This window comes from Carcharhinus amblyrhynchos, unplaced genomic scaffold (assembly GCF_965287045.1).
Source record: "Carcharhinus amblyrhynchos unplaced genomic scaffold, sCarAmb.v2.hapA chromosome_188, whole genome shotgun sequence".
Lineage (NCBI taxonomy): Eukaryota > Metazoa > Chordata > Chondrichthyes > Carcharhiniformes > Carcharhinidae > Carcharhinus > Carcharhinus amblyrhynchos.
In genome coordinates this window covers 247,112-319,200 of record NW_027649928.1, presented here as the reverse complement: position 1 = coordinate 319,200, position 72,089 = coordinate 247,112, and positions in this window count along the sequence as shown.

Here is a 72,089-nt window from a genome sequence, read left to right as displayed (position 1 = left end):
TACAGTCCCCCAACCCTGAACCGTGACCCCTGACCCCAAGTACAGTCCCCCAACCCTGAACCGTGACCCCTGACCCCAAGTACAGTCCTCCAACCCTGAACCTGACCCCTGATCCCAAGTACAGTCCCCCAACATTGAACCGTGACCCCTGACCCCAAGTACAGTCCCCCAACCGTGAACGCTGACCCCTGACCCCAAGTACAGTCCCCCAACCCTGAACCCTGACCCCAAGAACAGTCCTCCAACACTGAACCCTGACCCCAAGTACAGTCCCCCAACCCAGAACCGTGACCCCTGTCCCCAAGTACAGTCCCCCACCCTGAACCGTGACCCCTGACACCAAGTACCGACCCCCAACCCTGAACCCTGACCCCTGACCCCAAGTACAGTCCCCGAACCCCGAATGCTGACCCCTGAAACCAAGTACAGTCCCCCAACCCTGAACGCTGACCCCTGACCCCAAGTACAGTCCCCCAACCCTGAACCCTGACCCCAACACTGAACCCTGACCCCTGACCCCAAGTACAGTCCCCCAAACCCTGAACCGTGACCCCTTACCCCAAGTACAGACCCCAACACTGAACCCTGACCCCAAGTACAGTCCCACAAACCTGAACCCTGACCCCGAGTACAGTCCCCCAACTCCGAACGCAGACCCCTGGCCCCAACTACAGTCCCCCAACCCTGAACCCTGACCCCTGACCCCAAGTACAGTCCCCCAACCCTGAACCGTGACCCCTGACCCCAAGTACAGTCCCCCAACCCTGAACCGTGACCCCTGAAACCAAGTACAGTCCCCCAACCCTAAACACTGACCCCTGACCCAAAGTACAGTCCCCCAACACTGAACCGTGACCCCTGACCCCAAGTACAGTCCCCCAACCCTGAACCCTGACCCCTGACCCCAAGTACAGTCCTCCAAGCCTGAACCCTGACCCCTGACCCCAAGTACAGTCCTCCAACACTGAACCCTGACCCCTGACCCCAAGTACAGTCCCCCAACCCTGAACCCTGAACTCTGGCCCCAAGTACAGTCCTCCAACCCTGAACCCTGACCCCTGACCCCAAGCACAGTCCCCCAAACCTGAACCCTGACCCCTGACCCCAAGTACAGTCCCCCAACCCTCAACCCTGACCCAAGTACAGTCCCCCAACCCTGATCCCTGACCCCTGATCCCAAGTACAGTCCCCCAACCCTGAACCCTGACCCCAAGTACAGACCCAAACCCTGAAGCCTGACCCCTGACCCCATGTACACTCCCCCAACCATGAACGTTGACCCCAGACCCCAAGTACATTCCCCCAACACTGAACGATGACCCCTGACACCAAGTACAGTCCCCGAACCCTGAACCCTGACCCCTGACCTCAAGTACAGACCCCCAATGCTGAATTGTGACCCCTGACCCCAAGTACAGACCCCCAATGCTGAATTGTGACCCCTGACCCCAAGTACAGTCCTCCAACCCTGAACCCTGACCCCTGATACCAAATACAGTCCACCGACCCTGAACGCTGACCCCTGACCCCAAGTACAGTCCCCCAACTCTGAACCCTGACCCCTGACCCCAAGTACAGTCCCCCAACCCTGAACGCTGACCCCTGACCCCAAGTACAGTCCCCCAACCCTGAAACGTGACCTCTGGCCCCATGTACAGTCCTCCAACCAAGAACACTGACCCCTGACCCCAAGTAAAGTCCTCCAACCCTGAACCCTGACCCCTGACCCCAAGTACAGTCCTCCAACCCTGAACCATGACCACTGAACCCAAATACAGTCCACCGACCCTAAACGCTGACCCCTGACCCCAAGTACAGTCCCCCAACTCTGAACGCTGACCCCTGACCCCAAGTACAGTCCTCCAACCCTGAACCCTGACCCCTGACCCCAAGTACAGTCCCGCAAACCTGAACCGTGGCCCCTGACCCCAAGTACAGTTCCCCAACACTGAACGCTGACCCCTGACCCCAAGTACAGTCCCCCAACCCTGAACCCGGACCCCTGACCCCAAGTACAGTCCACCAACCCTGAACCCTGACCCCAAGTACAGTCCCCCAACCCTGAACCCTGACGCCAAGTACAGACCCCAACACTGAACCCTGACCCCTGACCCCAAGTACAGACCCCAACACTGAACCCTGACCCCGAGTACAGTCCCCCAACACCGAACGCTGACCCCTGGCACAAAGTACAGTCCCCCAACTCTGAACCCTGACCCCTGACCCCAAGTACAGTCCCCCAACCCTGAACCGTGACCCCTGACCCCAAGTACAGTCCCCCAACCCTGAACCGTGACCCCTGACACCAAGTACAGTCCCCAAACCCTGAACGCTGACCACTGACCCCAAGCACAGTCCCCCAACCCTGAACCCTGACCCCTGACCCCAAGTACAGTCCTCCAACCCTGAACCCTAACCCCTGACCCCAAGTACAGTCCTCCAACCCTGAACCCTGACCCCTGACCCCAAGTACAGTCCCCCAACCCTCAACCCTGACCCAAGTACAGACCCCAACCCTGATCCCTGACCCCTGACCCCAAGTACAGTCCCTCAACCCAGAACCGTGACCCCTGTCCCCAAGAAAAGTCCCCCAACCCTGAACCGTGACCCCTGACCCCAAGTACAGTACCCCAACACTGAACCGTGACCCCTGACCCCAAGTGCAGTCCCCCAACCCTGAACGTTGACCCCTGACCCCAAGTACAGTCCCCCAACCCTGAACCCTGACCCCTGACCCCAAGTACAGTCCCCCAACCCTGAACCGTGACCCCAGACCGCAAGTACAGTCCCCCAACCCGGTACCGTGACCCCTGACCCCAAGTACAGTCCTCCAACACTGAACCCTGACCCCAAGTACACTCCCCCAACCCTGAACGCTGACCCCTGACCCCAAGTACAGTCCTCCAACCCTGAATCCTGACCCCTGACACCAAGTACATTCCCTAACCCTGAACCGTGACCCCTGACCCCAAGTACAGTCCCCCAACCCTGAACCCTGACCCCAAGTACAGACCCAAACACTGAATCCTGACCCCGGACCCCATGTAGAGTCCCCCAACCATGAACGCTGACGCCTGACCCAAGTACAGTCCCCCAACCCTGAACCCTGACCCCTGACCCCAAGTACAGTCCCCCAATGCAGAATCGTGACCCGTGACCCCAAGTACAGTCCCCCAACCCTGAACCGTGACCTCTGACCCCAAGTACAGTCCTCCAACCCTGAACCCTGACCCCTGATCCCAAATACAGTCCACCGACCCTGAACGCTGACCCCTGTCCCCAAGTACAGTACCCCAATCTGAACCCTGACCCCTGACACCAAGTACAGTCCCCCAACCCTGAACCGTGACCCCTGACCCCAAGTACAGTCCTCCAACCCTGAACCCTGACCCCTGACCCCAAGTACAGTCCCCCAAACCTGAACCGTGACACCTGACCCCAAGTACAGTCCCCCAACCCTGAACCCTGACCCCAAGTACAGACCCCACACTGAACCCTGACCCCTGACCCCAAGTACAGTCCCCCAACCCTGAACCGTGACCCCTAACCCCAAGTACAGTCCCCCAACACTGAACCCTGACCCCAAGTACAGTCCCCCAAACCTGAACCCTGACCCCTGACCCCAAGTACAGTCCCCCAACTCCGAACGCTGACCCCTGACCCCAAGTACAGTCCCCCAAGCCTGAACCCTGACGGCTGACCCCAAGTACAGTCCCCCAACCCTGAACCGTGACCCCTGACCCCAAGTACAGTCCCCCAACTCTGAACCGTGACCCCTGACCACATGTACAGTCCTCCAACCCTGAACCCTGACCCCTGATCCCAAGTACAGTCCCCCAACACTGAACCGTGACCCCTGACCCCAAGTACAGTCCCCCAACCCTGAACGCTGACCCCAAGTACAGTCCCCCAACCCTGAACCCTGACCCCTGACCCCAAGAACAGTCCTCCAACCCCGAACCCTGACCCTGACCCTAAGTACAGTCCTCCAACCCTGAACGCTGACCCCTGACCCCAAGTACAGTCCCCCAACCCTGAACCGTGACCTCTGGGCCCAAGTACATACCTCCAACCCTGAACCCTGACCCCTGACCCCAAGTACAGTCCCCCAACCCTGAACCCTGACCCCTGACCCCAAGTACAGTCCCCCAACCCTCAACCCTGACCCAAGTACAGACCCCAACCCTGATCCCTGATCCCTGACCCCAAGTACAGTCCCCCAACCCTGAACCGTGACCCCTGACCCCAAGTACAGTCCCCCAACCCTGAACCCTGTCCCCTGACCCCAAGTACAGTCCCCCAACCCTGAATGCTGACCCCTGACCCCAAGTACAGTCCCCCAACACTGAACGCTGACCCCTGACCCAAGTACAGTCCCCCAACCTGAACCCTGACCCCAAGTACAGACCCCAACACTGAACCCTGACACCTGACCCCAAGTACAGTCCCCCAACCCTGAACCGTGACCCCTTACCCCAAGTACAGACCCCAACAATGAACCTTGACCCCAAGAACAGTCCCCCAAACCTGAACCCTGACCCCTGACCCCGAGTACAGTCCTCCAACTCCGAACGCTGACCCCTGGCCCCAAGTACATTCCCGCAACCCTGAACCCTGACCCCTGACCCCAAGTACAGTCCCCCAACCCTGAACCGTGACCCCTGACGCCAAGTACAGTACGCCAACCCTGAACCCTGACCCCAAGTACAGACCCAAAGCCTGAAGCCTGACCCCTGACCCCAAGTACAGTCCCCCTACCATGAACGCTGACCCCTGACCCCATGTACAGTCCCCCAACTAGGAATGCAGACCCCTGACCCCAAGTACAGTCCCCCAACACTGAACGCTGACCCCTGAACCAGTACAGTCCCCCAACCCTGAACCCTGACCCCTGACCCCAAGTACAGACCCCCAATGCTGAATCGTGACCCGTGACCCCAAGTACAGTCCTCCAACGCTGAACCCTGACCCCTGATCCCAAATACAGTCCACCGACCCTGAACGCTGACCCCTGACCCCAAGTACAGTCCCCCAATCTGAACCCTGACCCCAAGTTCAGTCCCCCAACCCTGAACCCTGACCCCTGACACCAAGTATACTCCCCCAACTCCGAACGCTGACCCCTGACCCCAAGTACAGTCCCCCAAGCCTGAACCCTGACCGCTGACCCCAAGTACAGTCCCCCAACCCTGAACCGTGACCCCTGACCCCAAGTACAGTCCCCCAACCCTGAACCGTGACCCCTGACCCCAAGTACAGTCCTCCAACCCTGAACCTGACCCCTGATCCCAAGTACAGTCCCCCAACATTGAACCGTGACCCCTGACCCCAAGTACAGTCCCCCAACCGTGAACGCTGACCCCTGACCCCAAGTACAGTCCCCCAACCCTGAACCCTGACCCCAAGAACAGTCCTCCAACACTGAACCCTGACCCCAAGTACAGTCCCCCAACCCAGAACCGTGACCCCTGTCCCCAAGTACAGTCCCCCACCCTGAACCGTGACCCCTGACACCAAGTACCGACCCCCAACCCTGAACCCTGACCCCTGACCCCAAGTACAGTCCCCGAACCCCGAATGCTGACCCCTGAAACCAAGTACAGTCCCCCAACCCTGAACGCTGACCCCTGACCCCAAGTACAGTCCCCCAACCCTGAACCCTGACCCCAACACTGAACCCTGACCCCTGACCCCAAGTACAGTCCCCCAAACCCTGAACCGTGACCCCTTACCCCAAGTACAGACCCCAACACTGAACCCTGACCCCAAGTACAGTCCCACAAACCTGAACCCTGACCCCGAGTACAGTCCCCCAACTCCGAACGCAGACCCCTGGCCCCAAGTACAGTCCCCCAACCCTGAACCCTGACCCCTGACCCCAAGTACAGTCCCCCAACCCTGAACCGTGACCCCTGACCCCAAGTACAGTCCCCCAACCCTGAACCGTGACCCCTGACACCAAGTACAGTCCCCCAACCCTAAACACTGACCCCTGACCCAAAGTACAGTCCCCCAACACTGAACCGTGACCCCTGACCCCAAGTACAGTCCCCCAACCCTGAACCCTGACCCCAAGTACAGTCCTCCAAGCCTGAACCCTGACCCCTGACCCCAAGTACAGTCCTCCAACACTGAACCCTGACCCCTGACCCCAAGTACAGTCCCCCAACCCTGAACCCTGAACTCTGGCCCCAAGTACAGTCCTCCAACCCTGAACCCTGACCCCTGACCCCAAGCACAGTCCCCCAAACCTGAACCCTGACCCCTGACCCCAAGTACAGTCCCCCAACCCTCAACCCTGACCCAAGTACAGTCCCCCAACCCTGATCCCTGACCCCTGATCCCAAGTACAGTCCCCCAACCCTGAACCCTGACCCCAAGTACAGACCCAAACCCTGAAGCCTGACCCCTGACCCCATGTACACTCCCCCAACCATGAACGTTGACCCCAGACCCCAAGTACATTCCCCCAACACTGAACGATGACCCCTGACACCAAGTACAGTCCCCGAACCCTGAACCCTGACCCCTGACCTCAAGTACAGACCCCCAATGCTGAATTGTGACCCCTGACCCCAAGTAAAGACCCCCAATGCTGAATTGTGACCCCTGACCCCAAGTACAGTCCTCCAACCCTGAACCCTGACCCCTGATACCAAATACAGTCCACCGACCCTGAACGCTGACCCCTGACCCCAAGTACAGTCCCCCAACTCTGAACCCTGACCCCTGACCCCAAGTACAGTCCCCCAACCCTGAACCGTGACCCCTGACCCCAAGTAAAGTCCTCCAACCCTGAACCCTGACCCCAAGTACAGTCCCCCAACACTGAACCGTGACCCCTGACCCCAAGTACAGTCCCCCAACCCTGAACCCTGACCCCAAGTACAGTCCCCCAACCCTGAACCGTGACCCCTTACCCCAAGTACAGTCCCCCAACACTGAACCCTGACCCCAAGTACAGTCCCCCAAACCTGAACCCTGACCCCTGACCCCAAGTACAGTCCTCCAACTCCGAACGCTGACCCCTGGCCCCAAGTACATTCCCCCAACCCTGAACCCTGACCCCTGACCCCAAGTACAGTCCTCCAACCCTGAACCGTGACCCCTGACCCCAAGTACAGTACGCCAACCCTGAACCGTGATCCCTGACACCAAGTACAGTCCCCCAACCCCGAACGCTGACCCCTGACCCCAAGTACAGTCCCCCAACACTGAACCGTGACCCCTGACACCAAGTACAGTCCCCCAACCCTGAACCGTGACCCCTGACCCCAAGTACAGTCCTCCAACCCTGAACCTGACCCCTGATCCCAAGTACAGTCCCCCAACACTGAACCGTGACCCCTGACCCCAAGTACAGTCCCCCAACCCTGAACGCTGACCCCTGACCCCAAGTACAGTCCCCCAACCCTGAACCGTGACCTCTGGCCCCAAGTACAGTCCTCCAACCAAGAACCCTGACCCCTGACCCCAAGTAAAGTCCTCCAACCCTGAACCCTGACCCCAAGTACAGTCCCCCAACCCTGAACCGTGACCCCTGACCCCAAGTACAGTCCCCCAACCCTCAACCCTGACCCAAGTACATACCCCAACCCTGATCCCTGACCCCTGACCCCAAGTACTGTCCTCAACCCAGAACCACGACCCCTGTCCCCAAGAACAGTCCCCCAACACTGAACCGTGACCCCTGACCCCAAGTGCAGTCCCCCAACCCTGAACGCTGACCCCTGACCCCAAGTACAGTCCCCCAACCCTGAACCCTGACCCCTGACCCCAAGTACAGTCCCCCAACCCTGAACCGTGACCCCTGACCCCAAGTACAGACCCCCCAACCCTGAACGCTGACCCCTGACCCCAAATACAGTCCCCCAACGCTGAAGGCTGACCCCTGACCCCAAGTACAGTCCCCCAACCCTGAACCCTGACCCCTGACCCCAAGTACAGTCCCCCAACCCTGAACCGTGACCCCTGACCCCAAGTACAGTCCCCCAACCCTGAACCCTGACCCCTGACCCCAAGTACAGTCCCCCAACCCTGAAACGTGACTCCGACCCCAAGTACAGTCCTCCAACCCTGAACGCTGACCCCTGACCCCAAGTACAGTCCTCCAACCCTGAATCCTGACCCCTGACACCAAGTACATTCCCTAACCCTGAACCGTGACCCCTGACCCCAAGTACAGTCCCCCAACCCTGAACCCTGACCCCAAGTACAGACCCAAAGCCTGAAGCCTGACCCCTGACCCCAAGTACAGTCCCCCTACCATGAACGCTGACCCCTGACCCCATGTACAGTCTCCCAACCAGGAATGCAGACCCCTGACCCCAAGTACAGTCCCCCAACACTGAACGCTGACCCCTGAACCAGTACAGTCCCCCAACCCTGAACCCTGACCCCTGACCCCAAGTATAGACCCCCAATGCTGAATCGTGACCCGTGACCCCAAGTACAGTCCTCCAACGCTGAACCCTGACCCCTGATCCCAAATACAGTCCACCGACCCTGAACGCTGACCCCTGACCCCAAGTACAGTCCCCCAATCTGAACCCTGACCCCTGACCCCAAGTTCAGTCCCCCAACCCTGAACCGTGACCCCTGACCCCAAGTACAGTCCTCCAACCCTGAACCCTGACCCCTGACCCCAAGTACAGTCTGCCAAACCAGAACCGTGACCCCTGAACCCAAGCACAGTCCTCCAACCCTGAACCCTGACCCCTGACCCCAAGTACAGTCCACCAACCCTGAACCCTGACCCCTGACCCCAACTACAGTCCCCCAACCCTGAACCCTGACCCCAAGTACAGACCCCAACACTGAACCCTGACCCCTGACCCCAAGTACAGTCCCCCAACCCTGAACCGTGACCCCTTACCCCCAGTACAGTCCCCCAAACCTGAACCCTGACCCCTGACACCAAGTATACTCCCCCAACTCCGAACGCTGACCCCTGACCCCAAGTACAGTCCCCCAAGCCTGAACCCTGACCGCTGACCCCAAGTACAGTCCCCCAACCCTGAACCGTGACCTCTGACCCCAAGTACAGTCCCCCAACCCTGAACCGTGACCCCTGACCCCAAGTACAGTCCTCCAACCCTGAACCTGACCCCTGATCCCAAGTACAGTCCCCCAACATTGAACCGTGACCCCTGACCCCAAGTACAGTCCCCCAACCGTGAACGCTGACCCCTGACCCCAAGTACAGTCCCCCAACCCTGAACCCTGACCCCAAGAACAGTCCTCCAACACTGAACCCTGACCCCTGACCCCAAGTACAGTCCCCCAACCCAGAACCGTGACCCCTGTCCCCAAGTACAGTCCCCCAACCCTGAACCGTGACCCCTGACCCCAAGTACCGACCCCCAACCCTGAACCCTGACCCCTGACCCCAAGTACAGTCCCCGAACCCCGAATGCTGACCCCTGAACCCAAGTACAGTCCGCCAACCCTGAACGCTGACCCCTGACCCCAAGTACAGCCCCCCAACCCTGAACCCTGACCCCAAGTGCAGACCCCAACACTGAACCCTGACCCCTGACCCCAAGTACAGTCCCCCAAACCCTGAACCGTGACCCCTTACCCCAAGTACAGACCCCAACACTGAACCCTGACCCCAAGTACAGTCCCCCAAACCTGAACCCTGACCCCAAGTACAGACCCCCAATGCTGAATTGTGACCCCTGACCCCAAGTACAGACCCCCAATGCTGAATTGTGACGCCTGACCCCAAGTACAGTCCTCCAACCCTGAACCCTGACCCCTGATACCAAATACATTCCACCGACCCTGAACGCTGACCCCTGACCCCAAGTACAGTCCCCCAACTCTGAACCCTGACCCCTGACCCCAAGTACAGTCCCCCAACCCTGAACCGTGACCCCTGACCCCAAGTAAAGTCCTCCAACCCTGAACCCTGACCCCAAGTGCAGTCCCCCAACCCTGAACGCTGACCCCTGACCCCAAGTACAGTCCCCCAACCCTGAACCCTGACCCCTGACCCCAAGTACAGCCCCCAACCCTGAACCGTGAACCCTGACCCCAAGTACAGACCCCCCAACCCTGAACGCTGACCCCTGACCCCAAATACAGTCCCCCAACGCTGAAGGCTGACCCCTGACCCCAAATACAGTCCCCCAACCCTGAACCCTGACCCCTGACCCCAAGTACAGTCCCCCAACCCTGAACCGTGACCCCTGACCCCAAGTACAGTCCCCCAACCCTGAACCCTGACCCCTGACCCCAAGTACAGTTCCCCAACCCTGAAACGTGACTCCGACCCCAAGTACAGTCCCCCAACCCTGAACGCTGACCGCTGACCCCAAGTACAGTCCTCCAACCCTGAATCCTGACCCCTGACACCAAGTACATTCCCTAACCCTGAACCGTGACCCCTGACCCCAAGTACAGTCCCCCAACCCTGAACCCTGACCCCAAGTACAGACCCAAAGCCTGAAGCCTGACCCCTGACCCCAAGTACAGTCCCCCTACCATGAACGCTGACCCCTGACCCCATGTACAGTCCCCCAACTAGGAATGCAGACCCCTGACCCCAAGTACAGTCCCCCAACACTGAACGCTGACCCCTGAACCAGTACAGTCCCCCAACCCTGAACCCTGACCCCTGACCCCAAGTACAGACCCCCAATGCTGAATCGTGACCCGTGACCCCAAGTACAGTCCTCCAACGCTGAACCCTGACCCCTGATCCCAAATACAGTCCACCGACCCTGAACGCTGACCCCTGACCCCAAGTACAGTCCCCCAATCTGAACCCTGACCCCAAGTTCAGTCCCCCAACCCTGAACCCTGACCCCTGACACCAAGTATACTCCCCCAACTCCGAACGCTGACCCCTGACCCCAAGTACAGTCCCCCAAGCCTGAACCCTGACCGCTGACCCCAAGTACAGTCCCCCAACCCTGAACCGTGACCCCTGACCCCAAGTACAGTCCCCCAACCCTGAACCGTGACCCCTGACCCCAAGTACAGTCCTCCAACCCTGAACCTGACCCCTGATCCCAAGTACAGTCCCCCAACATTGAACCGTGACCCCTGACCCCAAGTACAGTCCCCCAACCGTGAACGCTGACCCCTGACCCCAAGTACAGTCCCCCAACCCTGAACCCTGACCCCAAGAACAGTCCTCCAACACTGAACCCTGACCCCAAGTACAGTCCCCCAACCCAGAACCGTGACCCCTGTCCCCAAGTACAGTCCCCCACCCTGAACCGTGACCCCTGACACCAAGTACCGACCCCCAACCCTGAACCCTGACCCCTGACCCCAAGTACAGTCCCCGAACCCCGAATGCTGACCCCTGAAACCAAGTACAGTCCCCCAACCCTGAACGCTGACCCCTGACCCCAAGTACAGTCCCCCAACCCTGAACCCTGACCCCAACACTGAACCCTGACCCCTGACCCCAAGTACAGTCCCCCAAACCCTGAACCGTGACCCCTTACCCCAAGTACAGACCCCAACACTGAACCCTGACCCCAAGTACAGTCCCACAAACCTGAACCCTGACCCCGAGTACAGTCCCCCAACTCCGAACGCAGACCCCTGGCCCCAAGTACAGTCCCCCAACCCTGAACCCTGACCCCTGACCCCAAGTACAGTCCCCCAACCCTGAACCGTGACCCCTGACCCCAAGTACAGTCCCCCAACCCTGAACCGTGACCCCTGACACCAAGTACAGTCCCCCAACCCTAAACACTGACCCCTGACCCAAAGTACAGTCCCCCAACACTGAACCGTGACCCCTGACCCCAAGTACAGTCCCCCAACCCTGAACCCTGACCCCTGACCCCAAGTACAGTCCTCCAAGCCTGAACCCTGACCCCTGACCCCAAGTACAGTCCTCCAACACTGAACCCTGACCCCTGACCCCAAGTACAGTCCCCCAACCCTGAACCCTGAACTCTGGCCCCAAGTACAGTCCTCCAACCCTGAACCCTGACCCCTGACCCCAAGCACAGTCCCCCAAACCTGAACCCTGACCCCTGACCCCAAGTACAGTCCCCCAACCCTCAACCCTGACCCAAGTACAGTCCCCCAACCCTGATCCCTGACCCCTGATCCCAAGTACAGTCCCCCAACCCTGAACCCTGACCCCAAGTACAGACCCAAACCCTGAAGCCTGACCCCTGACCCCATGTACACTCCCCCAACCATGAACGTTGACCCCAGACCCCAAGTACATTCCCCCAACACTGAACGATGACCCCTGACACCAAGTACAGTCCCCGAACCCTGAACCCTGACCCCTGACCTCAAGTACAGACCCCCAATGCTGAATTGTGACCCCTGACCCCAAGTACAGACCCCCAATGCTGAATTGTGACCCCTGACCCCAAGTACAGTCCTCCAACCCTGAACCCTGACCCCTGATACCAAATACAGTCCACCGACCCTGAACGCTGACCCCTGACCCCAAGTACAGTCCCCCAACTCTGAACCCTGACCCCTGACCCCAAGTACAGTCCCCCAACCCTGAACCGTGACCCCTGACCCCAAGTAAAGTCCTCCAACCCTGAACCCTGACCCCAAGTACAGTCCCCCAACACTGAACCGTGACCCCTGACCCCAAGTACAGTCCCCCAACCCTGAACCCTGACCCCAAGTACAGTCCCCCAACCCTGAACCGTGACCCCTTACCCCAAGTACAGTCCCCCAACACTGAACCCTGACCCCAAGTACAGTCCCCCAAACCTGAACCCTGACCCCTGACCCCAAGTACAGTCCTCCAACTCCGAACGCTGACCCCTGGCCCCAAGTACATTCCCCCAACCCTGAACCCTGACCCCTGACCCCAAGTACAGTCCTCCAACCCTGAACCGTGACCCCTGACCCCAAGTACAGTACGCCAACCCTGAACCGTGATCCCTGACACCAAGTACAGTCCCCCAACCCCGAACGCTGACCCCTGACCCCAAGTACAGTCCCCCAACACTGAACCGTGACCCCTGACACCAAGTACAGTCCCCCAACCCTGAACCGTGACCCCTGACCCCAAGTACAGTCCTCCAACCCTGAACCTGACCCCTGATCCCAAGTACAGTCCCCCAACACTGAACCGTGACCCCTGACCCCAAGTACAGTCCCCCAACCCTGAACGCTGACCCCTGACCCCAAGTACAGTCCCCCAACCCTGAACCGTGACCTCTGGCCCCAAGTACAGTCCTCCAACCAAGAACCCTGACCCCTGACCCCAAGTAAAGTCCTCCAACCCTGAACCCTGACCCCAAGTACAGTCCCCCAACCCTGAACCGTGACCCCTGACCCCAAGTACAGTCCCCCAACCCTCAACCCTGACCCAAGTACATACCCCAACCCTGATCCCTGACCCCTGACCCCAAGTACTGTCCTCAACCCAGAACCACGACCCCTGTCCCCAAGAACAGTCCCCCAACACTGAACCGTGACCCCTGACCCCAAGTGCAGTCCCCCAACCCTGAACGCTGACCCCTGACCCCAAGTACAGTACCCCAACCCTGAACCCTGACCCCTGACCCCAAGTACAGTCCCCCAACCCTGAACCGTGACCCCTGACCCCAAGTACAGACCCCCCAACCCTGAACGCTGACCCCTGACCCCAAATACAGTCCCCCAACGCTGAAGGCTGACCCCTGACCCCAAGTACAGTCCCCCAACCCTGAACCCTGACCCCTGACCCCAAGTACAGTCCCCCAACCCTGAACCGTGACCCCTGACCCCAAGTACAGTCCCCCAACCCTGAACCCTGACCCCTGACCCCAAGTACAGTCCCCCAACCCTGAAACGTGACTCCGACCCCAAGTACAGTCCTCCAACCCTGAACGCTGACCCCTGACCCCAAGTACAGTCCTCCAACCCTGAATCCTGACCCCTGACACCAAGTACATTCCCTAACCCTGAACCGTGACCCCTGACCCCAAGTACAGTCCCCCAACCCTGAACCCTGACCCCAAGTACAGACCCAAAGCCTGAAGCCTGACCCCTGACCCCAAGTACAGTCCCCCTACCATGAACGCTGACCCCTGACCCCATGTACAGTCTCCCAACCAGGAATGCAGACCCCTGACCCCAAGTACAGTCCCCCAACACTGAACGCTGACCCCTGAACCAGTACAGTCCCCCAACCCTGAACCCTGACCCCTGACCCCAAGTATAGACCCCCAATGCTGAATCGTGACCCGTGACCCCAAGTACAGTCCTCCAACGCTGAACCCTGACCCCTGATCCCAAATACAGTCCACCGACCCTGAACGCTGACCCCTGACCCCAAGTACAGTCCCCCAATCTGAACCCTGACCCCTGACCCCAAGTTCAGTCCCCCAACCCTGAACCGTGACCCCTGACCCCAAGTACAGTCCTCCAACCCTGAACCCTGACCCCTGACCCCAAGTACAGTCTGCCAAACCAGAACCGTGACCCCTGAACCCAAGCACAGTCCTCCAACCCTGAACCCTGACCCCTGACCCCAAGTACAGTCCACCAACCCTGAACCCTGACCCCTGACCCCAACTACAGTCCCCCAACCCTGAACCCTGACCCCAAGTACAGACCCCAACACTGAACCCTGACCCCTGACCCCAAGTACAGTCCCCCAACCCTGAACCGTGACCCCTTACCCCCAGTACAGTCCCCCAAACCTGAACCCTGACCCCTGACACCAAGTATACTCCCCCAACTCCGAACGCTGACCCCTGACCCCAAGTACAGTCCCCCAAGCCTGAACCCTGACCGCTGACCCCAAGTACAGTCCCCCAACCCTGAACCGTGACCTCTGACCCCAAGTACAGTCCCCCAACCCTGAACCGTGACCCCTGACCCCAAGTACAGTCCTCCAACCCTGAACCTGACCCCTGATCCCAAGTACAGTCCCCCAACATTGAACCGTGACCCCTGACCCCAAGTACAGTCCCCCAACCGTGAACGCTGACCCCTGACCCCAAGTACAGTCCCCCAACCCTGAACCCTGACCCCAAGAACAGTCCTCCAACACTGAACCCTGACCCCTGACCCCAAGTACAGTCCCCCAACCCAGAACCGTGACCCCTGTCCCCAAGTACAGTCCCCCAACCCTGAACCGTGACCCCTGACCCCAAGTACCGACCCCCAACCCTGAACCCTGACCCCTGACCCCAAGTACAGTCCCCGAACCCCGAATGCTGACCCCTGAACCCAAGTACAGTCCGCCAACCCTGAACGCTGACCCCTGACCCCAAGTACAGCCCCCCAACCCTGAACCCTGACCCCAAGTGCAGACCCCAACACTGAACCCTGACCCCTGACCCCAAGTACAGTCCCCCAAACCCTGAACCGTGACCCCTTACCCCAAGTACAGACCCCAACACTGAACCCTGACCCCAAGTACAGTCCCCCAAACCTGAACCCTGACCCCAAGTACAGACCCCCAATGCTGAATTGTGACCCCTGACCCCAAGTACAGACCCCCAATGCTGAATTGTGACGCCTGACCCCAAGTACAGTCCTCCAACCCTGAACCCTGACCCCTGATACCAAATACATTCCACCGACCCTGAACGCTGACCCCTGACCCCAAGTACAGTACCCCAACTCTGAACCCTGACCCCTGACCCCAAGTACAGTCCCCCAACCCTGAACCGTGACCCCTGACCCCAAGTAAAGTCCTCCAACCCTGAACCCTGACCCCAAGTACAGTCCCCCAACCCTGAACCGTGACCCCTGACCCCAAGTACAGTCCCCCAACCCTGAACCCTGACCCCAAGTACAGACCCCAACACTGAACCCTGACCCCTGACCCCAAGTACAGTCCCCCAACCCTGAACCGTGACCCCTTACCCCAAGTACAGACCCCCAACACTGAACCCTGACCCCAAGTACAGTCCCACAAACCTGAACCCTGACCCCTCACCCCAAGTACAGTCCTCCAACTCCGAACGCTGACCCCTGGCCCCAAGTACATTCCCCCAACCTGAACCCTGACCCCTGACCCCAAGTACAGTCCCCCAACCCTGAACCGTGACCCCTGACCCCAAGTACAGTACGCCAACCCTGAACCGTGATCCCTGACACCAAGTACAGTCCCCCAACCCCGAACGCTGACCCCTGACCCCAAGTACAGTCCCCCAACACTGAACCGTGACCCCTGACACCAAGTAGAGTCCCCCAACCCTGAACCGTGACCCCTGACCCCAAGTACAGTCCTCCAACCCTGAACCTGACCCCTGATCCCAAGTACAGTCCCCCAACACTGAACCGTGACCCCTGACCCCAAGTACAGTCCCCCAAACCTGAACCCTGACCCCTGACCCCAAGTACAGTCCCCCAACCCTGAACCGTGACCTCTGGCCCCAAGTACAGTCCTCCAACCAAGAACCCTGACCCCTGACCCCAAGTAAAGTCCTCCAACCCTGAACCCTGACCCCTGACCCCAAGTACAGTCCCCCAACCCTGAACCGTGACCCCTGACCCCAAGTACAGTCCCCCAACCCTCAACCCTGACCCAAGTACATACCCCAACCCTGATCCCTGACCCCTGACCCCAAGTACTGTCCCCAACCCAGAACCATGACCCCTGTCCCCAAGAACAGTCCCCCAACACTGAACCGTGACCCCTGACCCCAAGTGCAGTCCCCCAACCCTGAACGCTGACCCCTGACCCCAAGTACAGTCCCCCAACCCTGAACCCTGACCCCTGACCCCAAGTACAGTACGCCAACCCTGAACCGTGATCCCTGACACCAAGTACAGTCCCCCAACCCCGAACGCTGACCCCTGACCCCAAGTACAGTCCCCCAACACTGAACCGTGACCCCTGACACCAAGTACAGTCCCCCAACCCTGAACCGTGACCCCTGACCCCAAGTACAGTCCTCCAACCCTGAACCTGACCCCTGATCCCAATTACAGTCCCCCAACACTGAACCGTGACCCCTGACCCCAAGTACAGTCCCCCAACCCTGAACGCTGACCCCTGACCCCAAGTACAGTCCCCCAACCCTGAACCGTGACCTCTGGCCCCAAGTACAGTCCTCCAACCAAGAACCCTGACCCCTGACCCCAAGTAAAGTCCTCCAACCCTGAACCCTGACCCCAAGTACAGTCCCCCAACCCTGAACCGTGACCCCTGACCCCAAGTACAGTCCCCCAACCCTCAACCCTGACCCAAGTACATACCCCAACCCTGATCCCTGACCCCTGACCCCAAGTACTGTCCTCAACCCAGAACCACGACCCCTGTCCCCAAGAACAGTCCCCCAACACTGAACCGTGACCCCTGACCCCAAGTGCAGTCCCCCAACCCTGAACGCTGACCCCTGACCCCAAGTACAGTCCCCCAACCCTGAACCCTGACCCCTGACCCCAAGTACAGTCCCCCAACCCTGAACCGTGACCCCTGACCCCAAGTACAGACCCCCCAACCCTGAACGCTGACCCCTGACCCCAAATACAGTCCCCCAACGCTGAAGGCTGACCCCTGACCCCAAGTACAGTCCCCCAACCCTGAACCCTGACCCCTGACCCCAAGTACAGTCCCCCAACCCTGAACCGTGACCCCTGACCCCAAGTACAGTCCCCCAACCCTGAACCCTGACCCCTGACCCCAAGTACAGTCCCCCAACCCTGAAACGTGACTCCGACCCCAAGTACAGTCCTCCAACCCTGAACGCTGACCCCTGACCCCAAGTACAGTCCTCCAACCCTGAATCCTGACCCCTGACACCAAGTACATTCCCTAACCCTGAACCGTGACCCCTGACCCCAAGTACAGTCCCCCAACCCTGAACCCTGACCCCAAGTACAGACCCAAAGCCTGAAGCCTGACCCCTGACCCCAAGTACAGTCCCCCTACCATGAACGCTGACCCCTGACCCCATGTACAGTCTCCCAACCAGGAATGCAGACCCCTGACCCCAAGTACAGTCCCCCAACACTGAACGCTGACCCCTGAACCAGTACAGTCCCCCAACCCTGAACCCTGACCCCTGACCCCAAGTATAGACCCCCAATGCTGAATCGTGACCCGTGACCCCAAGTACAGTCCTCCAACGCTGAACCCTGACCCCTGATCCCAAATACAGTCCACCGACCCTGAACGCTGACCCCTGACCCCAAGTACAGTCCCCCAATCTGAACCCTGACCCCTGACCCCAAGTTCAGTCCCCCAACCCTGAACCGTGACCCCTGACCCCAAGTACAGTCCTCCAACCCTGAACCCTGACCCCTGACCCCAAGTACAGTCTGCCAAACCAGAACCGTGACCCCTGAACCCAAGCACAGTCCTCCAACCCTGAACCCTGACCCCTGACCCCAAGTACAGTCCACCAACCCTGAACCCTGACCCCTGACCCCAACTACAGTCCCCCAACCCTGAACCCTGACCCCAAGTACAGACCCCAACACTGAACCCTGACCCCTGACCCCAAGTACAGTCCCCCAACCCTGAACCGTGACCCCTTACCCCCAGTACAGTCCCCCAAACCTGAACCCTGACCCCTGACACCAAGTATACTCCCCCAACTCCGAACGCTGACCCCTGACCCCAAGTACAGTCCCCCAAGCCTGAACCCTGACCGCTGACCCCAAGTACAGTCCCCCAACCCTGAACCGTGACCTCTGACCCCAAGTACAGTCCCCCAACCCTGAACCGTGACCCCTGACCCCAAGTACAGTCCTCCAACCCTGAACCTGACCCCTGATCCCAAGTACAGTCCCCCAACATTGAACCGTGACCCCTGACCCCAAGTACAGTCCCCCAACCGTGAACGCTGACCCCTGACCCCAAGTACAGTCCCCCAACCCTGAACCCTGACCCCAAGAACAGTCCTCCAACACTGAACCCTGACCCCTGACCCCAAGTACAGTCCCCCAACCCAGAACCGTGACCCCTGTCCCCAAGTACAGTCCCCCAACCCTGAACCGTGACCCCTGACCCCAAGTACCGACCCCCAACCCTGAACCCTGACCCCTGACCCCAAGTACAGTCCCCGAACCCCGAATGCTGACCCCTGAACCCAAGTACAGTCCGCCAACCCTGAACGCTGACCCCTGACCCCAAGTACAGCCCCCCAACCCTGAACCCTGACCCCAAGTGCAGACCCCAACACTGAACCCTGACCCCTGACCCCAAGTACAGTCCCCCAAACCCTGAACCGTGACCCCTTACCCCAAGTACAGACCCCAACTCTGAACCCTGACCCCTGACCCCAAGTACAGTCTCCCAGCCCTGAACCGTGACCCCTGACCCCAAGTACAGTCCAACCCTGACCCCTGACCCCTGACCCCAAGTACAGTCCCCCAACCATGAACCGTGACCCCTGACCCCAAGTACAGTCCCCCAACCCTGAACGATGACCTCAGACTCCAAGTACAGTCCCGCAACCCTGAACCGTGACCCCTAACTCCAAATACAGTCCTCCAACCCTGAACCGTGACCCCTGACCCCAAGTACATTCCCACAACCCTGAACGCTGACCCCTGACACCAAGTACAGTCCCCCAACCCTGAACCCTGACCCCTGACCCCAAGTACAGTCCCCCAACCCTGAACGCTGACCCCTGACCCCAAGTACAGTCCCCCAACCTTGAACCCTGACCCCTGACCCCAAGTACAGTCCCCCAACCCTGAACCGTGACCCCTGACCCCAAGTACAGTCCCCCAACCCTAAACCCTGACCCCTGACCCCAAGCACAGTCCCCAAACACTGAACCCTGACCCCTGACCCCAAGTACAGTCCCCCAACACTCAACCATGACCCCTGACCCCAAGTACAGTCCCCAAACACTGAACCCTGACCCCTGACCCCAAGAACAGTCCCCCAACCCTGAACCCTGACCCCAAGTACAGTCGCCGAACCCTGTAACGTGACTTCTGACCCATAGTACAGTCCTCCATCCCTGAACCCTGACCCCTGACCCCAAGTACAGTCCCCCAACCCTGAACAGTGATCCCTGACCCCAAGTACAGTCACCGTACACTGAACGCTGACCCCTGACCCCAAGTACAGTCCCCCAACCCTGAACCCTGACCCCTGACCCCCAGTACAGTCCCCCAAACCTGAACCCTGACCCCAAGTACAGACCCAAACCCTAAAGCCTGACCCCTGACCCCATGTACAGTCCCCCAACCATGAACGCTGACCCCTGACCCCAAGTACAGTCCCCCAACACTGAACGCTGACCCCTGGCCCAAGTACAGTCCCCCAACCCTGAACCCTGACCCTGACCCCAAATACAGTCCCCCAATGCTGAATCGCGACCCGTGACCCTAAGTACATTCCCCCAACCCTGAACCGTGACCCCTGACCCCAAGTACAGTCCTCCAACCCTGAACCCTGACCCCTGATCCCAAATACAGTCCACCGACCCTGAACGCTGACCCCTGACCCCAAGTACAGTCCCCCAACTCTGAACCCTGACCCCTGACCCCAAGTACAGTCTCCCAGCCCTGAACCGTGACCCCTGACCCCAAGTACAGTCCAACCCTGACCCCTGACCCCTGACCCCAAGTACAGTCCCCCAACCATGAACCGTGACCCCTGACCCCAAGTACAGTCCCTCAACCCTGAACGATGACCTCAGACTCCAAGTACAGTCCCGCAACCCTGAACCGTGACCCCTAACTCCAAATACAGTCCTCCAACCCTGGACACTGACCCCTGACCCCAAGAACAGTCCCCCAACCCTGAACCGTGACCCCTGACCCCAAGTACATTCCCACAACCCTGAACGCTGACCCCTGACACCAAGTACAGTCCCCCAACCCTGAACCCTGACCCCTGACCCCAAGTACAGTCCCCCAACCCTGAACGCTGACCCCTGACCCCAAGTACAGTCCCCCAACCTTGAACCCTGACCCCTGACCCCAAGTACAGTCCCCCAACCCTGAACCGTGACCCCTGACCCCAAGTACAGTCCCCCAACCCTAAACCCTGACCCCTGATCCCAAGTACAGTCCCCAAACACTGAACCCTGACCCCTGACCCCAAGTACAGTCCCCCAACACTCAACCATGACCCCTGACCCCAAGTACAGTCCCCAAACACTGAACCCTGACCCCTGACCCCAAGAACAGTCCCCCAACCCTGAACCCTGACCCCAAGTACAGTCGCCGAACCCTGTAACGTGACTTCTGACCCATAGTACAGTCCTCCATCCCTGAACCCTGACCCCTGACCCCAAGTACAGTCCCCCAACCCTGAACAGTGATCCCAGACCCCAAGTACAGTCACCGTACACTGAACGCTGACCCCTGACCCCAAGTACAGTCCCCCAACCCTGAACCCTGACCCCTGACCCCCAGTACAGTCCCCCAAACCTGAACCGTGACCTCTGAACCCACGTACAGTCCTCCAACCCTGAACCCTGACCCCTGACCCCAAGTACAGTCCCCCAACCCTGAACCCTGACCCCAAGTACAGTCCCCCAACCCTGAACCCTGACCACTGACCCCAAGTACAGTCCCCCAACCCTGAACCGTGACCCCTGACCCCAAGTTCAGTCCCCAAACACTGACCCCTGACCCCAAGTACAGTCCCCCAACTCCGAACGCTGACCCCTGACCCCAAGTCCAGTCCCCCAACCCTGAACCCTGACCCCTGACCCCAAGTACAGTCCCCCAACCCTGAACCGTGACTCCTGACCCCAAGTACAGTCCCCCAACCCTGAACCGTGACCCCTGACCCCAAGTACAGTCCTCCAACCCTGAACCCTGACCCCTGACCCCAAGTACAGTCCCCCAACCCTGAACGCTGACCCCTGACCCCAAGTACAGTCCTCCAACCCTGAACCCTGACCCCTGACCCCAAGTACAGTCCCCCAACCCTGAACCGTGACCCCTGACCCCAAGTACTGTCCCCCAACCCTGAACGCTGACCCCTGACCCCAAGTACAGTTCTCCAACCCTGAACCCTGACCCCGACACCAAGTACAGTCCTCCAACCCTGAACCCTGACCCCTGACCCCAAGTAGAGTCCCCCAACCCTGAACCGTGACCACTGCCCCAAGTACAGTCCTCCAACACTGAACCATGACCCCTGACCCCAAGTACAGTCCGCCAACCCTGAACCGTGACCCCTGACCCCAAGTACAGTCCCCCAACCCTGAACCCTGACCCAAGTACAGAAACCAACCCTGAACCCTGACCCCAAGTACAGTCCCCCAACCCTGAACCGTGACCCCTTACCCCAAGTACAGTCCCCCAACCCTGAACCCTGACCCAAAGTATAGTCCCCCAACCCTGAACCCTGACCCCTGACCCCATGTACAGTCCCCCAACCCTGTACCGTGACCCCTGACCCCAAGTACAGTCCCCCAACCCTGTTCCGTGTCCCCTAACTCCAAGTACAGTCCCCCAACTCTGAACGCTGACCTCTGACCCCAAGTACAGTCAACCAACCCTGAACCCTGACCCCTGACCCCAAGTACAGTCCCCCAACTCTGAACCCTGACCCCTGACCCCAAGTACAGTCCCCCAACCCTGAAACGTGACCCCTGATCCCAAGTACAGTCCCCCAACCCTGAACTCTGACCCCAAGTACAGTCCCACAACCCTGAACACTGACCCCTGACCCCCAGTATAGTCCCCCAACCCTGAACGCTGACCACTGACCCCAAGTACAGTCCCCCAACCTTGAACCCTGACCCCTGAACCCAAGTACAGTCCCCCAACCCTGAACCCTGACCCCTGAACCCAAGTACAGTCCCCCAACCCTGAACCGTGACCACTGACCCCAATTAAAGTCCCCCAACCCTGAACCGTGACCCCTGACCCCAAGTACAGTCCCCCAACCCTGAACGGTGACCCCTGACACCAAGTAAAGTCCCCCAACTCTGTACCGTGACCCCTGAGCCCAAGTACAGTCCTCCAAACCTGAACCGTTACCCCTGACCCAAAGTACAGTCCCCCAACCCTGAACCGTGACCCCTGACCCCAAGTACAGTCCTCCAACCCTGAACCCTGACCCCATGTACAGTCCCCCAACACTGTACCGTGACCCCTGACCCCAAGTACAGTCCCCCAACCCTGATCCGTGACCCCTGACCCCAAGTACAGTCCTCCAACCCTGAACCCTGACCCCTGACCCCAAGTACAGTCCCCCAACCCTGAACGCTGACCCCTGACCCCAAGTACAGTCCTCCAACCCTGAACCCTGACCCCTGACCCCAAGTACAGTCCCCCAACCCTGAACCGTGACCCCTGACCCCAAGTACTGTCCCCCAACCCTGAACGCTGACCCCTGACGCCAAGTACAGTCCTCCAACCCTGAACCCTGACCCCGACACCAAGTACAGTCCTCCAACCCTGAACCCTGACCCCTGACCCCAAGTAGAGTCCCCCAACCCTGAACCGTGACCACTGCCCCAAGTACAGTCCTCCAACACTGAACCATGACCCCTGACCCCAAGTACAGTCCCCCAACCCTGAACCCTGACCCAAGTACAGAACCCAACCCTGAACCCTGACCCCAAGTACAGTACCCCAACCCTGAACCGTGACCCCTGACCCCAAGTACAGTCCCCCAAACCTGAACCCTGACCCCAAGTACAGACCTCCAGAGGGAACTGTGTTGGGGAAACTGGGACGGAGGAGGTTCGCTCCCAGGTAGGGGAGGACCGCAGGCAGTATGCGAGGGAGGTTAGACAGGTGGTGGAGATGGGAAATGCCCAGACTGAGGGGCTGAAGTGTATATATTTTAATGCAAGGAGTATAGTGAATAAGGTAGATGAGCTTAGGGCGTGGATAGCTGTTTGGGATTGTGATGTGGTGGCCATTACGGAGACTTGGATGTCTCAGGGACAGGACTGGGTACTTCAGGTGCCAGGCTTCAGGTGCTTCAGGAAGGACAGGGAGGGTGGCAGAAGGGGTGGTGGCGTGGCACTGTTGATCAGGGATAGTGTCATGGCTACAGAGAAAGAGGATGTCGTGGAGGGATTGTCTACAGAATCTCTGTGGGTGGAAGTTAGGAACAGCAAAGGGTCAAAAACTTTGCTGGGTGTAATCTATAGGCCGCCCAATAGTGACAGGGAAGTTGAAGTGCAAATAGGGAAACAGATTCTGGAGAGATGTTTTAATAACAGAGTTGTCGTGATGGGAGACTTCAATTTCCCAAACATCGACTGGAATATCCCTAGGGTAAGGGGTATAGATGGGGAGGAGTTTGTTAGGTGTGTTCAGGAGGGTTTCCTGACGCAGTATGTGGACAAGCCTACGAGGGGAGAGGCTGTACTTGACCTGGTACTGGCGAATGAACCAGGGCAGGTGATGGATCTTTCGGTAGGAGAGCATCTTGGATATGGTGACCATAATTCTATCTCCTTCACAATTGCGTTGGAACGAGATAGGATCAGGCAGGCTAGGAAGGCGTTTGTCTGGGGTAAGGGGAGATACGAAGAAGTCAGGAAGTTACTTGGACAAATAAACTGGAAGGAGGCGTTCTTAGGGAAAAGTACCGAAGGAAGGTGGCAGATATTCAAGGAATGTGTGTCTAGAGCTCTGAATGACAACGTTCCGATGAGACGAGGGGGGTTTGGTGGGTCGAGGGAACCGTGGTGCACAAAGGATGTGTTGAACCTAGTCAGGAAGAAAAGGAAGGTGTACAAGAGGTTCAGGGAATTAGGAGATGTTAAAGATCTTGAGGAGTATAAGGACTGTAGGAGGGAACTTAAAAGGGAAATTAGGAGAGCCAGAAGGGGTCATGAGAAGACCTTGGCGAGTAAGATTAAGGAGAATCCCAAGGCCTTCTATAAATATGTGAAAGGTAAAAGGATAAGAAGAGAAGGGATAGGACCGATAAAAGGTGAGGGGGGAAAGGTTTGTGTGGAACCAGAAGAAATGGCGGAGGTGCTTAACGAGTACTTCGCCTCAGTATTCACGGTGGAAGCCGATCTGGGAGATTTTGTTATGGATTTGCAGCAGATGGAAAGGATTGAGTACGTGAATATTAAGGAGGAGGATGTGTTGGAACTTTTGAATTCTATCAAGGTAGATAAGTCGCCGGGACCAGATGGGATGTACCCCAGGATACTGTGGGAGGCGAGGGAAGAGATTGCAGAGCCCCTGGCGATGATCTTTGCGTCGTCAATGGAGACGGGAGAGGTTCCAGAGGATTGGAGGATTGCGGATGTAGTTCCTATTTTTAAGAAAGGGAACAGAGATAGCCCGGGAAATTACCGACCGGTGAGTCTGACCTCAGTGGTTGGTAAGCTGATGGAGAGGCTTCTGAGGGACAAGATTTACGAACATTTGGAGAGGTTTGACATGATCAGGAATAGTCAGCATGGATTTGTCAAGGGCAGGTCGTGCCTTACAAGCCTAGTTGAGTTCTTCGATAATGTGACTGAACACATTGACGAAGGAAGTGCCGTGGACGTAGTGTACATGGACTTCAGCAAGGCGTTTGATAAGGTCCCCCATGCAAGACTTCTTGAGAAGGTGAGAGGGCATGGGATCCAAGGGCCTTTGGCCTTGTGGATCCAGAACTGGCTTGCCTGCAGAAGGCAGAGAGTGGTTGTGGATGGGGCTTTTTCTGAATGGAGGTCAGTCACCAGCGGAGTGCCTCAAGGATCTGTTCTGGGACCCTTGTTGTTTGTCATTTTCATAAATGACCTGGATGAGGAAGTGGAGGGATGGGTAAGTAAGTTCGCTGATGACACGAAGGTCGGTGGTGTTGTGGATGATCTGGAAGGATGGCAAAAGTTGCAGCAGGACATAGATAGGATGCAGGACTGGGCGGAGAAGTGGCAGATGGACTTCAACGCGGATAAATGTGTTGTCGTCCATTTTGGCAGAACCAACGGGATGAACGAGTACACTATCAAGGGCAGAAGTCTGAGTAGTGTTGAGGAGCAGAAGGATCTTGGGGTCCGGGTCCACAGGACTCTTAAATCGGCCTCGCAGGTGGAGGAGGTGGTCAAGAAGGCGTATGGTGTACTGGCCTTCATTAATCGAGGGATTGAGTTTAGGAGTCGGGAGGTAATGCTGGAACTTTATAAGACCCTTGTCAGGCCTCATTTGGAGTATTGTGCGCAGTTCTGGTCGCCTCACTATAGGAAAGATGTAGAAGCTATTGAAAGGGTGCAGAGGAGATTTACAAGGATGTTGCCTGGACTGGGAGGCATGCCTTATGAAGTTAGGTTGAGGGAGCTGGGACTCTTTTCCCTGGAGAGACGAAGGTTGAGAGGCGACCTGATAGAAGTTTACAAAATGTTGAGAGGAATAGATAGGGTGGACTCTCAGAGGCTATTTCCCCGGTTTGAAATGGTCGCTACGAGAGGACACAGATTTAAGGTGCGGGGAGGGAGGTTCAGAAGTGATGTTAGGGGTAAGTTTTTCACTCAGAGGGTGGTGAGTGAATGGAATCGGCTGCCGTCAGTGGTGGTGGAGGCGAACTCGCTGGGGTCTTTTAAAAGACTTCTGGATGAGTATATGGGGTTTAATGAGATTGAGGGTTATAGATAGGTCTGTAGGTTGGTAGGTGATGTGGTCGGCGCAACTTGTGGGCCGAAGGGCCTGTTTGTGCTGTAGTGTTCTATGTTCTATGTTCTATGTTCTAAACCTGAACCGTTACCCCTGACCCCAAGTACAGTCCCCCAACCCTGAACCGTGACCCCTGACCCCAAGTACAGTCCTCCAACCCTGAACCCTGACCCCATGTACAGTCCCCCAACACTGAACCGTGACCACTGACCCCAAGTACAGTCCCCCAACCCTGAACCGTGACCCCTGACCCCAAGTACAGACCCCAACCCTGGACCCTGACCCCTGACCCCATGAACTGTCCCCCAACCCTGAACCGTGACCCCTGACCCCAAGTGCAGTCCCCCAACCCTGAACCCTGACCCCTGACCCCAAGTACAGTCCTCCCACCCTGAACCCTGACCCCTGACCCCAAGAACAGTGCTCCAAACCTGAACCCTGACCCCAAGTACAGACCCCAACCCTGAACCCTGACCCCTGACCCCAAGTACAGTCCCCCAACCCTGAACCGTGACCCCTGACCCCAAGTACAGTCCCCCAACCCTGAACCCTGACCCCGACCCCAAGTACAGTCCCCCAACCCAGAACGCTGACCCCTGACCCCAAGTACAGTCCCCCAACCTTGAACCCTCACCCCTGACCCCCAGTACAGTCCCCAACCCTGAACCGTGACCCATGACCCCAAGTACAGTCCTCCAACCCTGAAACCTGACCCCTGACCGCAAGTAAAGTCCCCCAACCCTGAACGCTGACCCCTGACCCCAAGTACAGTCCCCCAACCCTGAACCGTGACCCCTGACCCCAAGAACAGTCCCCCAACCCTGTACCGTGACCCCTGACCCCAAGTACAGTCCTCCAACCCTTGACCCTGACCCCTGACCCCAAGTACAGTCCCCCAACGCTGAACCGTGAACCCTGACCCCAAGTACAGTCCCCCAACCCTGAACGATGACCCCTGACCCCAAGTACAGTCCCCCAACCCTGATCCCTGACCCCTGACCCCAAGTACAGTCCCCCAACCCTGAACCCTGATCCCAAGTACAGTCCCCCAACCCTGAACCCTGACCCCTGACCCCAAGTACAGTCCCCCAACCCTGAACCGTGACCCCTGACCCCAAGTACAGTCCCCCAACCCTGAACCCTGACCCCGACCCCAAGTACAGTCCCCCAACCCAGAACGCTGACCCCTGACCCCAAGTACAGTCCCCCAACCTTGAACCCTCACCCCTGACCCCAAGTACAGTCCCCAACCCTGAACCGTGACCCATGAGCCCAAGTACAGTCCTCCAACACTGAAACCTGACCCCTGACCGCAAGTAAAGTCCCCCAACCCTGAACGCTGACCCCTGACCCCAAGTACAGTCCCCCAACCCTGAACCGTGACCCCTGACCCCAAGAACAGTCCCCCAACCCTGTACCGTGACCCCTGACCCCAAGTACAGTCCTCCAACCCTTGACCCTGACCCCTGACCCCAAGTACAGTCCCCCAACGCTGAACCGTGAACCCTGACCCCAAGTACAGTCCCCCAACCCTGAACGATGACCCCTGACCCCAAGTACAGTCCCCCAACCCTGATCCCTGACCCCTGACCCCAAGTACAGTCCCCCAACCCTGAACCCTGATCCCAAGTACAGTCCCCCAACCCTGAACCCTGACCCCTGACCCCAAGTACAGTCCCCCAACCCTGAACCGTGACCCCTGACCCCAAGTACAGACCCCAACCCTGAACCCCGACCCCAAGTACAGACCCCAACCCTGACCACTGACCCCTGACCACAAGACCAGTCCCTCAACCCTGAACCCTGACCCCAAGCACAGTCCCCCAACCCTGAACCGTGACCCCTGACCCCAAGAACAGTCCCTCAACTCTGAACCCTGACCCCAAGTACAGTCCCCCAACCCAGAACCCTGACCCCTGACGCCAAGTACAGTCCCCCAACCTTGAACCCTGACCCCTGACCCCAACTACAGTCCCCCAACCCAGAACCGTGACCCCTGACCCCACGTAAATCCTCCAACCCTGAATCCTGACCCCTGACCCCAAGTACAGTCCCCCAACCCTGAACCCTGACCCCTGACACCAAGTACAGTCACCCAACCCTGAACGCCGACCCCTGACCCCAAGTAGACTCTCCCAACTTTGAACCCTGACCCCTGACCCCAAGTACAGTCCTCCAACCCTGAACCCTGACCCCTGACACCAAGTACAGTCCCCCAACCCTGAACGCTGACCCCTGACCCCAAGTACAGACCCCCAACCCTGAACCCTGATCCCTGACCCAAGTTCAGTCCCCCAACCCTGAACCCGGACCCTGTCCCCAAGTACTGTCCCCCAACCCTGAACCCTGATCCCAAGTACAGTCCCCCAAAACTGAACCCTGACCCCTGACCACAAGTATTGTCCCCCAACCCTGAACCCTGATCCCAAGTACAGTCCTCCAACCCTGAACCCTGACCCCTGACCCCAAGTACAGACCCCAACCCTGAACCCTGACCCCTGACCCCAAGTATAGTCCCCCAACATGACCCCTGACCCCAAGTACCGTCCCCCAACTCCGAACGCTGACCCCTGACCCGAAGTACAGTCCCCCAACCCTGAACCGTGACACCTGACCCCAAGTACAGTCCCCCAACCCTGAACGCTGACCCCTGACCCCAAGTACAGTCCCCCAACTCTGAACGCTGACCCCTGACCCCAAGTACAGTCTCCCAACCCTGAACCGTGACCCCTGACCCCAAGTACAGTCCTCCAAACCTGAACCCTGACCCCTGACCCCAAGTACAGTCCCCCAACCCCATCCGTGACCCCTGACGCCAAGTACAGTCCCACAACCCTGTACCGTGACCCCTGACCCCAAGTACAGTCCTCCAACCCTGAACCCTGACCCCTGACACCAAGTACAGTCCCCCAACCCTGAACCGTGACCCGTGACCCCAAGGACAGTCCCACAACACTGAACGCTGACCCCTGACCCCAAGTAAAGTTCCCCAACCCTGAACGCTGACCCCTGACCCCAAGTACAGTCCCCCAACCCTGAACCGCGACCCCTGACCCCAAGTACAGTCCTCCAACCCTGAACCCTGACCCCTGACCCCAAGTACAGTCCCCCAACCCTGAACCATGACCCCTGACCCCAAGTACAGACCTCCAACCCTGAACCCTGTCCCCTGACCCCATGTACAGTCCCCCAACACTGAACCGTAACCCCTGACCCCAAGTACAGTCCCCCAACCCTGAACCCGGACCCCAAGTACAGACCCCAACCCTGAAACCTGACCCCTGACCCCAAGTACAGTCCCCCAACCCTGAACGCTGACCCCTGACCCCAAGTACAGTCCCCCAACCTTGAACCCTGACCCCTGACCCCAAGTACAGTCCCCCAACCCTGAACCGTGACCCCTGACCCCAAGTACAGTCCCCCAACCCTGAACCCTGACCCCTGACCCCAAGTACAGTCCCCAAACACTGAACCCTGACCCCTGACCCCAAGTACAGTCCCCCAACCCTGAACCATGACCCCTGACCCCAAGTACAGTCCCCCAACCCTGAACGCAGACCCCTGACCCCAAGAACAGTCCCCCAACCCTGAACCCTGACCCCTGACCCCAAGTACAGTCGCCGAACCCTGTAACGTGACTTCTGACCCATAGTGCAGTCCTCCAACCCTGAACCCTGACCCCTGACCCCAAGTACAGTCCCCCAACCCTGAACAGTGACCCCTGACCCCAAGTACAGTCCCCCAACACTGAACGCTGATCCCTGACCCCAAGTACAGTCCCCCAACCCTGAACCCTGACCCCTGACCCCAAGTACAGTGCTCCAACCCTGAACCCTGACCCCTGACCCCAAGTACAGTCCCCCAACCCTGAACCATGACCCCTGACCCCATGTACAGTCCCCCAACCCTGAACCGTGACTCCTGACCCCAAATACAGTCCCCCAACCATGAACCCTGACCCAAGTACAGACCCCAACCCTGAACCCTGACCCCTGACCCCAAGTACAGTCCCCCAACCCTGGTCCGTGACCCCTGACCCCAAGTACAGTCCCCCAACCCTGAACGGTGACCCCTGACCACAAGTACAGTCCCCCAACCTTGAACCCAGACCCCTGACCCCAAGTACAGTCCCCCCACCCTGAACCATGACCCCTGACCCCAAGTACAGTCCCCCAACCCTGAACGCTGACCCCTGACCCCAAGAACAGTCACCCAACCCTGAACCCTGACCCCTGACCCCAGGTACAGTCGCCGAACCCTGTAACGTGACTTCTGACCCATAGTACAGTCCTCCAACCCTGAATCCTGACCCCTGACCCCAAGTACAGTCCCCCAACCCTGAACAGTGACCCCTGACCCCAAGTACAGTCCCCCAACACTGAACGCTGACCCCTGACCCCAAGTACCGTCCCCCAACCCTGAACCCTGACCCCTGACCCCCAGTACAGTCCCCCAAACCTGAACCGTGACCCCTGAACCCAAGTACAGTCCTACAACCCTGAACCCTGACCCCTGACGCCAAGTACAGTCCACCAACCCTAAAACCTCACCCCTGACCCCAAGTAGAGTCCCCCAACCCTGAACCCTGACCCCAAGTACAGTCCCCCAACACTGAACCCTGACCCCTGACCCCAAGTACAGTCCCCCAACCCTGAACCGTGACCCCTGACCCCAAGTATAGTCCCCCAACATGACCCCTGACCCCAAGTACCGTCCCCCAACTCCGAACGCTGACCCCTGACCCCAAGTACAGTCCCCCAACCCTGAACCGTGACACCTGACCCCAAGTACAGTCCCCCAACCCTGAACGCTGACCCCTGACCCCAAGTACAGTCCTCCAAACCTGAACCCTGACCCCGACACCAAGTACAGTCCTCCAGCCCTGAACCCTGACCTCTGACCCCAAGTATAGTCCCCCAACCCTTAACCATGACCTCTGCCCCAAGTACAGTCCTCCAACACTGAACCCTGACCCCTGACCCCAAGTACAGTCCCCCAACCCTGAACGCTGACCCCTGACCCCAAGTACAGTCCCCCAACCCTGAACCCTGAACCAAAGTATAGTCCCCCAACCCTGAACCCTGACCCCTGACCCCAAGTACAGTCCCCCAACCCTGTACCGTGACCCCTGACCCCTAGTACATTCCCCCAACCCTGAACCCTGACCCCAAGTACAGACCCAAACCCTAAAGCCTGACCCCTGACCCCATGTACAGTCCCCCAACCATGAACGCTGACCCCTGACCCCAAGTACAGTCCCCCAACACTGAACGCTGACCCCTGGCCCAAGTACAGCCCCCCAACCCTGAACCCTGACCCTGACCCCAAATACAGTCCCCCAATGCTGAATCGTGACCCGTGACCCTAAGTACATTCCCCCAACCCTGAACCGTGACCCCTGACCCCAAGTACAGTCCTCCAACCCTGAACCCTGACCCCTGATCCCAAATACAGTCCACCGACCCTGAACGCTGACCCCTGACCCCAAGTACAGTCCCCCAACTCTGAACCCTGACCCCTGACCCCAAGTACAGTCCCCCAGCCCTGAACCGTGACCCCTGACCCCAAGTACAGTCCAACCCTGACCCCTGACCCCTGACCCCAAGTACATTCCCCCAACCATGAACCGTGACCCCTGACCCCAAGTACAGTCCCCCAACCCTGAACGATGACCTCAGACTCCAAGTACAGTCCCGCAACCCTGAACCGTGACCCCTAACTCCAAATACAGTCCTCCAACCCTGGACACTGACCCCTGACCCCAAGAACAGTCCCCCAACCCTGAACCGTGACCCCTGACCCCAAGTACATTCCCACAACCCTGAACGCTGACCCCTGACACCAAGTACAGTCCCCCAACCCTGAACCCGGACCCTGTCCCCAAGTACTGTCCCCCAACCCTGAACCCTGATCCCAAGTACAGTCCCCCAAAACTGAACCCTGACCCCTGACCACAAGTATTGTCCCCCAACCCTGAACCCTGATCCCAAGTACAGTCCTCCAACCCTGAACCCTGACCCCTGACCCCAAGTACAGACCCCAACCCTGAACCCTGACCCCTGACCCCAAGTATAGTCCCCCAACATGACCCCTGACCCCAAGTACCGTCCCCCAACTCCGAACGCTGACCCCTGACCCGAAGTACAGTCCCCCAACCCTGAACCGTGACACCTGACCCCAAGTACAGTCCCCCAACCCTGAACGCTGACCCCTGACCCCAAGTACAGTCCCCCAACTCTGAACGCTGACCCCTGACCCCAAGTACAGTCTCCCAACCCTGAACCGTGACCCCTGACCCCAAGTACAGTCCTCCAAACCTGAACCCTGACCCCTGACCCCAAGTACAGTCCCCCAACCCCATCCGTGACCCCTGACGCCAAGTACAGTCCCACAACCCTGTACCGTGACCCCTGACCCCAAGTACAGTCCTCCAACCCTGAACCCTGACCCCTGACACCAAGTACAGTCCCCCAACCCTGAACCGTGACCCGTGACCCCAAGGACAGTCCCACAACACTGAACGCTGACCCCTGACCCCAAGTAAAGTTCCCCAACCCTGAACGCTGACCCCTGACCCCAAGTACAGTCCCCCAACCCTGAACCGCGACCCCTGACCCCAAGTACAGTCCTCCAACCCTGAACCCTGACCCCTGACCCCAAGTACAGTCCCCCAACCCTGAACCATGACCCCTGACCCCAAGTACAGACCTCCAACCCTGAACCCTGTCCCCTGACCCCATGTACAGTCCCCCAACACTGAACCGTAACCCCTGACCCCAAGTACAGTCCCCCAACCCTGAACCCGGACCCCACGTACAGACCCCAACCCTGAAACCTGACCCCTGACCCCAAGTACAGTCCCCCAACCCTGAACGCTGACCCCTGACCCCAAGTACAGTCCCCCAACCTTGAACCCTGACCCCTGACCCCAAGTACAGTCCCCCAACCCTGAACCGTGACCCCTGACCCCAAGTACAGTCCCCCAACCCTGAACCCTGACCCCTGACCCCAAGTACAGTCCCCAAACACTGAACCCTGACCCCTGACCCCAAGTACAGTCCCCCAACCCTGAACCATGACCCCTGACCCCAAGTACAGTCCCCCAACCCTGAACGCAGACCCCTGACCCCAAGAACAGTCCCCCAACCCTGAACCCTGACCCCTGACCCCAAGTACAGTCGCCGAACCCTGTAACGTGACTTCTGACCCATAGTGCAGTCCTCCAACCCTGAACCCTGACCCCTGACCCCAAGTACAGTCCCCCAACCCTGAACAGTGACCCCTGACCCCAAGTACAGTCCCCCAACACTGAACGCTGATCCCTGACCCCAAGTACAGTCCCCCAACCCTGAACCCTGACCCCTGACCCCAAGTACAGTGCTCCAACCCTGAACCCTGACCCCTGACCCCAAGTACAGTCCCCCAACCCTGAACCCTGACCCCTGACCCCATGTACAGTCCCCCAACCCTGAACCGTGACTCCTGACCCCAAATACAGTCCCCCAACCATGAACCCTGACCCAAGTACAGACCCCAACCCTGAACCCTGACCCCTGACCCCAAGTACAGTCCCCCAACCCTGGTCCGTGACCCCTGACCCCAAGTACAGTCCCCCAACCCTGAACGGTGACCCCTGACCACAAGTACAGTCCCCCAACCTTGAACCCAGACCCCTGACCCCAAGTACAGTCCCCCCACCCTGAACCATGACCCCTGACCCCAAGTACAGTCCCCCAACCCTGAACGCTGACCCCTGACCCCAAGAACAGTCACCCAACCCTGAACCCTGACCCCTGACCCCAGGTACAGTCGCCGAACCCTGTAACGTGACTTCTGACCCATAGTACAGTCCTCCAACCCTGAATCCTGACCCCTGACCCCAAGTACAGTCCCCCAACCCTGAACAGTGACCCCTGACCCCAAGTACAGTCCCCCAACACTGAACGCTGACCCCTGACCCCAAGTACCGTCCCCCAACCCTGAACCCTGACCCCTGACCCCCAGTACAGTCCCCCAAACCTGAACCGTGACCCCTGAACCCAAGTACAGTCCTACAACCCTGAACCCTGACCCCTGACGCCAAGTACAGTCCACCAACCCTAAAACCTCACCCCTGACCCCAAGTAGAGTCCCCCAACCCTGAACCCTGACCCCAAGTACAGTCCCCCAACCCTGAACCCTGACCCCTGACCCCAAGTACAGTCCCCCAACCCTGAACCGTGACCCCTGACCCCAAGTATAGTCCCCCAACATGACCCCTGACCCCAAGTACCGTCCCCCAACTCCGAACGCTGACCCCTGACCCCAAGTACAGTCCCCCAACCCTGAACCGTGACACCTGACCCCAAGTACAGTCCCCCAACCCTGAACGCTGACCCCTGACCCCAAGTACAGTCCTCCAAACCTGAACCCTGACCCCGACACCAAGTACAGTCCTCCAGCCCTGAACCCTGACCTCTGACCCCAAGTATAGTCCCCCAACCCTTAACCATGACCTCTGCCCCAAGTACAGTCCTCCAACACTGAACCCTGACCCCTGACCCCAAGTACAGTCCCCCAACCCTGAACGCTGACCCCTGACCCCAAGTACAGTCCCCCAACCCTGAACCCTGAACCAAAGTATAGTCCCCCAACCCTGAACCCTGACCCCTGACCCCAAGTACAGTCCCCCAACCCTGTACCGTGACCCCTGACCCCTAGTACATTCCCCCAACCCTGAACCCTGACCCCAAGTACAGACCCAAACCCTAAAGCCTGACCCCTGACCCCATGTACAGTCCCCCAACCATGAACGCTGACCCCTGACCCCAAGTACAGTCCCCCAACACTGAACGCTGACCCCTGGCCCAAGTACAGCCCCCCAACCCTGAACGCTGACCCTGACCCCAAATACAGTCCCCCAATGCTGAATCGTGACCCGTGACCCTAAGTACATTCCCCCAACCCTGAACCGTGACCCCTGACCCCAAGTACAGTCCTCCAACCCTGAACCCTGACCCCTGATCCCAAATACAGTCCACCGACCCTGAACGCTGACCCCTGACCCCAAGTACAGTCCCCCAACTCTGAACCCTGACCCCTGACCCCAAGTACAGTCCCCCAGCCCTGAACCGTGACCCCTGACCCCAAGTACAGTCCAACCCTGACCCCTGACCCCTGACCCCAAGTACATTCCCCCAACCATGAACCGTGACCCCTGACCCCAAGTACAGTCCCCCAACCCTGAACGATGACCTCAGACTCCAAGTACAGTCCCGCAACCCTGAACCGTGACCCCTAACTCCAAATACAGTCCTCCAACCCTGGACACTGACCCCTGACCCCAAGAACAGTCCCCCAACCCTGAACCGTGACCCCTGACCCCAAGTACATTCCCACAACCCTGAACGCTGACCCCTGACACCAAGTACAGTCCCCCAACCCTGAACCCGGACCCTGTCCCCAAGTACTGTCCCCCAACCCTGAACCCTGATCCCAAGTACAGTCCCCCAAAACTGAACCCTGACCCCTGACCACAAGTATTGTCCCCCAACCCTGAACCCTGATCCCAAGTACAGTCCTCCAACCCTGAACCCTGACCCCTGACCCCAAGTACAGACCCCAACCCTGAACCCTGACCCCTGACCCCAAGTATAGTCCCCCAACATGACCCCTGACCCCAAGTACCGTCCCCCAACTCCGAACGCTGACCCCTGACCCGAAGTACAGTCCCCCAACCCTGAACCGTGACACCTGACCCCAAGTACAGTCCCCCAACCCTGAACGCTGACCCCTGACCCCAAGTACAGTCCCCCAACTCTGAACGCTGACCCCTGACCCCAAGTACAGTCTCCCAACCCTGAACCGTGACCCCTGACCCCAAGTACAGTCCTCCAAACCTGAACCCTGACCCCTGACCCCAAGTACAGTCCCCCAACCCCATCCGTGACCCCTGACGCCAAGTACAGTCCCACAACCCTGTACCGTGACCCCTGACCCCAAGTACAGTCCTCCAACCCTGAACCCTGACCCCTGACACCAAGTACAGTCCCCCAACCCTGAACCGTGACCCGTGACCCCAAGGACAGTCCCACAACACTGAACGCTGACCCCTGACCCCAAGTAAAGTTCCCCAACCCTGAACGCTGACCCCTGACCCCAAGTACAGTCCCCCAACCCTGAACCGCGACCCCTGACCCCAAGTACAGTCCTCCAACCCTGAACCCTGACCCCTGACCCCAAGTACAGTCCCCCAACCCTGAACCATGACCCCTGACCCCAAGTACAGACCTCCAACCCTGAACCCTGTCCCCTGACCCCATGTACAGTCCCCCAACACTGAACCGTAACCCCTGACCCCAAGTACAGTCCCCCAACCCTGAACCCGGACCCCAAGTACAGACCCCAACCCTGAAACCTGACCCCTGACCCCAAGTACAGTCCCCCAACCCTGAACGCTGACCCCTGACCCCAAGTACAGTCCCCCAACCTTGAACCCTGACCCCTGACCCCAAGTACAGTCCCCCAACCCTGAACCGTGACCCCTGACCCCAAGTACAGTCCCCCAACCCTGAACCCTGACCCCTGACCCCAATTACAGTCCCCAAACACTGAACCCTGACCCCTGACCCCAAGTACAGTCCCCCAACCCTGAACCATGACCCCTGACCCCAAGTACAGTCCCCCAACCCTGAACGCAGACCCCTGACCCCAAGAACAGTCCCCCAACCCTGAACCCTGACCCCTGACCCCAAGTACAGTCGCCGAACCCTGTAACGTGACTTCTGACCCATAGTGCAGTCCTCCAACCCTGAACCCTGACCCCTGACCCCAAGTACAGTCCCCCAACCCTGAACAGTGACCCCTGACCCCAAGTACAGTCCCCCAACACTGAACGCTGATCCCTGACCCCAAGTACAGTCCCCCAACCCTGAACCCTGACCCCTGACCCCAAGTACAGTGCTCCAACCCTGAACCCTGACCCCTGACCCCAAGTACAGTCCCCCAACCCTGAACCATGACCCCTGACCCCATGTACAGTCCCCCAACCCTGAACCGTGACTCCTGACCCCAAATACAGTCCCCCAACCATGAACCCTGACCCAAGTACAGACCCCAACCCTGAACCCTGACCCCTGACCCCAAGTACAGTCCCCCAACCCTGGTCCGTGACCCCTGACCCCAAGTACAGTCCCCCAACCCTGAACGGTGACCCCTGACCACAAGTACAGTCCCCCAACCTTGAACCCAGACCCCTGACCCCAAGTACAGTCCCCCCACCCTGAACCATGACCCCTGACCCCAAGTACAGTCCCCCAACCCTGAACGCTGACCCCTGACCCCAAGAACAGTCACCCAACCCTGAACCCTGACCCCTGACCCCAGGTACAGTCGCCGAACCCTGTAACGTGACTTCTGACCCATAGTACAGTCCTCCAACCCTGAATCCTGACCCCTGACCCCAAGTACAGTCCCCCAACCCTGAACAGTGACCCCTGACCCCAAGTACAGTCCCCCAACACTGAACGCTGACCCCTGACCCCAAGTACCGTCCCCCAACCCTGAACCCTGACCCCTGACCCCCAGTACAGTCCCCCAAACCTGAACCATGACCCCTGAACCCAAGTACAGTCCTACAACCCTGAACCCTGACCCCTGACGCCAAGTACAGTCCACCAACCCTAAAACCTCACCCCTGACCCCAAGTAGAGTCCCCCAACCCTGAACCCTGACCCCAAGTACAGTCCCCCAACCCTGAACCCTGACCCCTGACCCCAAGTACAGTCCCCCAACCCTGAACCGTGACCCCTGACCCCAAGTATAGTCCCCCAACATGACCCCTGACCCCAAGTACCGTCCCCCAACTCCGAACGCTGACCCCTGACCCCAAGTACAGTCCCCCAACCCTGAACCGTGACACCTGACCCCAAGTACAGTCCCCCAACCCTGAACGCTGACCCCTGACCCCAAGTACAGTCCTCCAAACCTGAACCCTGACCCCGACACCAAGTACAGTCCTCCAGCCCTGAACCCTGACCTCTGACCCCAAGTATAGTCCCCCAACCCTTAACCATGACCTCTGCCCCAAGTACAGTCCTCCAACACTGAACCCTGACCCCTGACCCCAAGTACAGTCCCCCAACCCTGAACGCTGACCCCTGACCCCAAGTACAGTCCCCCAACCCTGAACCCTGAACCAAAGTATAGTCCCCCAACCCTGAACCCTGACCCCTGACCCCAGGTACAGTCCCCCAACCCTGTACCGTGACCCCTGACCCCTAGTACATTCCCCCAACCCTGAACCCTGACCCCAAGTACAGACCCAAACCCTAAAGCCTGACCCCTGACCCCATGTACAGTCCCCCAACCATGAACGCTGACCCCTGACCCCAAGTACAGTCCCCCAACACTGAACGCTGACCCCTGGCCCAAGTACAGCCCCCCAACCCTGAACCCTGACCCTGACCCCAAATACAGTCCCCCAATGCTGAATCGTGACCCGTGACCCTAAGTACATTCCCCCAACCCTGAACCGTGACCCCTGACCCCAAGTACAGTCCTCCAACCCTGAACCCTGACCCCTGATCCCAAATACAGTCCACCAACCCTGAACGCTGACCCCTGACCCCAAGTACAGTCCCCCAACTCTGAACCCTGACCCCTGACCCCAAGTACAGTCCCCCAGCCCTGAACCGTGACCCCTGACCCCAAGTACAGTCCAACCCTGACCCCTGACCCCTGACCCCAAGTACATTCCCCCAACCATGAACCGTGACCCCTGACCCCAAGTATAGTCCCCCAACCCTGAACGATGACCTCAGACTCCAAGTACAGTCCCGCAACCCTGAACCGTGACCCCTAACTCCAAATACAGTCCTCCAACCCTGGACACTGACCCCTGACCCCAAGAACAGTCCCCCAACCCTGAACCGTGACCCCTGACCCCAAGTACATTCCCACAACCCTGAACGCTGACCCCTGACACCAAGTACAGTCCCCCAACCCTGAACCCTGACCCCTGACCCCAAGTACAGTCCCCCAACCCTGAACGCTGACCCCTGACCCCAAGTACAGTCCCCCAACCTTGAACCCTGACCCCTGACCCCAAGTACAGTCCCCCAACCCTGAACCGTGACCCCTGACCCCAAGTACAGTCCCCCAACCCTAAACCCTGACCCCTGACCCCAAGCACAGTCCCCAAACACTGAACCCTGACCCCTGACCCCAAGTACAGTCCCCCAACACTCAACCATGACCCCTGACCCCAAGTACAGTCCCCAAACACTGAACCCTGACCCCTGACCCCAAGAACAGTCCCCCAACCCTGAACCCTGACCCCAAGTACAGTCGCCGAACCCTGTAACGTGACTTCTGACCCATAGTACAGTCCTCCATCCCTGAACCCTGACCCCTGACCCCAAGTACAGTCCCCCAACCCTGAACAGTGACCCCTGACCCCAAGTACAGTCCCCCAACACTGAACGCTGACCCCTGACCCCAAGTACCGTCCCCCAACCCTGAACCCTGACCCCTGACCCCCAGTACAGTCCCCCAAACCTGAACCGTGACCCCTGAACCCAAGTACAGTCCTACAACCCTGAACCCTGACCCCTGACGCCAAGTACAGTCCACCAACCCTAAAACCTCACCCCTGACCCCAAGTAGAGTCCCCCAACCCTGAACCCTGACCCCAAGTACAGTCCCCCAACCCTGAACCCTGACCCCTGACCCCAAGTACAGTCCCCCAACCCTGAACCGTGACCCCTGACCCCAAGTATAGTCCCCCAACATGACCCCTGACCCCAAGTACCGTCCCCCAACTCCGAACGCTGACCCCTGACCCCAAGTACAGTCCCCCAACCCTGAACCGTGACACCTGACCCCAAGTACAGTCCCCCAACCCTGAACGCTGACCCCTGACCCCAAGTACAGTCCTCCAAACCTGAACGCTGACCCCTGACCCCAAGTACAGTCCCCCAACCCTGAACCCTGAACCAAAGTATAGTCCCCCAACCCTGAACCCTGACCCCTGACCCCAAGTACAGTCCCCCAACCCTGTACCGTGACCCCTGACCCCTAGTACATTCCCCCAACCCTGAACCCTGACCCCAAGTACAGACCCAAACCCTAAAGCCTGACCCCTGACCCCATGTACAGTCCCCCAACCATGAACGCTGACCCCTGACCCCAAGTACAGTCCCCCAACACTGAACGCTGACCCCTGGCCCAAGTACAGCCCCCCAACCCTGAACCCTGACCCTGACCCCAAATACAGTCCCCCAATGCTGAATCGTGACCCGTGACCCTAAGTACATTCCCCCAACCCTGAACCGTGACCCCTGACCCCAAGTACAGTCCTCCAACCCTGAACCCTGACCCCTGATCCCAAATACAGTCCACCGACCCTGAACGCTGACCCCTGACCCCAAGTACAGTCCCCCAACTCTGAACCCTGACCCCTGACCCCAAGTACAGTCCCCCAGCCCTGAACCGTGACCCCTGACCCCAAGTACAGTCCAACCCTGACCCCTGACCCCTGACCCCAAGTACATTCCCCCAACCATGAACCGTGACCCCTGACCCCAAGTATAGTCCCCCAACCCTGAACGATGACCTCAGACTCCAAGTACAGTCCCGCAACCCTGAACCGTGACCCCTAACTCCAAATACAGTCCTCCAACCCTGGACACTGACCCCTGACCCCAAGAACAGTCCCCCAACCCTGAACCGTGACCCCTGACCCCATGTACATTCCCACAACCCTGAACGCTGACCCCTGACACCAAGTACAGTCCCCCAACACTGAACCCTGACCCCTGACCCCAAGTACAGTCCCCCAACCCTGAACGCTGACCCCTGACCCCAAGTACAGTCCCCCAACCTTGAACCCAGACCCCTGACCCCAAGTACAGTCCCCCCACCCTGAACCATGACCCCTGACCCCAAGTACAGTCCCCCAACCCTGAACGCTGACCCCTGACCCCAAGAACAGTCACCCAACACTGAACCCTGACCCCTGACCCCAGGTACAGTCGCCGAACCCTGTAACGTGACTTCTGACCCATAGTACAGTCCTCCAACCCTGAATCCTGACCCCTGACCCCAAGTACAGTCCCCCAACCCTGAACAGTGACCCCTGACCCCAAGTACAGTCCCCCAACACTGAACGCTGACCCCTGACCCCAAGTACCGTCCCCCAACCCAGAACCCTGACCCCTGACCCCCAGTACAGTCCCCCAAACCTGAACCGTGACCCCTGAACCCAAGTACAGTCCTACAACCCTGAACCCTGACCCCTGACGCCAAGTACAGTCCACCAACCCTAAAACCTCACCCCTGACCCCAAGTACCGTCCCCCAACCCTGAACCCTGACCCCAAGTACAGTCCCCCAACCCTGAACCCTGACCCCTGACCCCAAGTACAGTCCCCCAACCCTGAACCGTGACTCCTGCCCCCAAGTATAGTCCCCCAACATGACCCCTGACCCCAAGTACCGTCCCCCAACTCCGAACGCTGACCCCTGACCCCAAGTACAGTCCCCCAACCCTGAACCGTGACACCTGACCCCAAGTACAGTCCCCCAACCCTGAACGCTGACCCCTGACCCCAAGTACAGTCCTCCAAACCTGAACCCTGACCCCGACACCAAGTACAGTCCTCCAGCCCTGAACCCTGACCTCTGACCCCAAGTATAGTCCCCCAACCCTTAACCATGACCTCTGCCCCAAGTACAGTCCTCCAACACTGAACCCTGACCCCTGACCCCAAGTACAGTCCCCCAACCCTGAACGCTGACCCCTCACCCCAAGTACAGTCCCCCAACCCTGAACCCTGAACCAAAGTATAGTCCCCCAACCCTGAACCCTGACCCCTGACCCCAAGTACAGTCCCCCAACCCTGTACCGTGACCCCTGACCCCTAGTACATTCCCCCAACCCTGAACCCTGACCCCAAGTACAGACCCAAACCCTAAAGCCTGACCCCTGACCCCATGTACAGTCCCCCAACCATGAACGCTGACCCCTGACCCCAAGTACAGTCCCCCAACACTGAACGCTGACCCCTGGCCCAAGTACAGCCCCCCAACCCTGAACCCTGACCCTGACCCCAAATACAGTCCCCCAATGCTGAATCGTGACCCGTGACCCTAAGTACATTCCCCCAACCCTGAACCGTGACCCCTGACCCCAAGTACAGTCCTCCAACCCTGAACCCTGACCCCTGATCCCAAATACAGTCCACCGACCCTGAACGCTGACCCCTGACCCCAAGTACAGTCCCCCAACTCTGAACCCTGACCCCTGACCCCAAGTACAGTCCCCCAGCCCTGAACCGTGACCCCTGACCCCAAGTACAGTCCAACCCTGACCCCTGACCCCTGACCCCTGACCCCAAGTACATTCCCCCAACCATGAACCGTGACCCCTGACCCCAAGTACAGTCCCCCAACCCTGAACGATGACCTCAGACTCCAAGTACAGTCCCGCAACCCTGAACCGTGACCCCTAACTCCAAATACAGTCCTCCAACCCTGGACACTGACCCCTGACCCCAAGAACAGTCCCCCAACCCTGAACCGTGACCCCTGACCCCAAGTACATTCCCACAACCCTGAACGCTGACCCCTGACACCAAGTACAGTCCCCCAACCCTGAACCCTGACCCCTGACCCCAAGTACAGTCCCCCAACCCTGAACGCTGACCCCTGACCCCAAGTACAGTCCCCCAACCTTGAACCCTGACCCCTGACCCCAAGTACAGTCCCCCAACCCTGAACCGTGACCCCTGACCCCAAGTACAGTCCCCCAACCCTAAACCCTGACCCCTGACCCCAAGCACAGTCCCCAAACACTGAACCCTGACCCCTGACCCCAAGTACAGTCCCCCAACACTCAACCATGACCCCTGACCCCAAGTACAGTCCCCAAACACTGAACCCTGACCCCTGACCCCAAGAACAGTCCGCCAACCCTGAACCCTGACCCCAAGTACAGTCGCCGAACCCTGTAACGTGACTTCTGACCCATAGTACAGTCCTCCATCCCTGAACCCTGACCCCTGACCCCAAGTACAGTCCCCCAACCCTGAACAGTGACCCCTGACCCCAAGTACAGTCCCCCAACACTGAACGCTGACCCCTGACCCCAAGTACCGTCCCCCAACCCTGAACCCTGACCCCTGACCCCCAGTACAGTCCCCCAAACCTGAACCGTGACCCCTGAACCCAAGTACAGTCCTACAACCCTGAACCCTGACCCCTGACGCCAAGTACAGTCCACCAAGCCTAAAACCTCACCCCTGACCCCAAGTAGAGTCCCCCAACCCTGAACCCTGACCCCAAGTACAGTCCCCCAACCCTGAACCCTGACCCCTGACCCCAAGTACAGTCCCCCAACCCTGAACCGTGACCCCTGACCCCAAGTATAGTCCCCCAACATGACCCCTGACCCCAAGTACCGTCCCCCAACTCCGAACGCTGACCCCTGACCCCAAGTACAGTCCCCCAACCCTGAACCGTGACACCTGACCCCAAGTACAGTCCCCCAACCCTGAACGCTGACCCCTGACCCCAAGTACAGTCCTCCAAACCTGAACCCTGACCCCGACACCAAGTACAGTCCTCCAGCCCTGAACCCTGACCTCTGACCCCAAGTATAGTCCCCCAACCCTTAACCATGACCTCTGCCCCAAGTACAGTCCTCCAACACTGAACCCTGACCCCTGACCCCAAGTACAGTCCCCCAACCCTGAACGCTGACCCCTCACCCCAAGTACAGTCCCCCAACCCTGAACCCTGAACCAAAGTATAGTCCCCCAACCCTGAACCCTGACCCCTGACCCCAAGTACAGTCCCCCAACCCTGTACCGTGACCCCTGACCCCTAGTACATTCCCCCAACCCTGAACCCTGACCCCAAGTACAGACCCAAACCCTAAAGCCTGACCCCTGACCCCATGTACAGTCCCCCAACCATGAACGCTGACCCCTGACCCCAAGTACAGTCCCCCAACACTGAACGCTGACCCCTGGCCCAAGTACAGCCCCCCAACCCTGAACCCTGACCCTGACCCCAAATACAGTCCCCCAATGCTGAATCGTGACCCGTGACCCTAAGTACATTCCCCCAACCCTGAACCGTGACCCCTGACCCCAAGTACAGTCCTCCAACCCTGAACCCTGACCCCTGATCCCAAATACAGTCCACCGACCCTGAACGCTGACCCCTGACCCCAAGTACAGTCCCCCAACTCTGAACCCTGACCCCTGACCCCAAGTACAGTCCCCCAGCCCTGAACCGTGACCCCTGACCCCAAGTACAGTCCAACCCTGACCCCTGACCCCTGACCCCAAGTACATTCCCCCAACCATGAACCGTGACCCCTGACCCCAAGTACAGTCCCCCAACCCTGAACGATGACCTCAGACTCCAAGTACAGTCCCGCAACCCTGAACCGTGACCCCTAACTCCAAATACAGTCCTCCAACCCTGGACACTGACCCCTGACCCCAAGAACAGTCCCCCAACCCTGAACCGTGACCCCTGACCCCAAGTACATTCCCACAACCCTGAACGCTGACCCCTGACACCAAGTACAGTCCCCCAACCCTGAACCCTGACCCCTGACCCCAAGTACAGTCCCCCAACACTGAACGCTGACCCCTGACCCCAAGTACAGTCCCCCAACCTTGAACCCTGACCCCTGACCCCAAGTACAGTCCCCCAACCCTGAACCGTGACCCCTGACCCCAAGTACAGTCCCCCAACCCTAAACCCTGACCCCTGACCCCAAGCACAGTCCCCAAACACTGAACCCTGACCCCTGACCCCAAGTACAGTCCCCCAACACTCAACCATGACCCCTGACCCCAAGTACAGTCCCCAAACACTGAACCCTGACCCCTGACCCCAAGAACAGTCCCCCAACCCTGAACCCTGACCCCAAGTACCGTCGCCGAACCCTGTAACGTGACTTCTGACCCATAGTACAGTCCTCCATCCCTGAACCCTGACCCCTGACCCCAAGTACAGTCCCCCAACCCTGAACAGTGATCCCTGACCCCAAGTACAGTCACCGTACACTGAACGCTGACCCCTGACCCCAAGTACAGTCCCCCAACCCTGAACCCTGACCCCTGACCCCCAGTACAGTCCCCCAAACCTGAACCCTGACCCCAAGTACAGACCCAAACCCTAAAGCCTGACCCCTGACCCCATGTACAGTCCCCCAACCATGAACGCTGACCCCTGACCCCAGGTACAGTCCCCCAACACTGAACGCTGACCCCTGGCCCAAGTACAGTCCCCCAACCCTGAACCCTGACCCTGACCCCAAATACAGTCCCCCAATGCTGAATCGTGACCCGTGACCCTAAGTACATTCCCCCAACCCTGAACCGTGACCCCTGACCCCAAGTACAGTCCTCCAACCCTGAACCCTGACCCCTGATCCCAAATACAGTCCACCGACCCTGAACGCTGACCCCTGACCCCAAGTACAGTCCCCCAACTCTGAACCCTGACCCCTGACCCCAAGTACAGTCTCCCAGCCCTGAACCGTGACCCCTGACCCCAAGTACAGTCCAACCCTGACCCCTGACCCCTGACCCCAAGTACAGTCCCCCAACCATGAACCGTGACCCCTGACCCCAAGTACAGTCCCCCAACCCTGAACGATGACCTCAGACTCCAAGTACAGTCCCGCAACCCTGAACCGTGACCCCTAACTCCAAATACAGTCCTCCAACCCTGGACACTGACCCCTGACCCCAAGAACAGTCCCCCAACCCTGAACCATGACCCCTGACCCCAAGTACATTCCCACAACCCTGAACGCTGACCCCTGACACCAAGTACAGTCCCCCAACCCTGAACCCTGACCCCTGACCCCAAGTACAGTCCCCCAACCCTGAACGCTGACCCCTGACCCCAAGTACAGTCCCCCAACCTTGAACCCTGACCCCTGACCCCAAGTACAGTCCCCCAACCCTGAACCGTGACCCCTGACCCCAAGTACAGTCCCCCAACCCTAAACCCTGACCCCTGACCCCAAGTACAGTCCCCAAACACTGAACCCTGACCCCTGACCCCAAGTACAGTCCCCCAACACTCAACCATGACCCCTGACCCCAAGTACAGTCCCCAAACACTGAACCCTGACCCCTGACCCCAAGAACAGTCCCCCAACCCTGAACCCTGACCCCAAGTACAGTCGCCGAACCCTGTAACGTGACTTCTGACCCATAGTACAGTCCTCCATCCCTGAACCCTGACCCCTGACCCCAAGTACAGTCCCCCAACCCTGAACAGTGATCCCAGACCCCAAGTACACTCACCGTACACTGAACGCTGACCCCTGACCCCAAGTACAGTCCCCCAACCCTGAACCCTGACCCCTGACCCCCAGTACAGTCCCCCAAACCTGAACCGTGACCTCTGAACCCAAGTACAGTCCTCCAACCCTGAACCCTGACCCCTGACCCCAAGTACAGTCCCCCAACCCTGAACCCTGACCCCAAGTACAGTCCCCCAACCCTGAACCCTGACCACTGACCCCAAGTACAGTCCCCCAACCCTGAACCGTGACCCCTGACCCCAAGTACAGTCCCCAAACACTGACCCCTGACCCCAAGTACAGTCCCCCAACTCCGAACGCTGACCCCTGACCCCCAGTCCAGTCCCCCAACCCTGAACCCTGACCCCTGACCCCAAGTACAGTCCCCCAACCCTGAACCGTGACTCCTGACCCCAAGTACAGTCCCCCAACCCTGAACCGTGACCCCTGACCCCAAGTACAGTCCTCCAACCCTGAACCCTGACCCCTGACCCCAAGTACAGTCCCCCGACCCTGAACGCTGACCCCTGACCCCAAGTACAGTCCTCCAACCCTGAACCCTGACCCCTGACCCCAAGTACAGTCCCCCAACCCTGAACCGTGACCCCTGACCCCAAGTACTGTCCCCCAACCCTGAACGCTGACCCCTGACCCCAAGTACAGTCCTCCAACCCTGAACCCTGACCCCGACACCAAGTACAGTCCTCCAACCCTGAACCCTGACCCCTGACCCCAAGTAGAGTCCCCCAACCCTGAACCGTGACCACTGCCCCAAGTACAGTCCTCCAACACTGAACCATGACCCCTGACCCCAAGTACAGTCCCCCAACCCTGAACCGTGACCCCTGACCCCAATTACAGTCCCCCAACCCTGAACCCTGACCCAAGTACAGAAACCAACCCTGAACCCTGACCCCAAGTACAGTCCCCCAACCCTGAACCGTGACCCCTTACCCCAAGTACAGTCCCCCAACCCTGAACCCTGACCCAAAGTATAGTCCCCCAACCCTGAACCCTGACCCCTGACCCCATGTACAGTCCCCCAACCCTGTACCGTGACCCCTGACCCCAAGTACAGTCCCACAACCCTGAACGCTGACCCCTGACACCAAGTACAGTCCCCTAACCCTGAACCCTGACCCCTGACCCATAGTACAGTCCTCCATCCCTGAACACTGACCCCTGACCCCAAGTACAGTCCCCCAACCCTGAACAGTGACCCCTGACCCCAAGTACAGTCCCCCAACTCTGAACGCTGACCTCTGACCCCAAGTACAGTCCACCAACCCTGAACCCTGACCCCTGACCCCAAGTACAGTCCCCCAACTCTGAACCCTGACCCCTGACCCCAAGTACAGTCCCCCAACCCTGAAACGTGACCCCTGATCCCAAGTACAGTCCCCCAACCCTGAACTCTGACCCCAAGTACAGTCCCACAACCCTGAACACTGACCCCTGACCCCCAGTATAGTCCCCCACCCTGAACGCTGACCACTGACCCCAAGTACAGTCCCCCAACCTTGAACCCTGACCCCTGAACCCAAGTACAGTCCCCCAACCCTGAACCCTGACCCCTGAACCCAAGTACAGTCCCCCAACCCTGAACCGTGACCACTGACCCCAATTAAAGTCCCCCAACCCTGAACCGTGACCCCTGACCCCAAGTACAGTCCCCCAACCCTGAACGGTGACCCCTGACACCAAGTAAAGTCCCCCAACTCTGTACCGTGACCCCTGAGCCCAAGTACAGTCCTCCAAACCTGAACCGTTACCCCTGACCCAAAGTACAGTCCCCCAACCCTGAACCGTGACCCCTGACCCCAAGTACAGTCCTCCAACCCTGAACCCTGACCCCATGTACAGTCCCCCAACACTGTACCGTGACCCCTGACCCCAAGTACAGTCCCCCAACCCTGATCCGTGACCCCTGACCCCAAGTACAGTCCTCCAACCCTGAACCCTGACCCCTGACCCCAAGTACAGTCCCCCAACCCTGAACGCTGACCCCTGACCCCAAGTACAGTCCTCCAACCCTGAACCCTGACCCCTGACCCCAAGTACAGTCCCCCAACCCTGAACCGTGACCCCTGACCCCAAGTACTGTCCCCCAACCCTGAACCCTGACCCCGACACCAAGTACAGTCCTCCAACCCTGAACCCTGACCCCTGACCCCAAGTAGAGTCCCCCAACCCTGAACCGTGACCACTGCCCCAAGTACAGTCCTCCAACACTGAACCATGACCCCTGACCCCAAGTAGAGTCCCCCAACCCTGAACCCTGACCCAAGTACAGACCCCAACCCTGAACCCTGACCCCAAGTACAGTACCCCAACCCTGAACCGTGACCCCTGACCCCAAGTACAGTCCCCCAAACCTGAACCCTGACCCAAAGTATAGTCCCCCAACCCTGAACCCTGACCCCTGACCCCAAGTACAGTCCCCCAACACTGTACCGTGACCCCTGACCCCAAGTACAGTCCCCCAACCCTGAACCGTGTCCCCTAACCCCAAGTACAGTCCCCCAACTCTGAACGCTGACCTCTGACCCCAAGTACAGTCCCCCAACCCTGAACCCTGACCCCTGACCCCAAGTACAGTCCCCCAACCCTGAACCCTGACCCCTGACCCCAAGTACAGTCCCCCAACCCTGAACCGTGACCCCTGACCCCAAGTATAGTCCCCCAACATGACCCCTGACCCCAAGTACAGTCCCCCAACCCTGAACCGTGACACCTGACCCCAAGTACAGTCCCCCAACCCTGAACGCTGACCCCTGACCCCAAGTACAGTCCTCCAAACCTGAACCCTGACCCCGACACCAAGTACAGTCCTCCAGCCCTGAACCCTGACCTCTGACCCCAAGTATAGTCCCCCAACCCTTAACCATGACCTCTGCCCCAAGTACAGTCCTCCAACACTGAACCCTGACCCCTGACCCCAAGTACAGTCCCCCAACCCTGAACGCTGACCCCTGACCCCAAGTACAGTCCCCCAACCCTGAACCCTGAACCAAAGTATAGTCCCCCAACCCTGAACCCTGACCCCTGACCCCAAGTACAGTCCCCCAACCCTGTACCGTGACCCCTGACCCCTAGTACATTCCCCCAACCCTGAACCCTGACCCCAAGTACAGACCCAAACCCTAAAGCCTGACCCCTGACCCCATGTACAGTCCCCCAACCATGAACGCTGACCCCTGACCCCAAGTACAGTCCCCCAACACTGAACGCTGACCCCTGGCCCAAGTACAGTCCCCCAACCCTGAACCCTGATCCTGACCCCAAATACAGTCCCCCAATGCTGAATCGTGACCCGTGACCCTAAGTACATTCCCCCAACCCTGAACCGTGACCCCTGACCCCAAGCACAGTCCTCCAACCCTGAACCCTGACCCCTGATCCCAAATACAGTCCACCAACCCTGAACGCTGACCCCTGACCCCAAGTACAGTCCCCCAACTCTGAACCCTGACCCCTGACCCCAAGTACAGTCCCCCAGCCCTGAACCGTGACCCCTGACCCCAAGTACAGTCCAACCCTGACCCCTGACCCCTGACCCCTGACCCCAAGTACAGTCCCCCAACCATGAACCGTGACCTCTGACCCCAAGTACAGTCCCCCAACCCTGAACGATGACCTCAGACTCCAAGTACAGTCCCGCAACCCTGAACCGTGACCCCTAACTCCAAATACAGTCCTCCAACCCTGGACACTGACCCCTGACCCCAAGAACAGTCCCCCAACCCTGAACCGTGACCACTGACCCCAAGTACATTCCCACAACCCTGAACGCTGACCCCTGACACCAAGTACAGTCCCCCAACCCTGAACCGTGACCCCTGACCCCAAGTACAGTCCCCCAACCCTGAACGCTGACCCCTGACCCCAAGTACAGTCCCCCAACCTTGAACCCTGACCCCTGACCCCAAGTACAGTCCCCCAACCCTGAACCGTGACCCCTGACCCCAAGTACAGTCCCCCAACCCTAAACCCTGACCCCTGACCCCAAGTACAGTCCCCCAACCCTGAACCGTGACCCCTGACCCCAAGTACAGTCCCCCAACCCTAAACCCTGACCCCTGACCCCAAGTACAGTCCCCAAACACTGAACCCTGACCCCTGACCCCAAGAACAGTCCCCCAACCCTGAACCCTGACCCCAAGTACAGTCGCCGAACCCTGTAACGTGACTTCTGACCCATAGTACAGTCCTCCATCCCTGAACCCTGACCCCTGACCCCAAGTACAGTCCCCCAACCCTGAACGGTGACCCCTGACACCAAGTAAAGTCCCCCAACTCTGTACCGTGACCCCTGAGCCCAAGTACAGTCCTCCAAACCTGAACCGTTACCCCTGACCCAAAGTACAGTCCCCCAACCCTGAACAGTGATCCCTGACCCCAAGTACAGTCACCGTACACTGAACGCTGACCCCTGACCCCAAGTACAGTCCCCCAACCCTGAACCCTGACCCCTGACCCCCAGTACAGTCCCCCAAACCTGAACCGTGACCTCTGAACCCAAGTACAGTCCTCCAACCCTGAACCCTGACCCCTGACGCCAAGTACAGTCCACCAACACTAAACCCTGACCCCTGACCCCAAGTACAGTCCCCCAACCCTGAACCCTGACCCCAAGTACAGTCCCCCAACCCTGAACCCTGACCACTGACCCAAAGTACAGTCCCCCAACCCTGAACCGTGACCCCTGACCCCAAGTACAGTCCCCAAACACTGACCCCTGACCCCAAGTACAGTCCCCCAACTCCGAACGCTGACCCCTGACCCCAAGTCCAGTCCCCCAACCCTGAACCCTGACCCCTGACCCCAAGTACAGTCCCCCAACCCTGAACCGTGACTCCTGACCCCAACTACAGTCCCCCAACCCTGAACCGTGACCCCTGACCCCAAGTACAGTCCTCCAACCCTGAACCCTGACCCCTGACCCCAAGTACAGTCCCCCAACACTGAACGCTGACCCCTGAACCCAAGAATAGTCCTCCAACCCTGAACCCTGACCCCTGACCCCAAGTACAGTCCCCCAACCCTGAACCCTGACCCCTGACCCCAAGTACAGTCCCCCAACCCTGAACGCTGACCCCTGACCCCAAGTACAGTCCTCCAACCCTGAACCCTGACCCCGACACCAAGTACAGTCCTCCAACCCTGAACCCTGACCCCTGGCCCCAAGTACAGTCCCCCAACCCTGAACGCTGACCCCTGACCCCAAGTACAGTCCCCCAACCTTGAACCCTGACCCCAGACCCCAAGTACAGTCCCCCAACCCTGAACCGTGACCCCTGACCCCAAGTACAGTCCCCCAACCCTAAACCCTGACCCCTGACCCCAAGTACAGTCCCCCAACCCTGAACTGTGACCCCTGACCCCAAGTACAGTCCCCCAACCCTAAACCCTGACCCCTGACCCCAAGTACAGTCCCCAAACACTGAACCCTGACCCCTGACCCCAAGAACAGTCCCCCAACCCTGAACCCTGACCCCAAGTACAGTCGCCGAACCCTGTAACGTGACTTCTGACCCATAGTACAGTCCTCCATCCCTGAACCCTGACCCCTGACCCCAAGTACAGTCCCCCAACCCTGAACGGTGACCCCTGACACCAAGTAAAGTCCCCCAACTCTGTACCGTGACCCCTGAGCCCAAGTACAGTCCTCCAAACCTGAACCGTTACCCCTGACCCAAAGTACAGTCCCCCAACCCTGAACAGTGATCCCTGACCCCAAGTACAGTCACCGTACACTGAACGCTGACCCCTGACCCCAAGTACAGTCCCCCAACCCTGAACCCTGACCCCTGACCCCCAGTACAGTCCCCCAAACCTGAACCGTGACCTCTGAACCCAAGTACAGTCCTCCAACCCTGAACCCTGACCCCTGACGCCAAGTACAGTCCACCAACACTAAACCCTGACCCCTGACCCCAAGTACAGTCCCCCAACCCTGAACCCTGACCCCAAGTACAGTCCCCCAACCCTGAACCCTGACCACTGACCCAAAGTACAGTCCCCCAACCCTGAACCGTGACCCCTGACCCCAAGTACAGTCCCCAAACACTGACCCCTGACCCCAAGTACAGTCCCCCAACTCCGAACGCTGACCCCTGACCCCAAGTCCAGTCCCCCAACCCTGAACCCTGACCCCTGACCCAAAGTACAGTCCCCCAACCCTGAACCGTGACTCCTGACCCCAACTACAGTCCCCCAACCCAGAACCGTGACCCCTGACCCCAAGTACAGTCCTCCAACCCTGAACCCTGACCCCTGACCCCAAGTACAGTCCCCCAACCCTGAACGCTGACCCCTGACCCCAAGTACAGTCCTCCAACCCTGAACCCTGACCCCGACACCAAGTACAGTCCTCCAACCCTGAACCCTGACCCCTGACCCCAAGTAGAGTCCCCCAACCCTGAACCGTGACCACTGCCCCAAGTACAGTCCTCCAACACTGAACCATGACCCCTGACCCCAAGTACAGTCCCCCAACCCTGAACCGTGACCCCTGACCCCAAGTACAGTCCCCCAACCCTGAACCCTGACCCAAGTACAGAAACCAACCCTGAACCCTGACCCCAAGTACAGTCCCCCAACCCTGAACCGTGACCCCTGACCCCAAGTACAGTCCCCCAACCCTGAACCCTGACCCAAAGTATAGTCCCCCAACCCTGAACCCTGACCCCTGACCCCATGTACAGTCCCCCAACCCTGTACCGTGACCCCTGACCCCAAGTACAGTCCCCCAACCCTGTTCCGTGTCCCCTAACTCCAAGTACAGTCCCCCAACTCTGAACGCTGACCTCTGACCCCAAGTACAGTCCCCCAACCCTGAACCCTGACCCCTGACCCCAAGTACAGTCCCCCAACACTGAACCCTGACCCCTGACCCCAAGTACAGTCCCCCAACCCTGAAACGTGACCCCTGATCCCAAGTACAGTCCCCCAACCCTGAACTCTGACCCCAAGTACAGTCCCACAACCCTGAACACTGACCCCTGACCCCAAGTATAGTCCCCCAACCCTGAACGCTGACCACTGACCCCAAGCACAGTCCCCCAACCTTGAACCCTGACCCCTGAACCCAAGTACAGTCCCCCAACCCTGAACCCTGACCCCTGACCCCAAGTACAGTCCCCCAACCCTGAACCGTGACCACTGACCCCAATTAAAGTCCCCCAACCCTGAACCGTGACCCCTGACCCCAAGTACAGTCCCCCAACCCTGAAGGCTGACCCCTGACCCCAAGTACAGTCCCCCAACCCGGAACTGTGACCCCTGACACCAAGTACAGTCCCCCAACTCTGTACCGTGACCCCTGAGCCCAAGTACAGTCCTCCAAACCTGAACCGTTACCCCTGACCCAAAGTACAGTCCCCCAACCCTGAACCGTGACCCCTGACCCCAAGTACAGTCCTCCAACCCTGAACCCTGACCCCATGTACAGTCCCCCAACACTGAACCGTGACCCCTGATCCCAAGTACAGTCCCCCTACACTGATCCGTGACCCCTGACCCCAAGTACAGTCCTCCAACCCTGAACCCTGACCCCTGACCCCAAGTACAGTCCCCCAACCCTGAACGCTGACCCCTGACCCCAAGTACAGTCCTCCAACCCTGAACCCTGACCCCTGACCCCAAGTACAGTCCCCCAACCCTGAACCGTGACCCCTGACCCCAAGTACTGTCCCCCAACCCTGAACGCTGACCCCTGACGCCAAGTACAGTCCTCCAACCCTGAACCCTGACCCGACACCAAGTACAGTCCTCCAACCCTGAACCCTGACCCCTGACCCCTAGTAGAGTCCCCCAACCCTGAACCGTGACCACTGCCCCAAGTACAGTCCTCCAACACTGAAACATGACCCCTGACCCTAAGTACAGTCCCCCAACCCTGAACCGTGACCCCTGACCCCAAGTACAGTCCCCCAACCCTGAACCCTAACCCAAGTACAGACCCCAACCCTGAACCCTGACCCCAAGTACAGTCCCCCAACCCTGAACCCTGACCCAAAGTATAGTCCCCCAACCCTGAACCCTGACCCCTGACCCCAAGTACAGTCCCCCAACACTGTACCATGACCCCTGACCCCAAGTCCAGTCCCCCAACCCTGAACCGTGTCCCCTAACCCCAAGTACAGTCCCCCAACTCTGAACGCTGACCTCTGACCCCAAGTACAGTCCCCCAACCCTGAACCCTGACCCCTGACCCCAAGTACAGTCCCCCAACTCTGAACCCTGACCCCTGACCCCAAGTACAGTCCCCCAACCCTGAAACGTGACCCCTGATCCCAAGTACAGTCCCCCAACCCTGAACGCTGACCTCAAGTACAGTCCCACAACCCTGAACACTGACCCCTGACCGCAAGTATTGTCCCCCAACCCTGAACCCTGACCCCAAGTACAGACCTCCAAACCTGAACCGTTACCCCTGACCCCAAGTACAGTCCCCCAACCCTGAACCGTGACCCCTGACCCCAAGTACAGTCCTCCAACCCTGAACCCTGACCCCATGTACAGTCCCCCAACACTGAACCGTGACCACTGACCCCAAGTACAGTCCCCCAACCCTGAACCGTGACCCCTGACCCCAAGTACAGACCCCAACCCTGGACCCTGACCCCTGACCCCATGTACTGTCCCCCAACCCTGAACCGTGACCCCTGACCCCAAGTACAGTCCCCCAACCCTGAACCCTGACCCCTGACCCCAAGTACAGTCCTCCCACCCTGAACCCTGACCCCTGACCCCAAGTACAGTGCTCCAAACCTGAACCCTGACCCCAAGTACAGACCCCAACCCTGAACCCTGACCCCTGACCCCAAGTACAGTCCCCCAACCCTGAACCGTGACCCCTGACCCCAAGTACAGTCCCCCAACCCTGAACACTGACCCCGACCCCAAGTACAGTCCCCCAACCCAGAACGCTGACCCCTGACCCCAAGTACAGTCCCCCAACCTTGAACCCTCACCCCTGACCCCAAGTACAGTCCCCAACCCTGAACCGTGACCCATGACCCCAAGTACAGTCCTCCAACCCTGAAACCTGAGCCCTGACCGCAAGTAAAGTCCCCCAACCCTGAACGCTGACCCCTGACCCCAAGTACAGTCCCCCAACCCTGAACCGTGACCCCTGACCCCAAGAACAGTCCCCCAACCCTGTACCGTGACCCCTGACCCCAAGTACAGTCCTCCAACCCTTGACCCTGACCCCTGACCCCAAGTACAGTCCCCCAACGCTGAAACGTGAACCCTGACCCCAAGTACAGTCCCCCAACCCTGAACGCTGACCCCTGACCCCAAGTACAGTCCCCCAACCCTGATCCCTGACCCCTGACCCCAAGTACAGTCCCCCAACCCTGAACCCTGATCCCAAGTACAGTCCCCCAACCCTGAACCCTGACCCCTGACCCCAAGTACAGACCCCAACCATGAACCCCGACCCCAAGTACAGACCCCAACCCTGAACACTGACCCCTGACCACAAGACCAGTCCCTCAACCCTGAACCCTGACCCCAAGCACAGTCCCCCAACCCTGAACCGTGACCCCTGACCCCAAGAACAGTCCCTCAACTCTGAACCCTGACCCCTGACCCCACGTAAATCCTCCAACCCTGAACCCTGACCCCTGACCCCAAGTACAGTCCCCCAACCCTGAACCCTGACCCCTGACACCAAGTACAGTCACCCAACCCTGAACGCTGACCCCTGACCCCAAGTAGACTCTCCCAACTTTGAACCCTGACCCCTGACCCCAAGTACAGTCCTCCAACCCTGAACCCTGACCCCTGACACCAAGTACAGTCCCCCAACCCTGAACGCTGACCCCTGACCCCAAGTACAGACCCCCAACCCTGAACCCTGATCCCTGACCCAAGTTCAGTCCCCCAACCCTGAACCCGGACCCTGTCCCCAAGTACTGTCCCCCAACCCTGAACCCTGATCCCAAGTACAGTCCCCCAAAACTGAACCCTGACCCCTGACCACAAGTATTGTCCCCCAACCCTGAACCCTGATCCCAAGTACAGTCCTCCAACCCTGAACCCTGACCCCTGACCCCAAGTACAGGCCCCAACCCTGAACCCTGACCCCTGACCCCAAGTATAGTCCCCCAACATGACCCCTGACCCCAAGTACCGTCCCCCAACTCCGAACGCTGACCCCTGACCCGAAGTACAGTCCCCCAACCCTGAACCGTGACACCTGACCCCAAGTACAGTCCCCCAACCCTGAACGCTGACCCCTGACCCCAAGTACAGTCCTCCAAACCTGAACCCTGACCCCGACACCAAGTACAGTCCTCCAGCCCTGAACCCTGACCTCTGACCCCAAGTATAGTCCCCCAACCCTGAACCATGACCTCTGCCCCAAGTACAGTCCTCCAACACTGAACCCTGACCCCTGACCCCAAGTACAGTCCCCCAACCCTGAACGCTGACCCCTGACCCCAAGTACAATCCCCCAACCCTGAACCCTGACCCAAAGTATAGTCCCCCAACCCTGAACCCTGACCCCTGACCCCAAGTACAGTCCCCCAACCCTGTACCGTGACCCCTGACCCCTAGTACATTCCCCCAACCCTGAACCCTGACCCCAAGTACAGACCCAAACCCTAAAGCCTGACCCCTGACCCCATGTACAGTCCCCCAACCATGAACGCTGACCCCTGACCCCAAGTACAGTCCCCCAACACTGAACGCTGACCCCTGGCCCAAGTACAGTCCCCCAACCCTGAACCCTGACCCTGACCCCAAATACAGTCCCCCAATGCTGAATCGTGACCCGTGACCCTAAGTACATTCCCCCAACCCTGAACCGTGACCCCTGACCCCAAGTACAGTCCTCCAACCCTGAACCCTGACCCCTGATCCCAAATACAGTCCACCGACCCTGAACGCTGACCCCTGACCCCAAGTACAGTCCCCCAACTCTGAACCCTGACCCCTGACCCCAAGTACAGTCCCCCAGCCCTGAACCGTGACCCCTGACCCCAAGTACAGTCCAACCCTGACCCCTGACCCCTGACCCCAAGTACAGTCCCCCAACCATGAACCGTGACCCCTGACCCCAAGTACAGTCCCCCAACCCTGAACGATGACCTCAGACTCCAAGTACAGTCCCGCAACCCTGAACCGTGACCCCTAACTCCAAATACAGTCCTCCAACCCTAGACACTGACCCCTGACCCCAAGAACAGTCCCCCAACCCTGAACCGTGACCCCTGACCCCAAGTACATTCCCACAACACTGAACGCTGACCCCTGACACCAAGTACAGTCCCCCAACCCTGAACCCTGACCCCTGACACCAAGTACAGTCCCCCAACCCTGAACGCTGACCCCTGACCCCAAGTACAGTCCCCCAACCTTGAACCCTGACCCCTGACCCCAAGTACAGTCCCCCAACCCTGAACCGTGACCCCTGACCCCAAGTACAGTCCCCCAACCCTAAACCCTGCCCCCTGACCCCAAGCACAGTCCCCAAACACTGAACCCTGACCCCTGACCCCAAGTACAGTCCCCCAACACTCAACCATGACCCCTGACCCCAAGTACAGTCCCCAAACACTGAACCCTGACCCCTGACCCCAAGAACAGTCCCCCAACCCTGAACCCTGACCCCAAGTACAGTCGCCGAACCCTGTAACGTGACTTCTGACCCATAGTACAGTCCTCCATCCCTGAACCCTGACCCCTGACCCCAAGTACAGTCCCCCAACCCTGAACAGTGATCCCTGACCCCAAATACAGTCACCGTACACTGAACGCTGACCCCTGACCCCAAGTACAGTCCCCCAACCCTGAACCCTGACCCCTGACCCCCAGTACAGTCCCCCAAACCTGAACCGTGACCTCTGAACCCAAGTACAGTCCTCCAACCCTGAACCCTGACCCCTGACGCCAAGTACAGTGCACCAACACTAAACCCTGACCCCTGACCCCAAGTACAGTCCCCCAACCCTGAACCCTGACCCCAAGTACAGTCCCCCAACCCTGAACCCTGACCACTGACCCAAAGTACAGTCCCCCAACCCTGAACCGTGACCCCTGACCCCAAGTACAGTCCCCAAACACTGACCCCTTACCCCAAGTACAGTCTCCCAACTCCGAACGCTGACCCCTGACCCCAAGTCCAGTCCCCCAACCCTGAACCCTGACCCCTGACCCCAAGTACAGTCCCCCAACCCTGAACCGTGACTCCTGACCCCAACTACAGTCCCCCAACCCTGAACCGTGACCCCTGACCCCAAGTACAGTCCACCAACCCTGAACCCTGACCCCTGACCCCAAGTACAGTCCCCCAACACTGAACGCTGACCCCTGACCCCAAGTACAGTCCTCCAACCCTGAACCCTGACCCCTGACCCCAAGTACAGTCCCCCAACCCTGAACCCTGACCCCTGACCCCAAGTACAGTCCCCCAACCCTGAACGCTGACCCCTGACCCCAAGTACAGTCCTCCAACCCTGAACCCTGACCCCGACACCAAGTACAGTCCTCCAACCCTGAACCCTGACCCCTGACACCAAGTACAGTCACCCAACCCTGAACGCTGACCCCTGACCCCAAGTAGACTCTCCCAACTTTGAACCCTGACCCCTGACCCCAAGTACAGTCCTCCAACCCTGAACCCTGACCCCTGACACCAAGTACAGTCCCCCAACCCTGAACGCTGACCCCTGACCCCAAGTACAGACCCCCAACCCTGAACCCTGATCCCTGACCCAAGTTCAGTCCCCCAACCCTGAACCCGGACCCTGTCCCCAAGTACTGTCCCCCAACCCTGAACCCTGATCCCAAGTACAGTCCTCCAACCCTGAACCCTGACCCCTGACCCCAAGTACAGACCCCAACCCTGAACCCTGACCCCTGACCCCAAGTACAGTCCCCCTACCCTGAACCGTGACCCCTGACCCCAAGTACAGACCCCCAACCCTGATCACTGACCCGAAATACAGTCCGCCAACCCTGACCCCTGACCCCAAGTACAGTCCCCCAACCCTGAACGCTGACCCCTGACCCCAAGTACAGTCCCCCAACCCTGAAGCCTGACCCCTGACCCCAAGTACCGTCCCCCAACACTGAACCATGACCCCTGAACCCAAGTACAGTCCCCCAACCCTGAACCGTGACCCCGAACCGAAGTACAGTCCTCCAACTCTGAACCCTGACCCCTGAGCCTAAGTACAGTCCTCCCACCCTGAACCCTGACCCCTGACCCCAAGTACAGTCCCCCAACCCTGAACCGTGACCCCTGACCCCAAGTACAGTCCTCCAACGCTGAACCCTGACCCCTGACCCAAGTACAGACCCCAACCCTCAACCGTGACCCCTGACCCCAAGAACAGTCCCTCAACCCTGAACCCTGACCCCAAGCACAGTCCCCCAACCCTGAACCGTGACCCCTGACCCCAAGAACAGTCCCTCAACTCTGAACCCTGACCCCTGACCCCAAGTACAGTCCCCCAACCCTGAACCCTGACCCCTGACACCAAGTACAGTCCCCCAACCCTGAACCCTGACCCCTGACTCCAAGTACAGTCCCTCAACCCTGAACCCTGACTCCGAGTACAGTCCCCCAACCCTGAACCCTGACCCCAAGTACAGTCCCCCTACACTGAACCGTGACCCCGAGTACAGTCCCCCAACCCTGAACCCTGAACTCTAACCCCCAGTACAGTCCCCCAACCCTGAACCCTGACCCCAAGTACAGTCCCCCAACCCTGAACCCTGACCCCAAGTACAGTCGCCCAACCCTGAACCCTGACCCCCAAATACAGTCCCCCAACCCTGAACCCTGAACCCAAGTACAGTCCCCGAACCCTGAACCCTGACCCCGAGTACAGTCCCAAACCCTGAACCGTGAACCCTGACCCCAAGTACAGTCCCCCAAACCTGAGCCCTGACCCCAAGTGCAGTCCCCCAACCCTGAACCCTGAACCCTGACCCCGAGTACTGTCCCCCAACCCTGAAGCCTGAACCCTGACCCCGAGTGCAGGCCTCAAACGTTGAACCTGACCCCAAGGAGAGGCAATGAACCCTGACCCTCAGAACAGTCCCCGAACACTGACCCTCTGGGCCGGCCATGAACCCAGACTATGGAAACAGGCCTTGACTCTGACCCCCAGGACTGATCCTGAACCCTGACCCTGAGAACAGGCCCCGCACCCTATCCCCGAGCACAGGTCCCGAACCCTGTCCCTGAACCTTGACCTGAGGACAGACCCTGAACCCTGACCCCCAGATACAGAAAGACAGGAACTCAGAGACACCGAGGGTCAGAGGCACAGGGAGACAGAGTCACAGAGACACAGGCAGTCAGAGACAGAGAGACTCACAGACACAGAGACACAGAGATTCGGAGACTCAGAGCCAGAGAGACTCAGGGACACAGAGAGTCAGGGAAAAAGAGACAGAGAGACAGAAACTCCGAGACACAGAGACACAGACTCTCACAGATTCAGAGACTCAGAGACACAGAGACAGAGACACGGAGAGTCTGAAACACAGAGACACCTGGATACAGACTCTGAGACTCGGAGACTCAGAGAAACAGAGGAACCTAGACAGAGAGACACAGAGACTCAGTGACATAGAGAATCAGAAACTCAGTGAAACAGAGACACAGAGACAGAGAGATTCAGAGACTCAGAGACTCAGGGAAACAGGGACACAGAGACACAGAGACTCAGAGTCTAAGAGACTCAGAGACACACACACACACAGACAGAGAGACACAGACACTCAGAGACAAAAATCCTCAGAGATACAGAGACTGAAAGACAAAGAGAATCAGAGACATCAAGATAGAGAATCACAGAGCTAACAGTCACCCTAACCCTAACCGAACGCTAACCCTAACCCTAATGCCGAACCATAACCCTAACCATAACCCAGAACCTAACCCTAATGCCTAAACTCAACCCTAACCATAACCCAGAACCTAACTCTAATGCCTAACCATGACCCTAACTCTAACCCCAACAATAACACTAACTATAAACATAAACCGAACCCTAATCTAACCATAACCACAACCCAGACTGTAACCCTAACACCAAACCCTAACCGTAATGCCTAACCCTATTGCTAACACTAACACTAACTACAAACTGAAACCGAAACCTAATCCTAACCCACACCGTAACCCTAACCCAGAACGTAACCCTAACCCAGAACGTAACCCTAACCCAGAACGCAACCCTAACACAGAACGTAATCCTAACCCACACCGTAACCCTAACCCAGAACGTAACCCTAACCCAGACCGTAACCCTAACCCTAACAAAAAACCCTAACACCAAACTGTAACCCTAATGCCAAGCCTAACCCTAACCCTAACGCTAACACTAACCATAAACCAAAACCTAACCCTGACATAGACCGTAACCCTAACCCTAACACCAAACTCTAACCCGAATGCCTCACCCGAACACTAACGCTACCATGAACTCTAACCCCCAGCCCTAACCCCAACCATATCTCTAACACTAACCCTAATCCCAACAATAACCCTGACCGTAACCCTCACCCTAATGCGAAACCCTAACCCTATCATGAACCCTAAACTGAACCTCAACCCTAATACAAGACCCTAACACTAACTCTAACCCTAATCGCCAACCATAACAGTAAAACTAACCCTAACCCTAACCCTAATCCCTAACCCGAACCTTAACACCTAACGCTAACCCTAACAGCTAACCCTAACCTCAACCCTAACTCCAACCCTCACACCGAACCTGAACCCTAACTCTAATCTGAACCTTAACCCTCACCATAATCCAAACACCTAACCCTAACAACTATCCCAAACACGGACCTAGCCCTAACATTAACCCTGACAATAATCCAAATATCAAATCCTAACCCTAACCCTAAACCTAACCTTAATCCTAACCCTAAACCGAACCATAATCCAAACACCTAATCCTAAATCTGACCCGAACACTAACCCTCACCTTAACTCTAATCCTAACCCGAACCCTAACATAACCCTAAATCTCAACCTAACTGTAACACGAACCAAAAACTCGAAACTTAACTCTAATCTGAACCCTAACTCCAACCCTAACCCTAACCCTAACCCATGCACTCGCCCTAACCCGAGCCCTAACACTAAATCTAATGCTAACCCGAGCCCTAAACCTAACCCTAACTCGAACCTAATCTAAACCCTAACCCAAACTCGAACTCAAATGCTAATCCTAACACAAAGACTAACGCGAACCCGAGCCCTAATCCAAACCCGAACACTAACTCTAATTGTAAACCTAACCCAAACTCTAACCATAACCTTACCCATAATTCTAACACTAAACCGAAACCAAACGTTGACTCTAATGCTAACCCTAACCTAACCCTAACCCTATCCCGAACCCGAAACCTATCCCTATCGTATCCTGAACCCGAATGCTAACTCGAACGTGAAACCTAACCCTAACCTAATTCGAACCCTAACTGTAATCCTAACCCTAACCCTAACTCTAACCCTAAGCCTATCCCTAAATCTAATCCTAACTCGCTCCCTAACCCTAACCCTAACCCTAACTCTAATCCTAACCCTAACCCTAAACCTAACTCTAACCCTAACCCTAACCCTAAGCACTAACCATAAACCTAACCCTAACTCGAATGCTAACCCGAACCCTATCCCTAACCCGAACCCTATCCCTATCCTTTAACCTAACGCTAAATCTAACAGTAACCCTAAACCTAACCTAACTCTAACCCTAACTGTAATCCGAACCCTAACGCTACCGATCTCTAACACTAATCCTAATCCTATCCCGAACTCAAACCCTAATCCTAACTCAAACCCTAATCTAAACCCGAACCCAAACTCGAATCCAAACCCTAATCCTAACACTAAGACTAACCCTAACCCTAACTCTAATCCCATACCGAACTCTAACTCTAACGCTAATCCTAACCTTAACCCGAACTCTAGCCCTAACACTGTCACTAACCCAAAACCTAACCCTATCCCGATCCCAAAGCCTAACCCTATCCCTATCCCAAAACCTAACCCTATGCCGAAACATAACGCGAACTCTAACGCAAAGCCTAACTCTAAAGTAAGTCTAACCCAAAATGTAATCCTAACCCTAACCCTAACTCTCACCCTAACCCTATCCCTAACTCTAATCCAAACCCTATCCCTAACTCTAATCCTAACCCTAACCCTAACTGTCACCCGAACCCTATCCCGAACTCTAATTCGAACCCTAAACCTAACTCTAACTCTAACTCTAACCCTAATCCTAACGATAACCCGAGCCCTAAACCTAAGCCTAACTCTAACCCTAATCTAAAACCGAACCCAAACTACAACCCTCACCCTAATTCTAATCCTAACCCTGACCCTAAATCTAACGCTAACCCGAAACCTAACCCTAAACCTAACTTTAACCTGAACCCTATCCGTAACTCTAACCCTAACCCTAAATCTAACACTAACTCTAATGCAAAGCCAAACCTAACCCCAACTCTAACCCAAACCCGAACCCTCACTCTAACCCAAACTCTAATCCTAACTCTAACCCTAACCCGAAAAATAACTCTAACCCTAACCCTAACCCGAACACTAACCCAACCCTAACGCTAACCCTAGCCCTAAACCGAACCCTAACTCGAACCCTAATCTAAACCCTAACCCAAACTTGAACCCAAACCCTAATCCTAACACTAAGAAAAAATCTAACCCCAACTCTAATGCTAACCCTAACCCTAACCCGAACCCTTCACCCTAAACCAAACCATAATCCTAATGCTAACCCTAACCCTAACCCTAAATCTAACCATAACCCAAACGTTAACCCGAGCCCTAAACCTAACCCTAACTCTAACCCTAATCTAAACCATATCCCAAACTCGAACCCAAACCCAAATCCGAACACTAAGATCAACCGTAACCCAATCCATAACTCTAAACCTAACCCTAAACCTAACTCTAACTCTAATGCTAACCCTAACCCTAACCCTAAATCTAACCATAACTCAAACACTAACCCGAGCCCTAAACCGAACCCAAACTCGAACCCAAACCCAAATCTGAACACTAAGATCAACTCTAACCCTATCCATAACTCTACACCTAACCCTAAACCTAACTCTAACTCTAATGCTAACACTAACCTAACCCTAAACCTTACCCTAACACTGACCATAACCCTAACTCTAATCCTGACCCTAACGCTGACTCTAACCCTAACTCTAACCTTAACCCTAAACCTAACCTTAACCCTAAATCTAATGCTAACTCTAACGCTAAGCCTAACACTAACCTAACTGTAACCCTAACTGTAATCCTAACCCGTACCCTAACTCTAAACCTAACACTAAACATAACCCTAAAACTAACCCGAAACCTAAACCTAGTGCTAACTCAAATGCGAAGCCTAACCCGAACCTAACCCTAACCGAACTGTAATCCTAACCCTTACCCTAACTCTAACCTTAACCCTATCCCGAACTCTAATCCGAATCCTATCCTGAATCCTAACCCTAACCCTTAATCCTGACCCAAACCATAATCCTAATACGAACCCTAACACTAACCCTAACTGTAACCCTAACCCTAACTCTAACCTGAACCCTAACCCTAACTCTAACCCAACCCGAACTCTAATCCTAACCCTAACGCTAACCCTAGCCCTAAACCGAACCCTAACTCCAATGCTAATCTAAACCCTAACCCAAACTCAAACCCAAAACCAAATCCTAAAGCGAAGACTAACCCTACCCCTAACTCTAATCCTATACCTAACCTTAACTCTAACGCGAACCCTAAACCTAACCCTAACTCCAGTAACTCTAACCCTAACCCTAAACCTAACCCTCACCCTAACTCGAACCCGAATCCTAACCCTAACTGTAACCTTAAGCCTAACTATCGCCCGAACCCTAACGCTAACCCTAGCCCGAAACATAACCCTAACTCAAACCCTAATCTAAACCCTAAACAAAACTCAAACCCAAAACCTAACCCGATCACTAAAATTAACCCTAACCCTAAGTCTAATCCTAACTCTAACCCTAACTCTAACGCTAACCCTAAAACTAACCCTAACTCTAACCCTAACTCTAATGCTAACGCTATCCTAACCCTAACCATAACCCTATCCCTAACCCTCACCCTATCGCTATCCCGAACCCTAACCCTATTCCGAACACTAACGCTAATTCTAACGCGAACCCTAACCCTAACCTAACTCTAACCCTAACTGTAATCCTAACCCTAACACTAACCTTAGCCCTAAACCTAATGTTCTTATGTTCGAACCCGAATATAAACCCTAACCCAAACTCAAACCCAAACCCTAAACCTAACACTAAGACTAACGCTAACACTAACTCTAATTCTAACCCTACACGTAACTCTAACCTGAACTCTAAGCCTAACCCTAACTCGAATGCTAACCCTAACCCTAATTCTAACCCAAACACCTAACCTTAAATCTAACCCCAACACGAACCCATACCCTAACTCTAATCTTAACCCAAAACATAACCCTAACCCTAACCCTAATGCACTAACCCTAACCCCAGCCCTAACACTAAATCTAACGCTAACCTGAGCCCTGAACTGAACCCTCACTCCAACCGTAATCTAAACCCTAACCCGAACTCAAACCCAAACCCTAATCCTAACACTAAGACAAACCCTAACCCTAACACTAACCCTAACACGAACACTAACTCTAACGCTAACCCTAACCCTAACATTAACCCTAACACTAACGCTAACCCTAGCCCTAAAGCGAATCTTAACTCTAACCCGAATCTAAACCATAACCCAAACTCGAACCCCAGCCCTAATCTGAACACTAAGACTAACCCTAACCCTATCCGTAATTCTAAACCTAAACCTAACTCTAATGCTAACCCGAACACTCTCCTTATCCCGAACCCTAACCCTATCTTTAACCCGAACGCAAACTCGAATGCAAACCTAACCCGAACCTAAATCTAACCCTAGCTGTAATCCTAACCCTAACCCTAACTCCAGCCCTGAGACCATCCCTAACTCTAACCCTAACCCTATCCCTAACTCTAATCCTAACCCGAACCCGAACTCTAATCATAACCCGAACCTTAACTCTAACTTTAACCCGAACCCGAACCCTAACCCAAATCCCAACCCGAACTCGAATGCGAACCTTAACTAACCCTAACTCTAAGCCGAACCTAAATCTAACCCTAACTGTAATCCTAACCCTAACCCTAACTCTAACCCTAAGACTATCCCGAACTCTAACCCTAACCCTATCCCTAACTCTAATCCTAACCCGAACCCGAACTCTAATCATAACCCTAACCCTAACCGTAACTCGAACCCGAAAACTAACCCTAATCCCAACCCGAACTCTAATGCTAACCCTAACTAACCCTAACTCTAACTGTAACCCTAACCCTAAGCCTATCCCTAACCCTTTCCCTATCCCGAAACCTAACCCGATGCCAAAATCGAATGCTAATTCAAACGTTAACCCGAACCAAACTCTAACCCTAATTGTAATCCTAACACTAACTCCAACCCGAACCCTATCCATAATCTAATCCTAATCCTATCCCTAACTCTAACCATAACCCTAACTCTAACCCGAACTCGAACCCGAACCCTGACCCTAACGCGAACTCTAATCCTAACCCTAACCCGAACCTGAACAAAACTCTAACCCTAACTCGAACCCGAACTCTAATCTTAACCCGAACCCAAACCCTAATCCTAATACAAACCCTAACCCAAACCCTAATCCTAATACAAACCCTAACCCAAACCCTAATCCTAATACAAACCCTAACCCTAAAAGTAACCCTAACCCGAAACCTAACTCTAACCCTAACCCTAAATCTAACCCGAACCCTAACACTAACCCGAGCCCCAAACCTAACCCTAATCGAAACCCTAACCCAAACTCAGACGTTAATCCCAACCCTAACACGAAGGCTAACTCTAACCCTAACTCTAATCCTAACCCTAACCTTAAATCTAACCCTAACAGTAACACTAACCCTATCCGTAACTCTAACCCTAACCCTACACCCAACCGTAACTCTAATGCGAACCCGAATCTAGCCCTAACCCTATCCCTATCCCTATCCCTAACCCTATCTGTATCCCTAAACCTATCGCTAACCCTAACCCGATCCCTAACCCTAACCTTAAACGTAATCCTAACCCTAACCCTAAGCCTATCCCTAACTCTAATCTTAACCCTATCCCAAACTCTAATCCTAACCACAACCCTAACCCAAAATCTAACCCCACCTATAACCCAAACCTGAACCCTATCCCTAACCCTAACTCTAATCCTAACCCTCACTCGAATGCTAACCCTAACCAAACCCGAACCCGAATGCTAACTCTAACGCTAACCCGAACTCGAACCTAACTCTAACTGTAACTGTTATCCTAACCCTAACCATATCCCTAACCCTAAACCTAAACCTATCCCGAACTCTGATCCTAACCCTAACCCTAACCCTAAACCCAATCCTAATCTGAACCATAACCCTAACCCGAACCCAAACCCTAACGCTAAACCCGAACGCTATCATTAACCCTAAACCTGACCTTAACCCTAATCCAAGCCCCTAACACTAATTCAAACCCGAATCGCTAACCATAACAGTAAAACTAACCCGAACCCTCACACTAATCCCCAACCCTAACCCTAACACCAAAAGCTAACCCTAACACCTAACTCTAACCCTAACCCTAACTTTAACCCTAACCCTAAACCTAACCTGAACTCTAACCCTAATCTAAACCCGAACCCTAACTCGAACCCAAACCCGAATCCTAACACGAAGACGAACCCCAACCCTAAATCTAATCTTAACCTTAACCCTAACTCTAACCCTAACCCGACCCCTAACTCTAACCCGAGCCCTAGACCTAACCCGAACTCGAATGCAAACCCTAACCTACCCCTAAGTCTAACCCTAACCCTATCCCTAAACCGAACCCTATCCCTATCCCCAACCCTATCCCAAACCCAAATGCGAACTCTAACTCTAACCCTAACCCTAACCTGACTCTAACCCGAACTGTAATCCTAACCCAAACCCTAAATCTAATGCTAACCCTAACCCTAACTCTGACCATAACTCTAACCCTAACCCTAATCTGAACCTGAAATCGAACCCGAACCCCAACTCTTATCCTAAACCTAAGCTAACCCTAACTCTAACCCTAACACGAACCTTAACCTATCCCTAACCCTATCCCTATCCCAAGTCCTAACCCTATCCCAAACCTTAAAGCTAACTCTAACGCTAACCCTAACTGTAATCTTGACCCTAACTCTAACCCTAACCCTATCCCTAAGTCTAATCCTAACCCTATCCCCAACTCTAATCCTAACCCTAACTCGAAGCCAAATCCTAACCCTAACCTGAAGTCTAATCCTAACCCTAACCCTAACCCCAACCCAAACTCTAAATATAGATGGTCAGGTGAGAATATAGATGGTCAGGTGTGAGTATAGATGGTCAGGTGTGAGTAAAGATGGTCAGGTTTTAATATAGATGGTCAGGTGTTAATATAGATGGTCAGGTGTGAATATAGATGGTCAGGTATGAGTACAGATGGTCAGGTGTGAGTATAGATGGTCAGGTGTGAGTATAGATGGTCAGGTGTGAGTATAGATGGTCAGGTGTGAATATAGATGGTCAGGTGTGAATATAGATGGTCAGGTGTGAATATAGATGGTCAGTTGTGAATATAGATGGTCAGGTGTGAGTATAGATGGTCGGGTGTGAACCTGAACTCTGACCCCTGACCCCATGTACAGTCCCCCAACCCTGACCCCATGTACAGTCCCCCAACCCTGAAACCCGAACCCTGACCCCAAGTACAGTCCCCCAACCCTGAACCCTGACCCCAAGTACAGTCCCCCAAACCCGAACCCTGAACCCTGACACCAAGTACAGTCCCCCACCCTGAACCCTGACCTCTGACCCCAAGTACAGTCCCCCAACCCTGAACTCTGACCTCTGACCCCATGTACAGTCCCCCAACCCTGAACCCTGAACCCTGACCACAAGTACAGTCCCCCAACCCTGACCACGAACTCTTACCCCAATTACAGTCCCCCAATCCTGAACCCTGACCCCTGACCCCAAATACAGTCACCCAACCCTGAACCCCGAACCCTGACCCCAAGTACAGTCCCCCAACCCTGAACCCTGACCCCTGACACCAAGTACAGTCACCTAACCCTGAACCCTGAACCCTGACCCCAAGTACAGTCCCCCAACACTGAACCCTGAACCCTGACCCCAAGTACAGTCCCCCAACACTGAACCCTGAACCCTGACCCCGAGTACAGTCCCTCAAACCTGAACCCTGACCCCTGACCCCATGTACAGTCCCCAAACCCTGAACCCTGAACCATGACCCCAAGTACAGTCCCCCAACACTGAACGCTGAACCCTGACCCCAAGTACAGTCCCCCAACCCTGAACCCTGACCCTTGACCCCAAGTATAGTCCCCCAACCCTGAACCCTGACACCTGTCCCCAAGTACAGTCCCGCAACCCTGAACCCTGACCCCAAGTACAGTCCCCAACACTAACCCTGAACCCTGACCCCGAGTACAGTCCCTCAAACCTGAACCCTGACCCCTGACCCCATGTACAGTCCCCCAACCCTGAACCATGACCCCAAGTACAGTCCCCCAACACTGAACGCTGAACCCTGACCCCAAGTACAGTCGCCCAACCCTGAACCCTGAACTCTGACCCCAAGTACATTCCCCCAACGCCGAACCCTGAACCCTGACCCCAAGTACAGTCCCCCAACACTAATCCTGAACCCTGACCCCGAGTACAGTCCCCCACCCCTGAACCCTGACCCCTGACCCCAAGTACAGTCACCCAACCCTTTACCCTGACCCCAAGTACAGTCCCCCAACCCTGAACCCTGAACCCTGACCCCAAGTACAGTCGCCCAACCCTGAACCCTGAACCCTGACCCCAAGTCCAGTCCCCCAACCCTGAACCCGACCCCAAGTCCAGTCCCCCAATCCTGAACGCTGACCCCTGACCCCAAGTACAGTCCCCCAACCCTGAACCCTGACCCCAAGTACAGTCCCCCAACCCTGAACCCTGACCCCGCGTACAGGCCTCAAACGTTAAACCTGACCCCAAGGAGAGGCAATGGACCCTGACCCTGAGAACAGGCCCCGAACCCTGACCCTCAGGGCCGGCCATGAACCCAGACTCTGGAAACAGGCCTTGACTCCGACCCCCAGGACTGAACCCGAACCCTGACCCTGAGAACAGGCCCCGCACCCTGTCCCTGAACCTTGACCTGAGGACAGTCCCTGAACCCTGACCCCCAGATACAGAAAGACAGAAACTCAGAGACACCGAGGGTCAGAGACACAGGGAGACAGAGTCACAGAGACACAGGCAGTCAGAGACAGAGAGACTCACAGACACAGAGACACAGAGATTCGGAGACTCAGAGCCAGAGAGACTCAGGGACACAGAGAGTCGGGGAAACAGAGACAGAGAGAGACACAGAGATTCAAAGACACTGAGAGACAGAAACTCCGAGACACAGAGACACAGACTGTCACCAATTCAGAGACTCAGAGACACAGAGACAGAGACACGGAGAGTCTGAGACACAGAGACACCTGGACACAGACTCTGAGACTCAGAGACTCAGAGACACAGAGGAACCGAGACAGAGAGAGACACAGAGACTGAGTGACATAGAGAATCAGAAACTCAGTGAAACAGAGACACAGAGACAGAGAGATTCAGAGACTCGGAGACTCAGAGAAACAGGGACACAGAGACACAGAGAAGCAGAGACACAGATTCTAAGAGACTCTGGGACTCCGGGACTCAGAGAAACAGCGATACAGGGACACAGAGACACAGAGACTCAGAGACTCAGAGTCTAAGAGACTCAGAGACACACACACACACACAGAAAGAGAGACACACACTCAGAGACAAAACTCCTCAGAGATACAGAGACTGAAAGACAAAGAGAATCAGAGACATCAAGACAGAGACTCGCAGAGCCGAACAGTCACCCTAACCCTAACCTGAACGCCAACCCTAACCCGAACCCTAATGCCTAAACTCAACCCCAACCAGAACCCAGAACCTAACCCTAATGCCGAACCATAACTCTAACTCTAACCCCAACAATAACACTAACTATAAACATAAACCAGACCCTAATCTAACCATAACCATAACCCAGACTGTAACCCTAACACCAAACCCTAACCGTAATGCCGAACCCTAACCCTAATGCTAACACTAACTATAAACCGAAACCTAACCCTAATCCT